Below are 72,089 nucleotides of genomic sequence, written 5' to 3'. Positions count from 1 at the left end.
TAATTCATCATATGGAAAAGGGGGTGGGATTCTTTGGTCTATGGCCAAAATGGCTTCTAGTTTGCACACTTATTGCCATGGCAAGTTAGATGTAGTTGAAATTTTATAATTAGGTAGACTCCAAGATCCTTTACTCACAAATCAAGTTTTAGCCAAAAAAAAATTGTTAAAGTAGCAACAATGTAGCTTTGAAATTCTAGAATTATGGAAGGCGCATGTCAATATGCTGATGATTAAAGAGTCAATGGAACATGTCAACATAGGTAGAGATATCAAAGTAGAAGGAGGAAGTCTATGAAAAGCATCTTGATTTGTTGCATCACCGGGGTAAAGGGGGATGGGGGATAAATCTTAAGATCATTCAATCATTTGGAACTGTGCTGCAGAACCCATATTGGGTTGTGTTTCACAGACTTGTGAACTACCTTGTTCTGAAGGTGCCAAACAAAATAACAAGTAAAATAATAAACACGAAAAAAAAACCAGTTGAGAAGCGGTTTATCAAACTCTTTGTTACAGAGAATTGGAGATGCAAAGCTGTTCCAACAAGGGAAAGGAGAGAAATTCAGTTCTCAAACCCAAGGGACCTGCAGCCTAGACACGCTTAGTCCAATCATAAAGTAGGAAATGGGCCAGATGGATTCAATACAAGAACCACACAATACACATTGGGGGTTAATTGGGCTCCATTTCAGAAAAAAAAATAGCTTTATCTGGAAATACTGCAGGTAAGTTACACCAAAAAAATTGTTTTAAATTTTGGATACAAAGGGAGCTTCCATAGAAAACACCACCATATTAAAATTTAGAATTTTTTGGAGGCTTGTTAGATTAAGTAAAAAATTTAGCAGCTATTCTTGTAGAGAAACTACCATCTTTGGTTAGCATGCATATTAGCAATTGAGAAAGCATAAACAGAGGGTAATAAGGAATACAGAAATTATAAATTCCATTGGTTGTCCGCAATAAAATTGCTAACAAGCTCCTTAGAGTTCAGACCATATAAGCTGGGAGGGATACTAAAACTTGGAATCTTAGGAATCCATGGGTCTAGGGCTGCAAGTTTGGCCCTGTTGGCCCAAAACCGCCCTGAGCCTGAACAGGGCCCGGGCTAAAGATTTCTAGCCCTGAGGAAATTCCTGGCCCTGAGTCAGGGTTGAGACCTCGGGCTCAGCCTGACCCTTATTTTGGCCCTGATTTTGGTCCTAATTTTGTATATGCAAAATAGCAAAAGTGCTTCTTGATACCTTATAGTCCTAATATTGATCAAATTTTGCTGGACGTTAGAACAAACTTAGAGGACATTAAATAAGGTATAGGGCTGTTTTTCTGGGTTTTCTCAAGAAAAGACTTTGAGGGATCAACTTTAGTTATTAGAACTAGCTGCTCTTCAGGTTTGGGAGTAAAATAGTGTATAGCTGGTTTGTATAATTTCTGTTTTTTATTTGTTTATTATGTTAATATTCTAGAATATGCTCTATGGTTTACTAAAGCATCATTTATGGGTTCTACTCCGTGAAGAAAATTCTTTATTTATAAAAAATTAGAAGTTATGATACATGTGATCAATGAACATACTTATTTAAAATGGGGCCTAACCATTGTACCAAGAAAAAAGAAAACATAATAAAATAACTAGATTAATGTGAATTTGTCCCTTTATTGTGTTGTTATATAAACATTCAACTATTTTAATTTTCTTCTTGCAACAGGAGCTGAGCGAGGGGTATGAACTGTGGGTTTGACTAATGGAGGAGGTCAATACAGGTTTATTACATGTAAAATTTCACATGTTGGTAAGTTAAACCATTTTTATGCCAGGGTCAGGGTCAAGGCCAATAGGCCAAGCCCGTCCCAATTAAGGCCAATCAGAGCAGGCTTGGGCTGGACTTTGCCCGTCAAGGTCAAGGTTAGGGTCAGGGTCGGGGACTCAGGGTTGGGCTAGGGTTTTAAAAAAGCCCGGCCCAACCCGTCCCTGTTGCAGCCCTACATGGTCAACCCAAAAAGGAGGAATTTCCATTACCAATATTTCTGAAGACCATATCTTTAAGGTTGGGGAGGACGTGGGCAATGCTATTCTACATGGTCAACCCAAAAAAGGAGGAATTTCCATTACCAATATTTCTGAAGACCATATCTTTAAGGTTGGGGAGGACGTGGGCAATGCTATTCTAGGGCCAGGATCCTTTTTTTGACATTACCTTATGGTCAAACACAGAATTATTCAGAAAATATTTGGCTTTCAAGACTTTGGCCCATAGAGTATTTTCATTGGAGATTAATCTCCATCCAAGTTTTAAAACGACAGCTTTGTTATGGACATCAACTTTCTTGATACCCAAACCGCCCCTCTCAATTGAGGTACATATCTTATCCCAAGCCACAAGATAGGCCTTTTTTCCTAACTCGGTGTTAGCCATTTCAAAAATTTAAGCCAATAGAGTCAATACTTTTGCAAATCTTGATAAGAAAAAAGAAACAAGACATTAAGTAGGCATGTATAGAAGCCAATACGGACTGAACAAGGACTCTCCTTCCAGCATTTGTTATTCTAGTAATTTAATATTTTTTTATTACCAAAAAAAAATTATATAGTACTAATGGAACATATTTGTGTTTACACCAAATGGAAGATTGACTTTTTACCCAAAAACAAAAAACCCAAGTAGAAGTTTGAAGACTAAAATAATGACAAAATTATGAAGTACAGATGGAACATATCTGTGTTTATTCTGACAATTATAAAAGCCAATACGGTGTTGACCCACTTATAAGGCATGTTGCATTGGTGGATTAGATCTCTTCTTAGAGCTGCTAGGCTAGGCATCTTCTTTTCTGCCTTCTGCACTCATGGGTAGACGAGTGCAGCTCAGGTTCTTGTATGAGAATCATTCTCGTATGGCCTGAGCCACTCAGATGGAATCCAAGATAGGTGGATCGCATTCTTGGATTCCATCTTTGCGATTCAAGCCCATATGAGAATGATTCTTGTACGAGAACCTGACCCAACCTTCGGGTGGACTTTTTTCTTTGTCCTTGTTTAATATAAGTGGAGGATTTGTACAATGTCCATGTGTATTAATATTTTTTACTCCAAGCCAATGGACACATGGGAGGTTGAGTGTCTCACAATTCATATATATGGGGATCTATATAGTGAGGAAGGAAAGAGAGTCTGAGAGAGTGTCGGAAGAAAATATAGTGTGTGACATCATGTATTAAGGGCAATATGTATATATATTTTATTCTTTTTCTCACATCATGTGTTATTGGGTAATTGGTGTTTCTTTCTTTTCGTGTAAATATTTGTTAATCTTTATTGGACAACTACACCACTTTTTCATTAAAATGCTATCACGTACCCAATATTTTATGCATCTACTTGAAAGCCCAGGAATTTTATCCCCAATGATTTAATTTTGGATGTAAATGAAACTCCCATCAATTCAAGTGATGCTTAATAATTTTTTTAAATCTTTAATTTGAGTTTTAAGTTGAATCTAACATCCTAAGTTCACATGCTTAATTTATTTGAAGATTTAAATTTTGTTAGTTTATATGAATATTTATTTGAATTGTTTAATTATATGTTACTTCGATTTGTCATAATTATTTTCCACAACTTAGACATGTCATACACATGTACATCTTAAATTTTTTTTTATATTTGTATTTTTTGTTTTTGTGTAGAATAAGAGGATAGATAGCCTCCCACCTCAAGGACCAAACAGTGCACTACTATTATTTATTACAATGAAACGAGAAAATTGCATTAATTGGTAGAAACAAAGTAACAATCTATGGTAGAGACTAGAGAGCCTCTACAATATTAAAAATGACTCGGTTTCATTTAACGCATGGTGAAGGGGAAGAGAGAATCCCCTCACCATGAAATCCTTTGATTAATATAAAAAGAGCATTTTTTTTTTATCATGTTCAATTAGGATGTGAGTGAATGATGATGATAATGAGTCCAATCATAAGATCACATCACCATTAAGGATGTAAACGGATCGATTCGATCGGATAGTGGCATTATCATGTTCGTATCCGATTATATTCGGATGGATTCTATCCTATTAGTTTTTAGACAGATTTGAATTGTTTCCGGATAGTGATTTTCTTGAATACGGATTCTCCTAAATGGATATGAACGCGGATCGAATACGAATATTCGACTATCCGTTGACATCTTTACCATTTTGTTGATAATGGTTAGGGTTGAGACTTGAGAGTTCAGCAACTACCCTTTCTTCTACTCTTCTTCGCTTTTGATTTTCTTATGTTTTTTAATTTTATTTTTCTCTTGTATTTATTTTAATAGAATGTGATTCCATGTATCACAGTGCATAAAACAATATATATAAACCAATAGAAAATCTAAAAAATGAATCATATTCCTATCCAATTAAAATTATAGGAATATGATTCTTATAAAATTATTAAAAAAAAAAAAATCCAATAAGATAACATAATCGGATAGACGGACTCAAAGATATATTTCAGACATTTTATTACGGTCGAATTGCTAAACGAATCGGATAATAACCGGTTGGATAGGGGGATTATCATATTCCTATCCGATTATTATCGGTTGGATACAAACGTGGATTGAATATGGATTTTCGAATATCCATTGACATCCTTAATTACAATACTAATCCATACAAAATTTTGTAAACATTAGAGATAAAACCTCATAGTAAATTTAAGAAAAACAATGAAGAAACATTAGGCATAATTCCATTATGTTAATTACTAAAACAACAAAAAATTTGGCATACATAAAATGTTATTGCATTTTTAAATACTATTATGTAAACTATTGAATTATAAAAAAAAAATGGACATAGAATTAAATATTTGCCTAAAATTCACAACAATACAAAAAAATATGGTAAAGTTTGCAATAATAGGTCTTGTGTATAAACTATGGAGCATTTTGGAATCCTCAAGAAACTTTAGTGTTTGATAACTAATATTACAAAAATACGATAACACATGAATTTAATAGGAGCGGGGCTCTCTCTTATGTTTATTCTATGACAAGTTATAGATTTTATTGGGAATACATACATTTCACTAGTTAATTGTCAACCCCAAAATTAGTAGGTATGCCTTAAAAGTGATATTAAAGTAGTAATAATATTTCAACCCAAAAATAAAATAAAATTAGTATAATATCAGTAATTATTAAAAATAGGTTTGTATATTTTTTTTTTTTTTTGAGATGATGAATTTACTCTTTAATCAATTCTTTTTTCAACTTAAATTTGACAAGTGAGATAGATATGGTTCCTCTATCAGCGTATGTGAATCCACACATGCCTATCCATATCTTCTGTTTTTTAGCACATATGACAATGGATCATATCCTTGTGACAATCGAAACATCACTAATATCCTCATCTTCTACATAAATCATAACTTTCACAACTGTTTGAGTTCCAAGGATCCAATAGAACATGAAGGAAGAAGGTTTTCTATATAATATTCTGTTCATCCTAGTGATCTTGTGTACAACCATCCTATTAGTCTCATAAGAGAAGTGACTTAGTTTCAATTACATGGACAACTTATCTGGCCAATCAATAATATAAATAAAAAAAAAGAAGGAAAGTTGATCAGTGATGACCATTGGAGATTGAGGAAGTCTCTCTCTCTCTCATTCAATTTTAAAATTTGAACCCCATCTTAATCATTTGATACAGCATATGTTTGACTTTTTCATTTTAATCGAAAATATTGACTTTCTAGGCTAAGAAAATATTGACTTTCTAGGCTAAGGTAGGAAGAAAAGATTGCTTCACTTTTATCACCCCGGCCATCTCATGCCATCCATGTGGTGTGGTCCCCACATCCCATGGACGGTGCGAGATGAGGTGGGGGTGGTCATCTGCAAGGCAGGGGATCCATACTCGCAACTCGTCAAGGCTGTGTTAACAATTGATGATTTGAATAGGATTGGGCAGCAGCTCAGACCAGCGTGGTTCAAATGTAAACCCGAAGCTGGCCCGAGTTGCACTCATTTATAGATGGAACTAATAGAAGTAGAGGATTTAGCATAATTGGAAGAGTAAATTACATGTACCCCTGGAACTAGCCCGTAACTCGTGTAATCCCATGATTTGAAAAAAAAAATGCATACCTCCCTCACTTTTACAAGCTAATTTTTAGTTGATTCTTGTGAATTGATGATGTCGACAAGTTAGATTTTATTAAATGACCAAACTATTCTTGAAAAAAACCAAATTTATCATTTTATCCTTTATGCAAAAAATCCAAATCGCAATGGATGCAATTTACGATTGAGGTTTATTCTCTACAAACCTTTTCTTCTCCAACAAAGATATGCCAGAGAGCTTCACCACTTACAAAGGATGGATACAATGCCCTTTAAGTTGGATTGATAGAAATGGTGTCAGTTCAGACAATTACCGTGATTTTAGCAATGAAATCATTGGAACTCAAGATTCAAGGTTTGGAAGGAGGGATTTGGGTAAGGGTGTCAAATCCTAGCTTGAACCGATAAGATGGATCGAAACAATCGAAAACCCAGATCGAATCAAATCGATCCTTATCAGATTGGTTTTGGATTTGAGAATCAATGCTTTTCTCTACCCACATCAAGCAATGGATTATTCATCAAACCGATCCATTTCTTGAAATAAGCCTAATACTTTGTTCTTAATTGAAACTAAATGCTCCTCCCTAGACCTTAAAATTTTACCTAAACCCCTATGATCTTGTATAACCCTTGGAATCATCCCTAGTGTTGGCTAAGGATTGAAGGGAAGGGTTGTGGTGTTTGCTAAGATCTAATATTCTTATTAATTCATTTTTTGTGGGTAATTGCTTAATTGCAGTATTCTTGATTGACTCCCTCTCTGAAAGATTAATATGGTGTTTAATCAGGCTATATGCTCCCTTGTCAATGTTTTTTTTTTTGGGTAAACCCCTTCAATGTCTGATAGATATGCTTTTTGTTGGAATTTTTCAAAATATTGATGTGGACTTTTAGTCCCACATCGGCTATGAAAGGAAAGCTCATTGGGTTTATATGTGTTAGTAGTTATTATTATCACATGTAATGCTAGAAGAGATTGTACGGTGCACTTGCGAGCGCGGATGGTAACCGTCCGAGAGCGTACGCGTGTGCGTGTGCATGTGTGTGCGCGTGCATGAGGCGCAATGTGGCGCTTTGATGGCGCACTTTGCACTTTGCACTTCGCACGTGCGCATCGTCACAGTATGTCGCCTTAATCTTTTCGGAATCGACGGTGTCTGATCAAAGGGTGCTTAGGGTCAATCCGACCGTTGGATCGGTGACTGATCAAAGAGAGAGTGCAACCCTTGGTTTAACATTGACCCCAAGAGTTGCAGCCCACACGAACAGCCAAGGGCCCAACCCAATAGTCATGACCTATCAGGTCAAGCCATATGAGCCAATGGGTGTGACCCATCTGAACAGGCCTTGTGGGCCTATAAATGGGCCACGAATTCTCTCAGTCCACATATCAAAAGATCTCTAATAGCTTCACAGTGTTACTATCTCTACAACCAGTAACAATCCGCCTGATTTATCTTGGGAGGCAGGTTTGCTGCAACCCTTTGCAGGATTAGGAGGGTGCAAATACTGTCTTAAGGACAGAACGATTTCGTTCGACTCAGGCCATCTTTCTGTCCTCTCCTTTTTTGTTACAGATTTCTAACAATCTTAAGACAGTATTTGTTCAATGGAGGAGACTGCAATCATGAAGATACCTGGGAACGAGATAAGCAAACTTGAGAAGTTTGATGGGTCATTTTTCAAACGTTGGAAAGGGAAGATGTATTTCTTCCTCACTGCTTTGAAACTTGCTCATGTCTTAAACGAAGAGAAGCCAGTTGCACCGACACTGACAAACACCATTGCAGCGCCAGAAGTGGGAGCAAGACGACTTCATGTGCAAGGGCTACATCCTCAATGGGTCATCAAACACACTTTATGATGTGTATGGGCCCAAATTTGCAGACAGCACGTCGAGAGAACTATGGGAGGATCTCGACAAAAACTACAAAATTAAGGATGCTGGCAACAAGAAGTTTCTTATAAGTAAGTTGTTTGATTATAGGATGGTAGGAGATAAGTCTATTATTTCACAAACCTATGAGTTGCAAGGTCTCATGAATCAAATCATCTCTGAGGGCCATTCTCTTGACGAATCTTTCCAAGTGTCATCTATTGTTTCAAAGTTACCTGTTGCTTGGAAAGATTGTCGAAAAGAGTTGAAACAGAAGAAGGATTTAATGACTATGTATGATTAAGTATATCCAAGTTGAAGAAAATTCTTGCAAACTGGATAAACTTGAATTAGAGGAAAAATCTCCAAAGACTCATGTCATAGAAAATGCATCTTCTAAGGGCAAGAAGAGAAAGTATATATGATGGGAAAGGCACTGTTTCTGAGAAGAAGAAGGGTACATTTATTAACCCCAAAGCGACTTGCTGAAAATGCGAAAAAGTCGATCATTTCAAGAAACAGTGTAGATTTTATATCAAGGAGAAGCAACAAAAGGACCAAGCCAACATGGTTGACAATGATGACTAGGCTGCTATGATATCTGAGGTATATGCAGTGGGTGATGATGAGGAATGGTGGATCGATTCCGGTGCAACCAAACATAGCAAATGGATAAGATCTCTTAATGAAAAATTCTTCAAACTGCTAAGGTCATAGATAAAGGCACAGTGGTTCTAAATCTCACATCTGGGAAAAAGGTTACTTTGAATGATATACTTTATGTTCCTGATATTAGGAAAAACTTAATGTCTGTAAGCTTGCTTGACAAACATGGATTTAAAATCCTGTTTGAGTCAAGGAACATCATAGTGTCCAAAGGGGGAGTTTATGTTGGGAAAGGATACGCATCAAATGGGATGTATAAATTTAATATGATTAATGAAAATTCATCTTCTGCTTACATTGTTTCTACTTTTAATACATGGCATTCTAGACTTGGGCATGTTAATTATAAGTGCATGAGAAATATGGTTAAATTAGGTTTATTACAAGAATGCACATCTTCTAGTCATGACAAATGTTTTATATGCATCAAGTCTAAAATTGCTAGAAAATCTTTTAAGAAAGTATAAAGGAATACACACCTCTTAGAATTAGTACATTCTGATTTGTGTGAGTTAGAAGGTATTCTAACCAGATGTGGTAAAAGATATTTTATCACATTTATAGATGACTGTTCAAAATACATATATGTATATCTATTAAGGACTAAAGATGAGGCTTTGGAGAAATTCAAAATCTACAAAGTCGAAGTGGAAAACCAATTGGATCGCAAGATTAAAATCTTACGAACTGATAGGGGAAGGGAATACTTCTCCACTGTTGATTTTTGTGAAGTTTATGGAATTATCCATCAAACAACGGCACCCTATAGTCCTCAACAGAATGGAGTAGCAGAAAGAAAAAATAGGACTCTAACAGAAATGGTGAATACACTTTTACTTACTTCTGACTTACCAAAGAATTTATTAACGGAAGCATTAATGACTGCTTGTCATATACTTAACCGTATACCCTATAAAAAGACTAATATCACTCCCTATGAATATTGGATGAAGAGAAAAGTTTCTCTTGGATATTTCAAAGTATGGGGATGTAGAGTATTGATAAGATTAACTGATCCTAAAAGATCTAAATTAGGTGAAAAGGCAATTGAATGTATTTTCATTGGCTATGCCCAACATAGCAAGGCCTATAGATTTCTAATGATGGAATCTACAGAGACCGTTAGCCAAAATACAATTTTGAAATCTAGAGATGCTGAATTCTTTGAGGATTCATTCTCTAGGAAACGAAAGAATGAAAATACAAACAAGGAGGATCAAGATATTGTTCAATCAAATTCTGAGAATAATGAGAGTGTTGAACTTAGAAGAAGTAAAAGAGTTAGAGTGGAAAAATCTTTTGGTCTAGATTTCTATCAATTCTTGGTAGAAGGAAACAGAAATGAAGTTACATATTCTTGTGTGTATAATGTTGAACATGATCCATTGACTTTTCAAAAAGCCATGAATTCTCAAGATTCTACTTTTTTGCAAGAAGCTATAATTGATGAAATGGATTCTCTCATGGATAATAAAACATGCGTTTTAACAGATTTACCTCATGGATTTAAACCTATTGGTTGTAAGTGGATTTTTAAGGGAAAGCTTAAAGCTGATGGAACCATTGATAAGTTTAAAGCTAGGCTTGTAGCTAAGGGCTTTAAGCAAAAAGAAGGTATTGATTATTTCAATACATATGCTCCAGTTGCTAGAATTAGTACAATTAGATTGTTAATTGCTTTAGCATTGATTAATAAACTTGTTATACACCAAATGGATGTTAAAACTGCTTTTTTAAATGGAGATTTAGAAGAAGAAGTTTACATGGAACAACCTGAAGGGTTTATTTTGAAAGGCAAGGAAAGTAAGGTTTGTAAACTAGTTAAATCTTTATATGGTCTAAAACAAACTCCTAAGCAATGGCATGATAAATTTGACCAAAAAGTTATAGCAAATGGATTTAGAATAAATGAATCTAATAAATGTATTTATTCTAAATTCAAGAATGATGATATGTTAATCTTTGATACTAATACAAGCACTGTTTTGGAGACAAAGGCTTTCCTATCTTCGTGTTTTGATATGAAAGATATAGGTGAAGCAAATGTAATTTTGGGAATCAAAATTGTTAGATCTTCTGATTGTATTTTTTTAATACAGTCTCATTACATAAAGAAAATATTAAAGAAATTCAATCATGAGGACTGTAAACCAGTTGCTACCCTATATGATCATTCTGATTAACTTCTAATGAAGGGAATTGTATATCTCAATTGGAATACGCTAGTATTATTGGCAGCTTAATGTATACCATGAGTGCACTCATCCTGATATAGCTTTTGCAGTTGGTGTTTGGAGTAGGTTTACTCATAACCCTGGACAAATTCATTGGAATGCAGTTTCTAGAGTACTTAAGTACTTAAAGGGCACAATGAATTATGCATTAAGTTATAAGGATTTTCCCGCAGTACTAGAAGGATACACATATGCTAATTAGATCATAAGATCTGATGAATCAAAGTTCACAAGTGGTTGGATATTTACCTTGGGTGGAGGATCAATTTGTTGGGGATCCAAGAAACAGACTGTAGTTTCACACTCCACTATGGAGTCTGAATTTATCACTTTAGCAATGACAGTAAAGGAAGCAGAATGGCTTAGGGACCTCTTAACAGAGATTCCTCTGTGGCCTAAGCCAATGCCTGTTATATCAATATCTTGTGATACTGAAGCAACATTATCAATGGCTTATAATAAAGTCTACAATAGAAAGTCAATGTATATCAGTTTAAGATATAGCTATGTAAGAGAACAACTCATCAAAGGAGTTGTGACTATTATTTATGTAAAGTCAAAGGAAAATTTGGCTGATCCCTTTACAAAAGGCCTGAGTAGGGATGTGGTATGAAAGACTTCCAGGAAGATGGGTTTAAAGCTTTTAAATGAGAGGTAACCTGCAAGTGGAAACCAACTAGACACTAGACCAACATCTAGTCAACTAGTTAAATGGAAAAACACTTGCAGTAATAACTGGTTATGCACTCAACTAGTAGAGATAAGACCTCTTGACATCTCAAGGTAGTGCATGTTTGTATGGAGAAACCGACAAAAGGTAGGATCAATCCTTCAATGAGTCTATGCCTTATATGAAATGTAAGTCATACAATTGCATTTTATTAAATTCACCTATATAAGTGTAGGAAATGGGGCCGCTTTTGCGAGATTCAAAGCTTGTCTATAAGGCACTTATGAAAATCTAAGATGAGAGCACAAGGCCATAAATGTGTGGGTGTTATTGAAACTATGTTCAAGTAAGTCATATGTCTAGTATATTAGATTTGTCGCTATAAAATTCTAAGTTCAAGGCTAAGGCTACTTCGTTTTTGACAAGTACTAATGTATTTTGACAACATAAAGGTTCAAGTCGAAAGACACCTTTATATAAGTATGATTTAGAAGTATAGAGAGTTTATTGTTTGAGGCTCAATTATTTTAAAAAATTGGGAGAAATTGTTGGAATTTTTTAAAATATTGATGTGGACTTTTAGTCCCACATCGGCTATGAAAGGAAAGCTCATTGGGTTTATATGTGTTAGTAGTTAGTAGTTATTATTATCACATGTAATGCTAGAAGAGATTGTACGGTGCACTTGCGAGCGAGGACGATAACCGTTCGAGCCCGTATGCGTGTGCGTGTGCGTATACGTGCGTGAGGTGCAATGTGGCGCTTTGATGGCACACTTTGCACGTCGTAGTATGTCACCTTAATCTTTTTAGGATCGACGGTGTCTGAACAAAGGGTGCTTAGGGTCGATCCGACCGTTGGATCGGTGGCTGATCAAAGAGGGAGTGCAACCCTTGGTTTAACATTGACCCCAAGAGTTGCAGCCTACACGAACAGCTAAGGGAGCCCAACCCAATAGTCATGACCTATCAGGTCAAGCCATATGAGCCAATGGGTGTGACCCATCCGAACAGGCCTTGTGGGCCTATAAATGGGCCACGAATTCTCTCAGCCCACATATCAAAAAATCTCTGATAGCTTCACAGTGTTACTATCTCTGTAACCAGTAACAGTCCGCCTGATTTATCTTGGGAGGCAGGTTTGCTGCAACCCTTTGTAGGATTAAGAGGGTGCAAATACTGTCTTAAGGACAGAACGATTTCGTTCGACTCAGGCCATCTTTCTGTCCTCTCCTTTTTTGTTACAGATTTCTAACACTTTTGGGGAAATATCATCCCCCTCCCCTCTAAGTTTCCTTAATATCAATCAAATCCCCAAGTTTTGAAAAATGATAATGTACTCCTCTACTTTTTAAAGATTCTATCAATCGTACCTTAACTGTTAAAAAATGTCATTAAGTGATGACTTGGGCATGTCCAAATTTTCTAAAACCCAAAATTACCCTTAATACAATTTAATTTCAAGTTTACCCTTTTCCATTTCAATGACCCATCTTTCATCTTTTTCCCCCAAAACCACTTTTTCTCCTCTTCATCTCTGTGTTTCTTCCTCCTCTTCTTCTTCCACCAGCACCACCAGCCACCACTGCTGCCTCCTCATTCTTTCTATGTGCTTTTTTCTTCTTCAAACTAGGCTGGATTTTGATGAATCGCAAAGTCGAACCAAGCTGCCGGAGCTGACCATAGACTGGAGCCTGGGTACCCACTGATCATTGGAGGAATCAATATCCCCTATGAGAGAGGCTGTGAAGCTCATTCCGATAGTAATTTGAGGGTTACAGTCGAAGAATTTGGTTAATTAGGGCTTTTATTTGTGGGAATTTTGGTGTTGAATTATTTTCTCATTGGTTGTGTTGTTGTTGTTGTTGTTGCAGGTGATGTGTTGCTTCACTGCGTGGTCGATGCAATTTTAGGTGCCTGTTGGCCAAACAACGGTCCAGGGATCAAACCATGGTTCCCTAGGGAGACCAAGATATTTATCCTTAGGGTTTTGAACGCCCTGGGTTAGCCCATGGTGTCCCATGGGTGCCCCATTTTAATTTTTAGGGCTTCCCATGGTCGCCCATGGGAACCCTGGTGCATCCTTGTTAGGGTTTCTCCTTCCCTCATGTGTCCCATAAAATTTATTATCACAGTAGGGATGAAGAAACTCATCCCTAATCCATCATATGGCAAGGGGGATCCATCCCTAACTCGAATGCGCAGTGGAAAAGGTCGATTCGAGTTTCTTTCGCGTCCCATAAATATTAATAATCAATGAACAAAAGGAATGAATAAAGAACTGCTAACCTGGTGAGCCTCAAGTGTTGCTCCTCCCATAGACAGTGGTTCTTCCTCCAGCGGGCGCTCCAAGCAAACAGATCTGAACCTCCAATGGTGCTACCAAGGTTCTACACGCCAGTCCCAGATGCCCTCAACCTCCTCAGCACAGATCTAGGGTTTCACAAACCCTAACTCTCAAACACAGGTGAGAGAAGCAAGAAGAAGAAGAGAGATCACAAGAGGGAGAGAGAGAAACCAAAAACGTAGGAGGGAGAGTGTCTGGGCTCCAAAAACGTGGAGAGCTACTCTCTTCTGCGTTTTATGGTCTCCTATTTATAATAATAGGGTTTAATTGGATCCTAGATAGATTTAATAGAGCCCTAGTGAGAGTCTGACTCTCTCTCTCTCAGTCTGGCAGTTCTGTTTAAACTCAAAGTGCTACACAAGTGAAGAAGCAGAATCTAAGAGGGAAAGTATCAATTAGATTCTTTATTTAATCATTAATGGATAATTACAATTAGCACCAAATCCATTAATTAAATAAAGAGCCAATTAAATTAGCAAATTCTAAATAACTCCCTATATGATAACAATTTATCATATACAACCCCCCCACTAATCAACACCATCATTATGGAATCTAGGGCATGTACACATGTACTGCCAAACCCCAATCCATAGTACATGTCCATATAAGAGCGTCTGTGCATCCGATCGGGTCCCGCAAAACTCGATAAAACACTTTATTTGAAATAGCTATAAATAATGTATCATTTTATGTAAAATAAATTTTGCAAAACCATTTCCAAAACGGTATTGGATCCAGATTCTGATCCGACCATGCACAGACAGTCTCTATCTTGGTGTTCCCCAATCGGGCAGTGGTGACCGTGTTGGATAACTCCTTCACTCACAAAGTGTTCACGCATTCCCAGAACACCAGCTTTGACTCGCTTGAGTCTCAATCATTGATGAACCAAAGAATACGATCACACTTTGTAGTGACAGGGTTCCCTCAGGTACAGGGTGTCGGTGACACATGTCTATCCCTTCCTACATCTGGCAGTAATACATGAGGGAATCAACAAAGTAGATTCTTCTCCAATGCACACATCAAACATGTGAGCACTCGCATTCGTACCTTGACATCACATGTCTAGGCATACCCAATGCGACGACCATATGATAAAGGTGCCTAGCCCAAACCCTAGTCGTGACTACCATTTTAAGTATAACTTACGGACACATAACGCTCAAAAAGTTTATATCGCATGTGACAATATTAAACTAAAATGTATAAATGTTCAATACAAAGGTGAACCGGATTGAACCGGACTGAACCGGGTTTGATGGACACACACTTGTCCAACAGTGCCTTGGGGCTTCCGGATATCGGGCAAATCTTCCCTAATAACGACCCTAAATGGAAGGGTGCAGCATCTTGTGTGTTCATAAAAGAAGCTGTGAGTTTATTTTCAATTTTCTATTTGCTGATTTAGTTCTGATCCGTAGGGGGTGTACTTCATTTCTTTGTTGCTATTTAATATTTAAGTAATTAATTAGGTCTGCTGTTCCTATTCGTAACTTTGTATGGGCCTAGCCATGTCATTTTCACTGATAATCGGCAAAGTTATTCTTATCTGATTATCTCACACGGATAGAAATTTCAAATATCCCTTATGAGATCTTCTGTAAATTAATTATTGTATCCATGAGATTTTCGGCTTCCTGCTTACCGGTTCTCTTGTTCTTCTTGCGCTTTACTGAAATTTTCCAGATGGAACATCTTCATACACAATAATAAAAAGGCAAATCTGATCTATTGAATCACCAACAAGCTGACACAGCATAAATACTTTTCAAAGCCTTTTTCTAGAGGACTACAACTTAGACATGTCATACACATGTACATCTTAAAAATTTTTTTATATCTGTATTTTTTGTTTTTGTGTAGAATAAGAGGATAGATAGCCTCCCCCCTCAAGCACCAAACAGTGCACTCCTATTATTGATTACAATGGAACGAGAAAATTGCATTAATTGACAGAAACAAAGTAACAATCAATGGTAGAGACTAGAGAGCCTCTACAATATTAAAAAGGCTTGGTTTCATTTAACCCATGGTGAAGAGAGAATCTCCCCTCACCATGAAACCCTTTGATTAATATAAAAAGAGTATTTTTTTTATCATGTTCAATAAGGATGGGAGTGAATGATGATGATAATGAGTCCAATCATAATGTCACATCATCATGAAGGATGTAAACAAATCGATTTGGTCGTATAGTGAAATTATCATGTACAATGGAGACCCATGGATGAGTGTAGCGGAGATGAGGATATTGAGGAGAATGTGCGACAAGACCAGGAGAGATAAAATAAGAAATGATTCTATTAGAATCAAATTGGGAGTTGCATCAATCCAGGACAAACTCCATGAGAACCGCTTGAGGGAGTATGGTCATGTACAATGGATCGAGACCCATGGATGCTCCAGTAATAAGGATTGACCAGATTCAATTTGACGGAGCTAAAAAAATTAAGGGCATGCCTAAAATGACTATTGGAGAAGTTGTAAGAAAGGATATGCACGTGGTAAGGCTCAATCCTAGTATGACCGCGGATAGCGTTTGGAGGACAAGGACCCGTGTAACCGACCCCTTGTAGGGGGATGTTTTTGGAATGTTGCTTTGACTATTGCTTTTACTATTGCTTTTACTTCTTTCTTTACTTGTTTTCCTTTTTTACTTCTCTTTTCTACTATTGTCATAGCTTCTTTTAGATCCATGTAGCTGACCCCATTTTGTTGGGATAAGGTTATGGTTGTGGTTTTGTTGTTGTAGTAGCATTATCATATTCGTATCCGATTATATTCAGATGGATTCGGATATATCCTATTGGTTTTTGGACGGATTTGAATTGCTTCCAGATAGTGGTTTTTTTAATACGGATTCTCCTAAATGGATATGAACGTGGATCAAATACGAATTTTCGACTATCCGTTGACATCTTTACCATTTTGTTGATAATGGTTAGGGTTGAGAATTGAGAGTTTAGCAACTACCCTTTCTTCTACTCTTCTTAGTCTTTGATTTTCTTATGTTTTTTAATTTTGTTTTTATCTTGTATTTATTTTAATAGAATGTGATTCCATGTATCACAATGCATAAAACAATATATATAAACCAATTGAAAATCTAAAAAAAGAATCACATTATCTTAACTTATAAAATTACTAAAATAAAAAAAAATAAAAAATCCAATAAGAAAACATAATCGGATAGACGGACTCAAAGATATATTTCAGACATTTTATTACGGTCGGATTGCTAAACGAATTGGATAATAACCAGTTGGATAGGGGGATTATCATATTCCTATCCGAATATTATCGGTAACCAGTTGGATAGGGAATTATCATATTCCTATCTGATTATTACCGGTTGGTTACGAATGTGGATTGAATATGAATTTTTGAATATCCATTGACATCCTTAGTTACAATACTAATCCATACAAAATTTTGTAAACACTAGAGATAAAACCTCGTAGTAAATTTAAGAAAAACAATGAAGAAACATTATAATTCCAATATGTTAATTACTAAAACAACAAAAATTTGGCATACATAAAATGTTATTGCATTTTTAAATACTATTATGTAAACTATTGAATTATAAAAAAATGGACATAGAATTAAAAATTTGACTAAAATTCACAACAATACAAAAAAATATGGTAAAGTTTGCAATACTAGGTCTAGTGTATAAACTATGGAGCATTTTTGGAATCCTCAAGAAACTTTAGTGTTTGATAACTATTATTACAAAAACACGATAACACATGAATTTATATTAGCGGGGCTCTCTCTTATGTTTATTCTATGACAAGTTATAGATTTTATTGGGAAAACATACATTTCAGTAGTTAATTGTCAACCCCAAAATTTGTTGGACAAGTGTGTGTCCATCAAACCCGGTTCGGTCCGGTTCAACCCAGTTCACCTTTGTATTGAACATTTATACATTTTAGTTTAATATTGTCACATGCGCTATAAACTTTTTGAGCATTATGTGTTCGTAAGTTATACTTAAAATGGTAATCACGACTAGGGTTTGGGCTGGGCACCCTTATCATATGGTCGTCGCATTGGGTATGCCTAGACATGTGATGTCAGGGTACGAATGCGAGTGCTCACATGTTTGATGTGTGCATTGGCGAATAATCTACTTTGTCGATTCCCTCATGTATTACTGCCAGATGTAGGAAGGGATAGACATGTGTTACTGACACCCTGTACCTGAGGGAACCCTGTCACTGCAAAGTGTGATCGCATTCTTTGGTTCATCAATGACTGAGACTCAAGCGAGTCAAAGCTGGTGTTCTGGGAATGCGTGAACACTTTATGAGTGAAGGAGTTATCCAACACGGTCACCACTGCTCGATTAGGGAACACCAAGATAGAGATTGTCTGTGCATGATCGGATCAGAATCTAGATCCAGTGCCGTTTTGGAAATGGTTTTGCAAAAATCTATTTTACATAAAATGATACATTATTTATAATTATTTGAACAAAGTATTTTATCGAGTTTTGTGGGACTCGATTAGATGCACAGACGCTCTTATATGGACATGTACTATGGATTGGGGTTTGGCAGTACATGTGTAAATGCCCTAGATTCCATAATGATGGTGTTGATTAGTGGGGGGGGGTTGTATATGATAAATTGTTATCATATAGGGAGTTATTTGGAATTTACTAATTTAATTGGTTCTTTATTCAATTAATGGATTTGGTGCTAATTGTAATTATTCATTAATAACTAAATAAAGAATCTAATTAATACTTTTCCTATTAGATTCTGCTTCTTCACCTGTGTAGCACTTTGAGTTTAAACAGAACTACCAGACTGAGAGAGAGAGAGAGAGAGAGAGAGAGAGAGAGAGAGAGTCAGACTCTCACTAGGGCTCTATTAAATCTATCTAGGATTTAATTAAACCTTATTATTATAAATAGGGGACCAACACGCAGGAGGGAGAAGAAGCTCTCCATGTTTTTGAGCAGACACTCTCTCTCCTATGTTTTTGGTTTCTCTCTCTCCCTCATGTGATCTCTCTTGTTCTTCTTGCTTCTCTCACTTGTGTTTGAGAGTTAGGGTTTGTGAAACCCTAGATCTGTGCTGAAGAATTTGAGAGCATCTGGGATTGGCTTGAAGAACCTTGGTAGCACCATTGGAGGTTCAGATCTGTTTACTTGGAGCGCTCACTGGAGGAAGAAACATTGTCTATTGGAGGAGCAACACTTGAGGCTCACCAGGTTAGCAATTCTTGTTTAATTTCTTCAGTTATTAATTATTAATATTTATGGGATGCGAAAGAAACTCGAATCGATTTATTTTCGCTGCGCATTCGAGTATGGGATGTATCCCTCTTGCCATGTGATGGATTAGAGATGTTGTTTCTCTGTCCCTAATGTGTTCTATAATTGCGTGGGACACATGAGGGAAGGAGAAACCCTAACAGGGTTGCACCAGGGTTCCCATGGGTAACTATGGGAAACCCTAAAAATTAAAATGGGGCCCCCATGGGACACCATAGGCTAACCCAGGGTGTGCAATACCTTAATTGGTTTATAATTGGTTTTCCTAGGGAACCATGGTTTTATCCCTGGACAGTAGTTTGGCCTTCAAAATTAATAGGTATGCCTTAAAAGTGATATTAAAGTAGTAATATTATCAGTAATTATTAAAAATAGGTTTGTGCATTTAAATTTTTTTTTTTATGCTGAATTTACTCTTTAATCAATTTTTTTTTCAACTTAAATTTGACTAGTGAGATAGATATGGTTCCTCTATCAACGTATGTGAATCCCCGCATGCCTATCCATATCTTCTGTTTTTTACCACATATGACAATGGATCATATCCTTGTGACATTTGAAACATCACTAGTATCCTCATCTTCTATAAATCATAAGTTTCACAGCTGTTTGGATTAGTCTCATAAGAGAAGTGACTTAGTTTCTAATACATCGACAACTTATGTAGCCAATAATATAAATAAAAAAAATTAAAAGAAGGAAAGTTGACCAGTGATGACCATTGGAGATAGAAGTAGACTCTCTCTGTCATTTAATTTTAAAATTTGAACCCCATCTTAATCATTTGATCCAGCATATGTTTGACTTTTTCATTTTAATCGAAAATATTGACTTTCTAGGCTAAGGTAGTAAGAAAAGATTGCTTCACTTTTATCACGCCATCCATGGGTGTGGTCCCCACATCCCATGGACTGCGTGAGATGAGGTGGGGGTGGTTATTTGCAAGGGAGGGGATCCATACTCGCAACTCGCCAAGGCTGGGTTAACAATTGATGATTTCAATAGGATTGGGCAGCGGCTCAGACCGATGTGGTTCAAATGTAAGCCCAAGAATCTGGCCCGAGTTGCACTCATTTATAGATGGAATTAAAAGAAATAGAGGATTTAGCATAATTGGAAGAGTAAATTACATGTACCCCTGGAACTAGCCCGTAACTCGTGTAACCCCAATGATTTGAAAGAACAAAAAAATATATGCATACCTCCCTCACTTTCACAAGCTAATATTTAGTTGATTCTTGTTAATTGATAATGTCAACAAATTAGATTTTACTAAATGATCAAACTACTCTTGAAAAAAAGCAAACTTATCATTTTACCCTTTATGCAAAAAATCCAAATCGCACTGGATGCAATTTACGATTGAGGTTTATTCTCTACAAACCCTTTCTTCTCCAACAAAAATATACCAGAGAGCTTCGCCCCTTACAAAGGATGGATACAATGCCCTTTAAGTTGGATTTATAGAAATGGTGTCAGTGCAGACAATTACCGTGATTTTAGCAATGGAATCATTGTAACTCAAGATTCAAGGTTTGGAAGGAGGGACTTGGGTAATGGGCGAGGGAACGGATAAAATGGGAATCATATGGTGGAATCACTCTCTAGTAGAGCAACAGAACAGAATATGTGGGATCGTCTCAGTGGTGATATCTCCAATCGATACACAAAGGTAAGGGTGTCAAAACCTAACTTGAATCGATAAGATGGATCGAAACAATCGAAAACCCAGATCGAATCAAACCGATCCTTATCGGATTGTTTTTGAATTTGAGAATCAATGCTTTTCTCTACCCACATCAAGCAATGGATTATTCATCGAACCGATCCATTTCTTGAAATAAGCCTGATACTTTGTTCTTAATTGAAACTAAATGCTCCTCCCTAGACCTTAAATTTTTACCTAAACCCGTATGTTCTTGTATAACCCTTGGATTCATCCCTAGTGTTGGCTAAGGATTGAAGGGAAGGGTTGTGGTGTTTGCTAAGTTCTAATATTCTTATTAATTCAGTTTTTGTGGGTAATCGCTTAATTGCAGTATTCTTGATTGACTCCCTCTCTGAAAGATTAATATGGTGTTTAATCAGGCTATATGCTCCCCCTTCAATGTTTTTTTTTTTTGGGTAAAACCCTTTCAATGTTTGATAGATATGCTTTTTGAATTGATTTATCATCATTCATTCAGTCCCTATCTATGCCTACGATGTTAACAGGGGATTTTAATCAAGTGTTATTTAATAATAGGGTTTTTTTGTCAAATGCCCTTTCAAAATGCCCATTTGTCCAAATGCATTCTTACAACTTTACAATTTACATGTGCACCTATTTTCAAAACATTGTAACACTTTAGTCCAGTCCATTTAGTCTGGGACGTTAGAAGTTAGTTTCAAAGAATCTAATGACCAAGTGCGTGATAAAACCCATTAAAATTAAAAAATGAAGTGACCAAATTACCCTCATCTTCCTTAAATCGTTTGGGTTTGAAACTGAAATTGCTCCTAGGATTTTAAGGTCTAATAGACCTAATTTCAATTCTCTGAATCCATCCCAAAGAGCTTTGATCAACTGTGGGATGGTGTGGATGGTATAGCATTACAGCAATTCAAAGCCATGGGAGTCAGAGTCACTATTTCTCTCTTCATACTCTGTGAAACAGTATTCCCAGGATTCCGATGCATCTGACTACTAAATCTTCTCGACTAACATGGACATTTAGATTTGGGCAGATTTTTACCAAAAATCTACAATGTGAAAGGTTAAATGGGCATGAACTTCTTAAAATTTCAATCCATAACTTAAGTTGGGAATGTTTTTCCGATAACCTGTACATACCCAATACCCCATTCAACAAATCAGAAGACAAAAAGGGTATGAATTTAAAGGATTAGGCACATAACCCACAACCATGTCCATGTTGTGTCATGTCTGACACAAGACATTGGGTAAAATGCCGTGAATCTTTTAGTTTTTGGAAGCAGTAAATTTCAGGCCATGGCCTGAGGGTGTGGTTTGGTTTGCGACACAGTATGAAAGTGTGAAACAGAGACTCTGACTCCCATGGCTTTCCAATCGTTGGCTTTGCACTTCTGGCTGTTCGATCGCGTCGCTGTAATGCTATACCATCCGTGTCATGCTACCGTTGATCCAAGCTTTTTGGGCCAGATTCAGAGAATTGTATTTGGGTCTATTAGACCTTAATACCCTAGGAGCAATTTCAGTTTCAAAATCCAAACGATTTGGAGAAGATGAGGGCAATTTGGTTATTTTACTTTTTAATTTTGGTGGGTGATAAACCCAAAATTACCCTTGGCCACTCGGGGATCGCCACGTGTCCTAGCCCAGAAAGGAGGACCAACTCGGGTCCAAGACAGAACAGGCGCGGACCACGACGGACGGGCGCCGATTGAACAGGCGCGGACCTGGACGGGCATCGATCAAGGCACAGGCGTGGACTACGGACTCCGAGCGCGGATTGCAGACCCTGGGCGGGGACAAACCTCGGGCACAGATCTGCCCTGGGCGCGGACCGACCCCCCTGGGAGCGGACTGCCTGGGAGCGGATCAAGGGGCGCGGACTGCCTGGGCGCGGACCGAGGGCACGGACTACCTGGGCGCGGACTGAAGACCCCGGGCGCAGTCATCCCTGGACGACGACGACCACCGCCATCGACAGAACAGGTCATAAAGGACTCTAGGCCACCGCCTATCAGTCATGTAGTCTGAATGGACTCATACACCGGGAACCTCATCTACCACGTAGATGGATTTATCCACCAAGGAAACCAAGTCTATCAGGACACTACGTCTCACGGGAAGACAACCAATCAGAGATGAACCCTGCTACTCAGGGACTCTGTCAACTACGAAGACTACTCACCATCAACCAGGACTCTCCACACCGTCTTGCTCTACTATAAAAGGAAAGTTACTCAACCCCATCAAGGGACATCTGAACTCATCTTGAATCCTAGTTATTCATCTGTTTACTCAGGAGATCTGACTTTGGCATCGGAGAGTCCTAGGCCAGAACCACACCAGTTCTACTTTGTCACCCAGGGTCTTTTGCAGGTTACGACACTCGAAGGGCCGTTGAGCGATGTCTTGATGCAACAGATTAGCGTCGTCTGTGGGAACAACGCTAGCCATCATATCTACTAGCTTGTTCTCATCATCATTCCATGGCACCACGCGACAAGAAGACCGCTCCCTCCACCAACAATGCTGCGAGGGAATGGAACAGATCACCTCTTCCGGAGAGTTCTTGTCGCAGGAGGCCACTGACCATGTCTCTCAAGAGAGGGAGGTCCCCGAGAATCAACAAGTTGGGGTAATTGACCTCAACCCTGATGTAGCCATTGAAGCCGACGTGGAGCCAGCACCTGATCCCAACGCGCCAGCGATTGTGGGTCAGATCAATGACTTGCAATGACAGATCCTCCATGACCAACAAATCTTCCGCGACTACCTGAGATAGTATGCAACATCCCACCATCGTAGGACGGATCTTCGACAGGAGCGGAGCCCTAGGAGATCACCTCGCAGGGGTGATAGGTCAGAGAGGCACACCAGGCAACGGGGGGAGCCATCCCAACCTCCAAGAAGAACAGTGGACCTTCCAGTACGATCAGACCGTGGGAGAACACTGTCACATCGGTCTGTGGTACCCAACCCAGAAGGGTCCATCAGGAGGTCGGTGTTCCAAGGTCAACTAGGAGGAAGTCACACGCTAAGGCGGAGCCAGACCAACCGTGGAGAAAGCCCCTCACGATCATGCCAGGACTCATCGCGACGTGACCATTCACCATCCCGCCAATACTCAAGGCGGGAGGGGACTTCAAGGAGAGAACATGAACGACGTCGCAATGAACGTCCTGCCAGGCGTGAGGGATAGACACGGGATGAAGAGCTTGACAAGAGACTCTGAGATCTGGACGAGAAGCTGGAAGGGTTGAAGAAATAGACCAAGGGCGAGACGCACTCAATACCCGGGCAACACCCATTTTCGACAAAGATCAGGTCAGCCACACTCCCATCCAGGTTCAGGTTACCCACCTTCGAACTCTACAGTGGTACCACGGACCCTAATGACCACATCAACTGTTTCAATGGTATGATGACACTATATGGTGGATCGGACGTGGTCTCTTGCAGAGCATTCCCTGCATCCCTCAAGGGTGCAGCTACTTCCTGGTTCTCCAGACTATGACTGAGGTCGATAGGGTCGTTCGTAGAACTGTGCGAGCAATTTGTTACCCGCTTCTAGAGCAGTGCCAAGTAGAAGAAGACCATGGTCAATCTACTGAACGTGGTACAGAACCTTGGGGAGTCCCACAGGGAGTATGTCAGCAGGTTCACCAAGGAATCCTTAGAGGTTCGAGATTTAAAAGACCTGATCAAGGACTTGGCACGTCATGAGACCAGGACTATGAAGGAGCTCCTAGAGCGATGCAATGAGTTCGCCAATATGGTCGAAGTACTGTAGGCTAGGAAGAAGGTGATCGAGGTCAAGCCACAAGATAACAACAGGTCAGCACCAGATGGCCGTAAAGAGAGTAAGAGGTTGAGGACTGAACGACCACAGGAGAAGGGTGACCGCCCATCTGGAAGGACTGATCATCGTCCAGAGAGGAGTGAAAAGCAAGCAGTCCAGAGTTCACGCCGTTGAACACCACCAGGTCTCAGATCCTTATGCAGATTCAAGACCGTGATCTACTCCGTTGGCCACGACCCATGCTAGCAGGACCTGAGAAGCGTAACCCCAATAGGTACTGTCTCTTCCACAAAGAGAATGGACATGGTACAGAAGACTGCTATCAATTGAAGAGGGAGATAGAACAACTTATAAGAGCAGGGAGTTTGAACAAGTACGTGAAGGGGAGACGTGATGGCTATTTGGGCCAAGGAGACAGAGGTCACGATCGAGAAAGAGAAGAGCCCAGAAGGGAAGAAAGAAGGACAAATCGAGAGAGAGACCGCCCAAAGGAGCGAAGGGATGCAGCCGAGCCTAGTGGCACCAAGGGAGCCCCCATCCTCACCATACTTGGAGGACCGGGGCAAGAGTCCACTAGGAAGGCCAAAGCCCATGCCTGGTTCGTGGGAGTAGCGGAGAGACCAACTAAGGTAGCCAAGTCCGAGACAGTGATCTCCTTCTCAGATGAAGACTTGGAAGGACTAAGCTTCCCACATGAGGATGCCCTAGTGGTGCAGGTGGAGGTAGCCAACCGACCTGTACACAGGGTGTTGATAGACACAGGAGCATCAGTAGATGTACTCTCCCTGGAAGCCTATCGATAGTTCAGGTTCGGAGATGATCAACTCAAGCCAGAGCCAACCTACCTCTATGGATTCTTGGGCGCCACCGCCTCCATCAGGGGTACTATAGAGCTACCCGTCACCTTCGGAGTACATCCTCACCAAGTGACGATCGTGGTAAACTTCATGGTCGTCAAGTCCGTGGTGTCTTTCAACGACCTCCTAGGGTGACCATCCCTGATAGCCCTTAGAGGAGTCGTGCCTCCACTCCACCTGAAGATGAAGTTCCCCACTGACAATGGGGTGGGCGAGGTTCGAGGAGATCAGAAGAAAGCAAGGGAGTGCTACGCGACCTTCATCAAGAAAAACAATGGTAACACTCGCGGCATGGCACTCTGCATAGAGAACATAGTCAGTGACCAGAGAGATGAACTGACAGAAAGAAGAGGAAGGCCAGTGGAGGACCTCGTCCCATGGCCGCTCAGCAAAGACGACCCCTCCAAGGTCGTACAGGTTGGGTCACTGTTGAGCAACGAGCAGAAGAATAAGCTTGGGCGTCTACTCTAAGCAAACATGGATGTCTTTGCATGGTCGACCTCTGACATGCCAGGCATACCACGGTCCATAGCAAAGCACCGACTACATGTCGGTCCAACCAAGAAGCCCATCCAACAGAAGTGACGCAACTTTGCCCTTGACTGACAAACAGTCATCAAAGAAGAGGTCAAGAAGTTGAGCTGATCGGGGTTCATCAGAGAAGAAAAGTTCCCTACCTGGCTCACCAACGTGGTCATGGTACCCAAGCCCAACGGGAAGTGGAGAATGTGCGTCGACTACACAGACCTGAATAAGGCATACCCAAAAGATGAGTACCCATTACCCAGGATCGACTTGTTGATCGATGCTTCGTGGACGCCTATTCAGGGTACAACTAGATCCTCATGCATGAGGACGATGAATCCTACACCGCATTCCGAACGAACAAGGAGAACTACTGCTATCATTTTATGCCATTCGAACTAAAGAATGCAGGGGCCACCTACCAAAGGATGGTCAATAAGATGTTCAAGGAACAGATCGGGCGTAACATGGAGGTGTATATGGATGACATGCTCGTGAAAAGCATCCAAGCCCACCAACACCTATCCGACCTGGAGGAAGCATTCGTAGTACTGAGAAAGAACCAGATGAGGCTAAACCCCGCAAAGTATGCCTTCGGTGTAACGTCAGGAAAATTCTTAGGGTTCATGGTCTCAGTACGCGGAATAAAAGCCAAGCCATCCAAGATCAAGGCCATCCAAGAGATGGCGCCCCCTTAGACGGTCAGAGAAGTGCAAAGGCTGAATGGAAGGGTCGCAGCCCTTTCAAGGTTTGTGTCACGATCGGGAGACAAGTGCCTACCATTCTTCAAGACGTTGAAGAACCTCCGAAGTCCAAATGACTTTGCATGGATAGAGGAGTACCAGAAGGCCTTCAAAGAACTAAAGAAGTACCTGGAGAGCCCACCACTGCTTGGGCGACTAGAGCCCAAGGAAGAGCTACAGGTCTACCTAGCTGCCACCTCAGTCATTGTATGCGCCGTACTGTTGAAGGAAGAGGGTAAGGTCTAGAGACCCATCTACTATGTCAGCCATGTTTTGATCGATGCAGAGACTAGGTACACAAGGATTGAAAAGGTGGCCTACGCACTGGTGATCGCAGCTAGGAAGCTAAGACCATATTTTCAGGCCCACACTATCACAGTACTCACCGACCTACCACTAAAGAAGGTACTCCACAAGCCAGACGTCTTCGGACGATTAATAGCCTGGGCGGTAGAGTTGAGTGAGTATGACATCAGATTCCAACCACGGATGGCCATCAAAGGCCAAGCTTTGGCGGACTTCGTTGCCGAATGCACCCTATCTGAGGTCGAACCAGAAGCAAAAGAACCAGAGGAGCATGATCGAGGATTGTGGGAGATGTTCGTGGATGGCTCAAGCAATGCAGCAGGAAGTGGGGCTGGCTTCATACTCACCAGCCCCGAGGGATTTTGAATCCAATATGCTCTCCGATTCACCTTCCAAGCATTCAATAATGAAGCAGAGTACGAAGCACTATTAGCTGGACTCCGGGTAGCCAAGGCCATCAAAGTGACACACCTATCTGTTCGGAGTGACTCCCAGCTTGTAGTGAACCAGGTGAATGGAGAGTATGAGGCGAAGGTCAAGCGAATGGCGTCATACCTAGCACGTGCTCGAGCATTGATCGGGGGGTTCAAGAAGTTTGAGATGTTTCAGGTTCCCAGGATCGATAATACCACGGTCGATACCCTATCCAGGCTAGCCAATGACGAGCTCTAAAACTTGGCTAATGCAGTCTACATTGAGTTCTTGTATGAGCCAACTAATAGGAGAAACAGGTCAATAAGATCGAGGAAGGGCCTAGCTGGATGGACCCTATACTCAATTACCTACAGAACGGCGTCTTACCAGAAGACAAGGTCGAGGCAAGGAAGATAAGGATGAGAGCTGTAAAGTACACCATCCTTGATGGAGTACTATATAAGAGGGGGGTCACAGTACCACTACTCTGGTGCCTAGGACCCAAGGGAGCCGAGTACGCCCTGGCAGAGGTCCATGAGGGGATTTGCGGAAGCCACATGGGGGGACGAGCCCTAGCCTACAAAGTCCTCCTCCAGGGGCACTACTGGCCATGAATGCAATAAGAAGCAATACAGTATGCCAAGAAGTGCGAGTAATGTCAGTTGTTCGCCCTAGTACCCCATCTACTCGCCACCAAATTGACATCAATCCTCAACCCCATCCCCTTTGCCATGTGGGGGGTGGACATCCTAGGCAATTTCACTGCAGCATCAAGGACAAGAAGTACCTGGTCGTTGCTATAGACTACTTCACCAAATGGGTTGAGGCTAAGCCACTGGCCAAAATAACAGAGAATGAAATGGAGAAGTTTGTCTGCGACGACGTCATCTACATGTTCGGGGTGCCAAAGATCCTAGTCTCAGACAACGGCCAACAATTCAACAACCCCAAATTCAGAACATTCTGTCAGAGCTACAACATTGACTATCGGCCTGTCTCGGTAGCATACCCACAGGCCAATGGTCAGGTGGAGGTGACCAACAGAACACTGCTGGAAGGGGTCAAGAAAAGGCTAGAAGGAGCCAAGGGAAAGTGGGTCGAGGAACTATCAAGCGTACTGTGGGCGTACCGAACCACAGTAAGGACACCCACAGGAGAAAGCCCATTCTGCCTAGTATACGGTATGGAGGCACTGGCACCAGTAGAGGTCCTCGCCATGTCCCACAGAGTACTACACTTTAACGAGCGCACATATGTCGACGGACTACAGGCGAACCTAGACTTCATAGATGAGGTCCGAGAGAAGGCACTCCTAAAGGACGTAGTATACCAGCAACGCACTACCAAGTACTACAAAGCCAGAGTGAGAGAGAGGCTATTGCACCAGGGAGACCTAGTCCTAAGAAGGGCAAGTGCATCGCAATCATGGAAGGAAGGGAGGTTGTCTGCTAACTGGGAAGGACCGTATATAGTTTCCAAGCAGATACGTCCACGGACATACCGCTTGAAAACTCCGGGGGGAAAGAAGGTAGACCGTACCGGGAACTCAGAGCACTTGAAGAAGTACTACCAGTAAGAGGAGCAGCAGTAACAGTAGCATAGTCGGCTGTTAGCCAAAGTACATAGTAAGTCACATTACAATTACAATTTTCAAGGATAATTTAAAATTTTACATTGGGATATACTCATCTACTTTCACCACATCAAGGTCCGTAGACCACCAAGGCTTAGTGCCACCAAGGTCTGTAGACCACCAAGGCTCAATGCCACCAAGGTCTGTAGACCACCGAGGCGCAATGCCACCAAGGTCCGTAGACCACCAAGGCGCAGTGCCACCAAGGTCCGCAGACCAACAAAGACCGAGAACTATAAAGGCGCAAGGCTATCAAGGTTGAACGACTACTAGGGCCTATCGGCCACATACGAGGGAGGAGGAACAACATCCAGAAGGAAGACTACTTACTTGGGTGGTACTTCCCCAATGTCAAGCCGCCGACCCGGGAGAAAGGAAAGCAAGCTGCAACGACCAACAAGCAAACCCAGGAGGAAAGGTACCAAAAAAAAAAAAAAAAAAAAGCCTCGGCCAAGGGCCGTAGACGACAGGCTATGGACATAGGCGAGGCTCGAGGTTCGAGGTCTGAGGTCGAAGTTTGCGAGGGGTCGAGGTCAAGGTTCGAGTAAAGACGTGTCTATGGCCAAAGACCAATTCGACTCGACAAAAAAAAAAAAAAGGAGAGGGCACCAACAAGTGCGGGCGAGGAAGCGAATAAGACTAATGATCGAGGTCGTGTGCACGAGACTATGAGTAGAACCAAGCTCCAAGAGGCACCATACCAAATGGAAACCAGGCTAAGAGACGAGAACGAGTCCATACCAGCCGCGGATCACGGGCGCTGATCAAACAGGGCCAAATCGAAGAAGCGCTGATCACCAGGTGTCGATCGATGAGCGTCGCCAGGCGTGGATCGAATGGGCGTCAAAAAGCGTGAATCAGGATCGAATGGGCATCACCAGGCGTCGATCGAAGGGGCGTCAAAGGGCACAGATCGAACAAGGGCGCCACCAATGGGCGTCGACTCTTAAGAAGAAAAAAAAAAAAAAAAAAAAAAGGTCCAAAAGGCCACGGCCAAGAGACCACGGCCAAGAGGCCACGGCTTATGGGCGCCAACCCCTTAGGCAAGGAGATGAATAAGAAAAAAAAAAGAGACTAAGGGTCCACGCCCAAAAAGCCATGGGCTCGGACTCTTGAGTGAGAGCAAAGGTAGGAGAGAGAAGAGAGAGAAGAAAGATTGAAAAAAAAAAAAAGACCAAGGGTCCACGCCCAATAAGCCATGGGTGCAGACTCTTGAGTGAAAGCAAAAGTAGGAGAGAGAAAAGAAGAAAAAGTAAGAGAAAAAAGGGGGTTTTTGGCCACAGCCAAGGATCGAACACCGATCGACGAGCATGGACCTACACAGGCGTAGATCGAATGAGGGCGCGATTCGAACAGGCGTCACCAGGCACGGAATGAGTGCACAGGCATTGACCTCACAAGAGCAGGGACAAGACAGAAGCCAAGAAGCGCGGAGGTAGGCACAAGGCTGGCCAAGCCATCAAAGCAAGGCTAATGGCCAAGAGAGATCAAGCAAGCATGCAGGAGGCACCACGATTCATTGCCTCCCAAAAGCAAACACTTGGGGGCCCCAAATAGAAAAGACCAAGTTCAAAAAAGGTTGGAGGCCTGCAGACCCGCAAGCTGGGCATGTTCGAGGTTCGAGGATCGAGGTCCGAGGTTCAAGGATCAGAGGATCGAGGATCGAGGTCTGAGGTCAGAGTTCACGAAGGTTTGAGCAAAGATGTGTCTGTGGCCAAAGACCAATTCGAGTAAAAAAAAAAAAAAAAAAAAAAAAAAAAAAAGAGGGAAGTACGAGATGTCATATTTGTCGCGAGGTCGAGGTTTAGAAGTAGAGTCCGAGAAGAGAAGTTCATGGAGTTCAAGATGGTTCGAACATCAAGGTCCGTAGACCACCAAGGCGCAATGCCACCAAGGCCCGTTGGCCACCAAGACGCAATACCACCGAGGCCTGTTGGTCACCAAGGAGCAATGCCACCAAGGCCTATTGGCCATCAAGGTCCGTAGACCACCAAGACGCAATGCCATCAAGGCCCGTTGGCCATTAAGGTCCGTAGACCACCAAGGCGCAATGCCACCAAGGCCCGTTGGCCACCAAGGTCCGTAGACCACTAAGGCCCGTTGGCCACCAAGGTCCGCAGACCACCAAGGCGCAATGCCATTAAGGTCCGTAGACCACTAAGGCACAATGCCACCAAGGTCTGCAAACCACTAAGGCACAACGCCACTAAGGTCCGCAGACCTCCAAGGCTAAGCAAGCCATCAGGAAGGCCAAGGGCCAATAACCAAGAAAGGAAGAGATTAGAGGACAACAAGGGAGACAAAGCTTCAAAACAAAAAATGCAAAGTCTACTCTCTTAAGCACTCTGTTCCAAGAGAGTGGGGGACAAATGATAAACCCAAAATTAACCCTGGCCACTCAGGGATGGCCACATGTCCTAGCCCAGGAAGGCGGACCAAGATCGAGTAGGCGCGAACCACGGCGGATGGGCACCAATCGAACAGGCGCGGACTTGGAAGGGCGCCAAACAAGGCACAGGAGCAGACCGCGGACTCCGGGTGCGGATTGCAGACCCTGGGCGGGGACAAACCCCGGGTGCGAATCTGCCCTGGGAGCAGACTGACCCCCCCGGGCGTGGATTGCCTGGGCACGGACCGCCTGGGTGCAGATCGAGGGGCGCAGACTGCCTGGGCATAGACTACCTGGGCGCGGACTGAGGGCGTGGTCTGAACCCGTGCGCGAACTGTCTAGGCGCGGACTGAAGAGCCCAGGCATGGATCTCCTCGGGCGCAGTCATCCTTGGACGACGACGACCACGACCACCGCCATCTACAGAACAGGTCACGAAGGACTCTAGGCCACCGCCTATCAGTCACGTAGTCTGAATGGACTCATACACCGGGAACCTCATCTACCACGTAGATGGGTCTATCCACCAAGGAAACCAAATCTATCAGGACACTACGTCTCACGGGAAGACAACCAATCAGAGATGAACTCTGCTACTCAGGGACTCTGTCAACTACGAAGACTACTCACCATCAACCAGGACTCTCCACACCGCCATGCTCTACTACAAAAGGAAAGGTACTCAACCCCATCAAGGGACATCTGAACTCATCTTGAATCCTAGTTATTCATCTATTTGCTCAGGAGATCTGACTTTGGCATCAGAGAGTCCCAGGCCGGAACCACACCGGTTCTCCTTTGTCACCCAGGGTCTTTTGCAGGTTACGGCACTCGAAGGACCGCTGAGCGATTTCTTGACTCAACAGTGGGTTTTTATCATAAGGGCATTTTGATCATTAGATTCCTTAAAAGTAACGTCTAATATCCCAAACTAACGGACTAGACTAAAGTGTTACAATGTTTTGAAAGTAAAGGGGGCACGTGTAAATTGTTACATTGTAAGGATACATTTGGACAAATGGGCATTTTGAAGGGGCATTTGACAAAAAACCCTTAATAATGAGAAGATTGAAGGAGTTAGGTCTAAGGGTATTGGTCCAATGTGCCAAGATTAATTAATTTATCCTCTAACTTTGGTTTTGTATATATTCCCTTCGTGGTACCAAAGTTTACTTGGTCTAATAGGCAGAAGGGTTCTACCTTGATTCGTGAAGTTCTAGATAAAGCTATGGTTGATCCTATAGGCTGGTCTCTGTGTAAGCATGCTTGTGTTATGTATTGCACTCCTTTGGGTCTGACCATAATTCACTTATGGTGGATCTGAGACCTCAAGTTGCGTCTTTCAAAAAGGGGTTTCATTTTCAAGCTGTTTGGTTTAAACATCTTGGGTTTTTTATTTTTGTAAAGAGAGATAAGAATTTTTTTAAATTTGAATTTGATTTGTTATCAAAATGGTCTAATGAAGTGTTTGAAAAGTTGGAATAAGATGTCTTTGGTAATTTATAGGTTTGAAGTATTGGTTATTTGATCAGTTATCTTTTCTAGAAGCTCTAGAACCTAAAGAGACTGTTCTTACTCAATTAACGAGGTTCGGAGCAACATACATTGGTTGTTAGAAGTTGACGAGGTATTTTGGTTACAAAAATACAGAATTTCTTATAGTGAGGACCGGGATAGAAATACAAGGTTTTTTCATACAATGGAAAATATGCACCTAAAAAAAGGTTTCATCCCTTACATTATTAATTCTCATGGGTTCAAATTTTTTTTATGTACCCTCTAAGGCAAAATTATTTGTTGATCATTTAAATTCTATTTTCACTATTTTTAATTCATGTTGGGAATGGGTCAAGGGTGTTGTTCTTAAGTTTTGTATATCATTTTTCTTGTCCTTTTTTTTATGCCCTTTAAGACTAACTATATATTGATTACTCTTATAACAAAGACTGATAAAGATAGATAGATATGTTGACGAATTTAGGCCTATTAGTCTTTGTATTGTATCTTATAAAACAATTGCTAAAACTCTTGCAAATAGGCTGCATTCAGATATTATTATATAGCTCATAAAGTTTTCCAGTTATAAAACCTCACATAGGAAAACATGGTTGGGTATCTTTTAAGTTGGATATATCAAAAGCATATGATAGAGTAGAATGGGAATATTTAAAAGCTACTTTTTGAATTTTTAGGCTTTAGTCAATAATGGTGTGATATGCATAATTGTGTGTTATCCTCAATTTCATATTCTATTAAAATGGATGAGAGTTGTTTTGTTTTGTTTTTTAGCTTTCTAGGGGTATTCGTTAAGGCTGTCCTCGTAGTTCATATCTTTTTATTATTGTCATGGAGGGATTATCATGTATTTAAAGGTATACAGAGATTTAGACATGTTTCAGGGGATTAAAATTTAAATAGTTGTCCTTAAATTACTCATATTCTTTTTGTAGATACTTTTGTTTTCTGCAAAGCTAATCAAAATGATATCTCAACCTTACTTGCAATCTAAAAATTGTTTCAAGTTGTTTTTTTTTTTTATATAGTAAGAATGTCAGGGAGTGTATGAAGAATATAGTTAGTTGTAGTCTTGGTATTAATCCTGTCTACGAAAGTGCTACGTACCTTAGTACTCAGTATTTGAAAATAATAATAAGTCTATGATGTCGCAATGTTTGGTTGATAGGGTGGCAAAGAAGCTTGGGAGATGGAAGATTCCATTATTATATCAAACGGAAAGATCTATTCTAATTTAATGAGTTTTGAATTCTTTACCTACATATTGAATGCCATGCTTCTTAATCCCCAATAAGATTTGTTCTAAGTTGTATTCTATTAACTTGAATTTTTGGAAAGGGAATGATCTTGCTCAAAGGAAATGGATCCTTGTTGCTTGGAAGTCTTTATGTCAACCAAAATCTTTTGGGGTTCAAGGTTTAGATTATTATTTATTCATAATAAGGTGTTGTTAATGTAATTAGTTTGATCAATTATGAGTAGAAGTCTTGAAAATGAAATATTTCCAAAATATTTATATTTTTTTAGCAGGTTAAGGGGTGGAATTAGGGCTCTTTGATTTGAAAAAGTAACTCCAAGATGGTACCTTTAATAAGGAAATCTGTTTGCGAACAGTTGGATTTGATGAAGATGTGTTAATTTGGAGGGACCACTTTTGTATTAATCCTTTATTTCTAAAAGTAAAGGATTTTATTTTAAATAGGAACTAGAATGTTAATTGGGTGCAATGTCTTTTTCCATATATCAATTGCTGAGGCAAAATTGCAAATTTTTTTTTTTTTTTTTTTTAGTCGAATAAATTGCAAATTAAGATTAACCCTATGGAGGATGTGTGGTTTTGCCTTTTCGCGAAATAGATCATTTTCAACTAAAGTTATTGTTCAATGATTGCCTAAGAGTCAGTTCTACCCTTTGAAACTTCGTATGGCATTTACCTATTCACCTAAAATTCCGAATGTTTGGATGGAAGGTTCTTGTTGGAGCTTCACCTATAAAAAACTAAGCTCTTATCTTTCAAGTTAATTCATCCTTGCTGGTATTTTTTTTGTCTTTTTGTTTTTGAAAAGAACTTGAAATCGAGTGACACTTGTTTCTATCACTTGAGGTTTCTAAGCATATCTTGGTTGTTGAACCTTTAGGTCTTAGATTTGAATTTTGAGTGTCCTCTAATCTTTCTGAGTTATTTGATTCTTTTGTTCATAATCATAATTTATGTTGAGTTTGAGAAAACTAGTTTTATTTCTAGGGACAAATTTTTTATTTTTGTTTTTTTTACGGATGTTTCTTAATAAGGTTATGTTTAAAAACTCTTGTCATAATCATGTTAGGTTGTTATCAGTCATCAACATGGTTCATAATCTTGGATTGGATCGGTATCAGCCGAGGTTGATCCCGAGATTAGATTGATCCTATCCAGGTTTTGTGAATTGGTACCTAGATCGGATAACTTGTTCGAATCGGGCGATTGATCCAATACACATGACTCCCAAATCTCATATTGTTTCTTTCGTTCTTTGTCCCAAGCCTTTCAAAGTCGCGATTCACAGATTTGAAGTCCCAAATCTGTGAGAAAAAAAAAAAAAACTGGGATCTTTCCGTTTTTGAATGGGGAGTCGATTAAGGGAATTTCATAGATTTGGAAACCTCAAATCCAGAGAAAAAGGGGGCGGGGAATCTTTCCGTTTTTGAATGGGGAATAAATTAAGGAATAAAACCCAAATTTTACAATTCTTCTTCATCCCTGAGCTTTTCACACCGTGATTTAGAGATTTAGAGGGACCTTACCGTGGAAGGATTCACTGTGATTTAGAGATTTGGAGGAATCCTAAGCATTTTTAATTAAGAATTAAACTTGGATAATGGCAATAATGGTGGTAATGGGTGAGGTTGAGGCATAAAAGATAAGCTCAACACAAAAATAGAGATTGGATAAGCTCAATAGAGAATTAGGGATTAGGAAAGCTGAAGACAGTGATTACCTATTTTGATAAAGCCTGGCTTTTAATCATTTTTTTCCTATATAGGACCATTTCGACCGATCCAGATCGATATCCGCCTTGACCGATCCCGAGTCCAATACCTGGATTATGAACCTTGGTCATCGACTGGGTTCATATATTGAACGTTCTTCATTTAATTCAGACCACCTTTTTCTCCTCGTCTTTGAAATGAGTGAACTATTGCTTACTGAATATCTGAGGCTATCAGATGAGGCATCACGGATCATTATTTGTATTGGTAGCTTTGATCCTGATAAATCCAAAATACACCAACCAATCAGAGGCTGCCACGTGCCTGGCCCAAGTAGGTGGACCATATCGGGGCCAAAAGAGGACCAAGCGCAGGCGCCGACCACCGACATCCACAGGCACGAACCCCCTTGGGTGCGGCCACCCTTGGGCGCCAACCCCCCTTGGGCGTCGACCTCCCTTGGGCGCGGACCCTTATGTGCACACACAGACGCATGGATTGAGGCGCGGGTACCGGGCAAACATAGATCAAAGTACCACCATCATCATCTACAAGACACGCACCGTCTCCAGGACTCTAGGTCATCGCCTACCAGTCACATAGTTTGGACGGACTCATACACCAGGAACCTCATCTACCACGTAGATAGGTCTATCCATCAAGGATACCAAGTCTATCATGACACTACGTCTCACGGGAAGACGACCAATCAAGGATGAGCCCTGCTACTCAGGGACTCTATCAATTACGGAGACTACTCACCATCAACCGGGACTCTCCACATCGCCACACCCCACTATAAAAGGGAAGGTACTCTACCCCATAAACTCATCTTGAATATTATTATTCATCTGTTTGCTCAGAGAGATCTGACTTTGGCATCGGAGAGTCCTAGGCCAGAACCACACCGGTTCTCCTTTGTCATCCCCTGGTTCTTTTGCAGGTTATGACACTCGAAAGGACCCTTGAACGATTTTCTGACGCAACAGATTGGCGCCGTCTGTGGGAACGACGCTAGCCATCATATCTACTAGCTTGTTTCCATACCTGTTCAGTAATGGAACCACGAGGCAAGAAGACCGCTCCCTCCACCAACAATGCCCTGAGGGAGGGGAATGGATCACCTCCTCCAGAGGGCTCACACCACAGGGTCAATGACCACATCTCTCACGAGGAAGAGATCCCAGAGAACCACTAAGCTGAGGCAGTTAACCTCAACCCCAAAGCAGCCATCGAAGCCACTGCGGAGCCATTACCTGATCCCAATGCACCGGCGACTGTAGGTCAGATCAACAACTTGCAGCGCCAGATCCTTCGTGACCAACAACTCTTCCGCGATTACCTGAGGCAGCGTGCAACATCCCACCGTCGTAGGATAGATCCTCGATGGGAGTAGAGCCCTAGAGGACACCTCCCAGGGGTGATAGGTCAGAGAGGCACACCAGACAGCGGGGAGATCCCTCCCAGCATTTTAGGAGAACAGCAAATCTCCCAGTACGGTCAGACCGTGGGAGAACACCATCGCACCGATCCGTGGTACCTAGTCCAGAAGGCTTAATTAGGAGGTCGGCATTCCAAGGTCGACTAGGAGGAAGTCACACACCAGGGCGGAGCCAGACCTATCGAGAAGAAAGCCCCTCACGTTCACGCCAGGGGTCATCACGACATAACCATTCGCCATCCTGCCAACACTCAAGACGTGAGGGAACTTCAAGGAGAGGTCGAGAGTGAGGTTGTAGTGAACATCCAGCCAGACGTGAGGGACAGTCACAAGAAGAGGAGCTAGACAAGAGACTCCGAGATTTAGATGAGAAGCTGGAAGGATTGAAGAAGCAAACCAACAGCGAGACACACTCGACACCCGGGCAACATCCATTCTTGGTAGAGATCATGGCAGCCACACTCCTCTCCAGGTTCAGGTTACCCACCTTCGAACTCTACAGTGGTACCACGGATCCCAATGATCACATCAACTATTTCAATGGTATGATGACACTGTATGGTGGATCGGACGTGGTCTCCTGCCGAGCATTCCCTGCATCCCTCAAGGGCGAAGCTACCTCCTGGTTCTCTAGGCTGCGACCAAGGTCGGTAAGTTCATTCGCAGAGTTATGTGGACAGTTCATCACCTGCTTCCAGAGCAGCGTCAAGCAGAAGAGGACCACAGTCAATCTACTGAACGTGGTACAGAACCCTGGGGAGTCCCTCAGGGAGTACGTCACCAGGTTCACCAAGGAGTCCTTGGAGGTCAGAGACTTAGACGACCAGACCCAGCACGCAGCCTTGGTTGGGGGTATCAGAGACTTGGACTTGATCAAGGACCTGGCGCGACATGAGACCAGGACCATGAAGGAGCTTCTGGAGCGGTGTAACGAGTTCGCCAACATGGCCGAGGCACTACATGCTCGGAAGAAGGTGATCGATGCCAAGCCACAGGATAACAAGAGATCAGCGTCGGACGACTGTAAAGAAAGCAAGAGGTCGAGGTCCAAGGATGACCGCCAATGACCGCGGACAAGAGACCACGGCCAAAAAACCACGACCAAGAGGCCACGACCTATGGGCGTCAACCCCTTAGGCAACGAGAGCAAAAAAAAAAGCAAAAGAGAAAAGCAGGAGAAAGAAAAGAAGAAGAGAGAGAAGAAAGAAAAAGTAGGAGAGAGAAAAGAAGAAAAGAGTGAAGAAAGAGAACATACCAGGCGCGGTCGAAGCTCGGGTGCCGATCGAAGGCCCAGGCACGGATCGAGGCCAGGCGCTGTCGAAGCACAGGCGCGGATCAAGGCTCAGGAGCGGTCAAAGCACAGGCACGGTGGAAGCACGGGTGTGGTCGAAGCTTGAACGCGGATCGAGGCCTAGGCGTAGACCTCGGACAGGCGTCGATCGAGCAGGCGCAGACCACGGGGATGGCGCAGATCGAGTACAGGCGTGGACAGACGGGCATTGATAGAGTGCAGGTGCAAATCGTGGGCGGTGATCGAGTACTGACGCGGATCGCAGACGCGTTGATCGAGCAACAAGGGCAAGCTAGGCACAGACCAACGAGCACGAACGTAAGCACAAAGCAAAGGCCAAGCACCAAGCATGCAAGCTACAAAATAAGCCAAAGCCCAATGGCTGGGCAAGAACAAGAGGCAACAATCAAGAAACAAAGAGGTGGCACACAACTCTTTGCCACCCAAACACCTTGGGGGCAACGAAAGATGAAGACCAAGTGCAAGGCAGAGGAGAAGACTCAAAAAGCAAAAAGTGGAAAAGCAAGAGAGAAAGAAAGAAAAATAAAAAGGGCTGGGGGTCTTTTGCCACAGCCAAGGACCGTCATCGACAGGCCATGGGCATGGACGAGGTTCGAGGTTCGAGGTCGGAGTTCGCGAGGGTTCGAGGTCCGAGGTCCGAGGTCTAAGGTCAAAGTCTGCGAGGGTCCGAGATGAGAGTTCGCGAAGGTTCGAGGTCCGAGATCAGAGTTCGCGAATGTTCGAGGCTCGAGGTTCGAGGATCGAGGTCCGAGATCAAAGTTCGCGAAGGTTTGAGGATCGAGGATCGAGGTCCAAGGTCGGAGTTTGCAAAAGTTCGAGGTCGAGGTTCGAGCGAAGATGTGTCTGTGGCCAAAAGACCAATTCGAGTCAATATCAACCAAAAAGAAAGGGGGCCACGACCAAGGGCCGTAGGCAACAGGCCATGGGCAGAGACAAGGTTCGAGGTTCGAGGATCGAGGATCGAGGTTCAAGGATCAAGGATCGAGGCCCGAGGTCCAAAGTCAAAGTTCGCGAAGGTTCGAGGTTGAGGTTCGAGCGAAGATGTATCTGTGGCCAAAGATCAATTCGAGTAAAAAAAAAAAATTGGGAAGTATGAGACGTCATATTTGTCACGAGTTTGAGGTTTAGAGGCAGAGTATGAGAAGTTCGTGGAGTTCGAGATGGTTCGAACACCAAGGCCTGTTGGCCACCAAGGCGTAATGCCACCAAGGCCCGTTGGCCATCAAGGTCCGTAGACCACCAAGGCGTAATGCCACTAGGGCCCGTTGGCCACCAAGGTCCGTAGACCACCAAGGCGTAATGCCACCAAGGTCCGTAGACCATCAAGACGAAATGCCACCAAGGCCCGTTGACCACCAAGGTCCGTAGACCACCAAGGCCGTTGGCCACTAAGGTCCGTAGACCACCAAGGCCCAATGCCACCGAGGTCCGTTGACCACCAAGGCACAAGGCCACCAAGGTCCGTAAACCATCAAGCGCAACACCACCAAGGTCCATAGACCACCAAGGCACAAGGCCACCAAGGTCTGTAGACCATCAAGCTCAACGCCACCAAGGTCCATAGACCACCATGGCTCGAAGCCACCAAGGTTCGACAACCACCAAGGCTCAAAGCAAAAATGCAAAGTCTACTCTCTTAGACATTCTGATCCAAGAGAGTGGGGGGGCAAATGATAAACCCAAAATCACACCAACCAATCAGAGGCTGCCATGTGCCTGGCCCAAGGAGGTGGACCATATCGGGGCCAAGAGAGGACCAAGCGCAGGTGCCGACCACCGACATCCACAAGAGCGAATCCCCTTGGGTGCGGCCACCCTTGGGCGCGGACACCCTTGGGCGCCAACCCACTTGGGGCGTGGACCACCCTTGGGCATCAACCTCCCTTGGGCGCGGACCCTTATGTGCACACACAGACGCATGGATTGAGGCGCGGGTACCGGGCAGACGTAGACAGAGTACATCACCATACAACACACAGACCGTCTCCAGGACTCTGGGCCACCGCCTACCAGTCACGTAGTCTGGACGGACTCATACACCAGGAACCTCATCTACCACGTAGATAGGTTTATCCATCAAGGATACCAAGTCTATCATGACACTACGTCTCATGGGAAGACAACTACCAAGTCTATCATGACACTCCGTCTCACAGGAAGACGACCAATCAAGGATGAGCCCTGCTACTCAGGGACTCTATCAATTACGGAGACTACTCACCATCAACCGGGACTCTCCACACTGCCACACCCCACTATAAAAGGGAATGTACTCCACCCCATAAACTCATCTTGAATACTATTATTCATTTGTTTGCTCAGAGAGATCTGACTTTGGCATCGGAGAGTCCTAGATCGGAACCACACCGATTCTCCTTTGTCATCCCCTGGTTCTTTTGCAGGTTACGACACTCGAAAGGACCCTTGAACGATTTTCTGACGCAACAAATCCAATGACAAAAACTACAAGATGGACATCTATTTGCTTTCTACATTCTAGAATTGTGACAAAATATATTAATCACAGTTTTACATTCCAAGAATCATAATTTCAGAGATTACATCAAAGCTTGTTTGCAACAAAAGCAAGAGGATTGCTTCAAGAAGAGGCAGACTAGGTACTGTACGGAAGTTGTAACAAATGGCCATGGGAGAATTTTTGTTTACTTTTAGTTATCGTTGAGTTAATGCAGTATTTTGATTTCATATGTATTCTTAAAAGTATGAGGTTTCGATTGTACATAGACATGTAAAGGAAGGGTTGAGAGGCACTCGGCCCTAGTGACTGATTATGATGATGATGATAGTTTTTTATTCGACTAATATATTTTAGGGTTGATGTTCTCTGTGCTGCAGTGCAACCTGCGCCCAGACACAGACCAGGTATTCCTACCATTTGGAGGGACAAGTGGTCATTTTGCCCACACCCATGTGTCTGGACGCAGCTTGCGCCCCTGGCACAAAGAACATGTGGCCTATGCTAAAGATACACCGTATGCTAGCACCCTATGTATCTATCTCTCTCTCTCTCTATCTCTCTTCCCCTCCTTTGAAGAGTAAGAGAGTCGTTTTAAAGGGCGAAGAGGGAGAGAGACACACGCATAAGATACTAGCATACAGTATACCGTTAGCATACCCATCCCTCTCCCTTATTTTATTTTCATCATAAATAAACTTTAAAAATCATATAGATGTAGAGACAGGATAATGCTTGGCCTGGTGGTAAGGTCCACAGGGACCTGCAAAATATCTCTCAAGTTCCAGCTTCAAAAGAGTTGATTAAGTAAAAAGAATAAAGCTTTAAAAAATCGAATGAATAAAATGTAACGAATTGAAAAGAAATAGATACATGAGACTACAAAGGAAATATGTTAGCGCATAACAAACATGTATATCATGAATTTATGTATCTTTCTCTTTCTTGTTTTCAAAATTTTCTTTGGGGAAATGGAACGCTAACCGGTGCTATGTGTAGGCATGTACCAGCACCCAAACACATTCAGCACAGAAAGACCACCGCACCCCTAGACCTTTCCACCCTTCAGGAGGGTGTGGAAGTATTTTCGTGCCGGGCTGTTTGGGCGCAGGCACACACCCCACACACAGCACCAGTTAGCGTTCTTTCTCCCTTTTCTTTATTCCAACAACTCACATCCAACGATCCACCAGCAAAAGTGAAGCTGTTGTCGAGAAAGGAGATTGACTGAGCTGACCACTTTCAATCAACATCTTGAATTCGATTGATTGCCCGGTCTAACTGTGTCCAAATCAATAGCATAGAACGTTAACATCACTAGGACCCAAAAAACATGATTTATCACAACCAAAAACATCCCAAATCCAACTTAACACAGATATGCACCTTAGGTCAAAGAATATGAGACCCTCACCTAGCATACGGAGGGTGGTTCATAATGGTGTACTGACAGATATTAAAATAGTGCAATCTTTGTTACTGAAAGATCTTTTCTCTCCACATAATCATGTTCCTGGTAGCCAATGTTTATATAAACATGCTCTACATTGACAATCTTCACTGTACAAATTTAAATTAAGCGAGAGCTCAAAAACAAGATGCACCTATAATACAAGATTTGCCATCAGGGCACATGCACTGACTTGGGTTAGACTAACTGCCGCAGAAGCATGAAATCCTAGGGTAGTTAATGTCAATAGAAGCTTCGCCCACTTAGAGGGGGCATTCTATCTATACAATGTTCAGAGTGAGTTATACCAGAGCACGAGCTTTAAGCTCCATGATGTCAACTTCAATGATTGCCGTTAATGTAGGTCTCCTTTCGCTTCTAAAAGCCCCGTTCAATCATATCACTTGCACATCGAGCCATCAATTAAGGGAACCGCTGAGGATGCAAGATTTGTTGCCATTTCACCAAGAACTGAAATGCAACCCATTGTCATCCTGCATCCAATCCATGATTAAGCTATGAAATCCACAACACCATGGAGGTTTTAATAATGAACAGAAAAATTAGCTTCTTCTAAACTCACAAACTCCCTGTTAACTGAGTTGTGTAGCAACATCCACTGCAGATAGTAGCCTTGGCATCAAAACCGTATGTACAGAGAAACTCCAGCAACTCAAACCAGCCAGGGACCAGCAACCTCCATATAGTACAGAGCCAATACATATCTGATCCATTTTCCATAAGCTTCACTGCGGTAAGATCTTTCGCCTCAAAATGAATTTACATTTCATCCTCAAAACTTCAAGAAGAATCTATGAAGTTCAGCAATGGTAATTCCATGGTCTCTTTACCATAAACCCAAAACAACCTGAAATGCCAGGGGCTAAAACAGCCACTGCCTCAGATTTAGAAGAAATGATCAAGGATCGAGGTGTGTGAAAGGACTCCCATCAATATTAATGGTACTTCAGAAGCCTGCTCCAGCCTTTTCAAAAACTGTACAAACTTCCGATATTCTTCAGGAAGGATTAATTGAGGAACCAAGGAATCAGATATCATTGCAGAGGGATGGCATTAATATCTCTCAAGTGATTTCTAAGGAACCCTGACATTTTCTTGTGCAAGCCTACCTTCCTCAATACGTACATGAAGCTCTTCATAGGCTTGCATAGAATTGGCTGTGAACCTCTCCATGGCATCAAAGATCTGCTTCAGACCAGACTGCAAACTACTAATATTACTCATATCTCTCTGATGCACAAGCACACCAGTGCCCTGCCCAGAAACCATATCTATTTTCTTATCTAGCGCCTGAATTGCCTTCTGCATCTTCTGTTCTTCCCTCTCTAAGCCCTTTACTTTTCGCTCCACATCCCCAGTTGTCATCGTCTGCAACAGATCTATATTATGCCGCAAGCCCACTGCAAAAGCCAGCATCGCATCAACCACCTCCTTCTCTGAGATTCTCTCCATGGCTTGTGACCACTGGTTACAAATCACAAAAACAGGGGGTGCACCGATCCTACCTGGAGAAAAGGGAGGTTTTCCATCAGGTGTTTCTTCTGGTTCATCATAAATACATTTCAGAAGCCAATTGTTCAAGGCTGTAATATAGCCCTTCTGGGCGCCAATCCAACTGGAGAAATTAGAAATCCAATTAAGGACTTCATGTTCAAGCTGCATTGCAGCTTCAAGATGAGCAGCGCTGAACTTTCTGCTAGATATAATGGCATCTAAGCTTTTAGCTTCTGTAATAGCTTGGCACTGATTCTGATGGCATTCAAGCATAAGTTTCCACATTCTAATTAACCTGAAACAAATAAAAAATTATGGATTAATTACTTCCAAATATTAAATGAATAAAAATCAACAGAGAAGGAAGTCAAAGATACATAGATGGATGCAAATCATAACCATCATCTAAGCCCCTTCTTAAAACAATGGTTGTTCTTGCCATATGCATTATTCAAACTATACGAGTCTTCATCAAGAATAAGGTAAACTTCAACTGATTTTTGTCCTTCTAGATGGAACTATTAAAAGGTCTAGAAGAAATAATATGTTTGCAAGGTATAACATGAAATCTGTGGGATACTCCGAATGCTTCTACCAACAGAGATGTAGCAGATGTGAGAAGGATGGCTTACTCTTATACATTTACAGGGTTATGGCTGTAAAAATAGATAAACAAATAAATAAATTAAAGGGACTGTCTAAATGACACCACTATAGGTGTATTTAGAACTTGACACCTTTTAATTGCCCCTTGTCTTACTCCCAAAAGTTATTTAAGTCGGGGGTAAAAAAAGGTTTTCAAAATAGTTTGAAAATGACTAATCATTAATGTCATAATAAAAATTTGTCATTGTCTTGCACATTTTTATTGTCCTTATTTGTAATTTTCCATTTATTAATATGTATATATGTGGATCAAGGCTCATGGTAGGATTCAGAATGATCTACAGCCTAAGGTTCTTGTCTTTTCACCATTGTGTTGTCTTTCTTATCTCCATCTTTTTTCCCTTTTTCTTCCTTCCCTTCTCTTTCTCCTTGCTCATGTTGGGACTGGTTTCCTGGTTTCTACCTTGTTTCAGTCACAAATTATTTGACACCTCTTACAGGAAAATACCTAACTTAAAACAATAAAAATACATAAATAAAACCAAAAGATCTGAAGCAATTATTTGGAAAAGGAGAAAGGCACTCCTCAGTCCTCATACAAAACCAGATTTACCAGAAATAACTGAGATAGAAATTAATTAACCACAGATTCCTCCAAAGAATTGTGTTAAAAAGAAACAGGAAAAGTTATCAAAGATGAGATGAGATGTCCTGATGGAACCAGAAACACCATATGATCATTCACCTGGAAACTCCCTGTTATGATAAATGAAATTCCTCATTTCCAGAATAATGTTTGCTTATTTTGACTTCCATCTAAGTGCTCCTCAATAGGCAGGTAAGCACAAAACAGACCAATTCTCAATACAAATAAGCTTCCAATAATTTAAGTGACTACAACCATGGTATGGCAGAGAGGTAACGGAGATCAGTCACAAGTGATAACCAGTCCAAAAGAGGATCACAAACTTCAGGTCCAGTAACAGTAAATACAGAAATTTCAGAACAATAAAATAAAAAACAAGAAATAGAAGATAGGGTAGTCTCTCTCTGGTCTCTCATCCACGGCCTCTCACCAATGGCATCTCATCATACTCTCTCACACAGCAAAGCACAAAGCTATGTTTGTTTTTCTCAATCTCATTAATTCAAAGTCGTGTACAAGGCTGTAGCCCCTTACAAACCTATATAAAAGACTCAACAACAGACTAAAACACTAAAAAGGAAAGGCCTAACACAATCCTTAACTAATAAGGTATCATAAACTGATTAGGAAACTAAAATAATTAAAGAAACTAAATCAAAACATGACTCTAAACTAAACTAATGAAGTAAATCCCGTTTTTCTACTTTCTACCCATATTTTGGGCCCATTAAAGTGGCTCATTACAAAGAAAACCCATGGGATCAAACATCCAACACCTACATAATCCAACCCAAGGCTTATTCCAATAAAATAAGCCCTTTAGGTGTCTTATCTACATCAAGAGGCTTATAGAAAAATGTTCTCTCCACCACATCAAGAAAATGCATTATAAACTTCCAATATCTGTCCTTATTATGTAGTGATATTTAGAAAGAAAAAAGCAGGCATTTTCTAAATCTTCAAGTGTCAATATTATAAGAATTACCCAAATGACAACCCAGACTACAGGCCAATGTAAACCATCCATACCCATAATTAGGCCCCACTAACAAGATATCCAAGGCATTCAATATGGACTAGATGGTTGATGTAGTATGGACCACTCGAACCAGCATAAACCAAGCCATAAGATGGACCAAGTTCAAGGAGATCAAACAGCCCACCTTAGTTGGACCAGCCAACTCAATGGAGACTGAGTGTGCCCAAATCATGGGCTTGATACAGCCCAGATGGGCTTAGCTAGTTGATTAATTAGTTTTAATTAGTATTAGTTACTTCGCAAATAAATTTCCTATACATACTAGGATTTTATATCAGTTATTATAAATACAATGTAAGGCTTTGGCCATGGGGACACTTTGGATTTTGGAATAAGATTGAGTTGCCTTGCGCATGGGGTCTGTGAGAAACTGCTGGGGTGAGAAGCCTACAACTTGAGATAGGTTATTCCTGTTTTCTTCCTCTTCTTCTTCTCTTTCTTCTTCCTGTTTATGTTCTGTTTTCACTGATGTTTTATACTGATTTGTTTCTCTATTAATCTATTGTACTGATCTGTGTTTCGATTGTTTGATCTGGGTTAGTTATTCCTCTACAACATATTATCAACTATTCGTATTCTGTTGGTGTTGATTTATATCTGAGAATCATCGATTACACCCTGGCGGTTACTCTGTTTCTTTGTCAGTTTCAAATTATGGTATTTTAAATTACATCTGTTTCGTTAATCTGGTCAGCCCCACACTTTGGGGTATCAAAGAGTACCCCTAGAGGGAAACTCGACCAAGCTTTGGTGGCTTTCTGAACTCAGTTTTGTGTGCTACTTTAAAATCTCTGATTTTTGCAGAATCCCAGTTTCAGATCTAATATTTTTAAAATTACTTTGAATCAGACTCATCTGATTGACTTCATACTCTGGGAATAGCATTAGTCTGATGAAATGATAGTTGGTTTGATCCAAGTTTCAGGTTGTTTTGATTTGAATTAATTTGAGTTTCTCTATCTCCTGGATCTCGGATTCAGAAATCACTGTTTTCCAAAATAGTTTAAATCTAACCATTGGATCAATCCCATATTCTGAAGGATTTTTATTCTACCTAGTTATGATTAATTCCTAGAATCTGACCTTCATCCGAGAAAGTTGAATTTCTGTTAATTTTTAAGTTGATTATCTTAGTTGGGTTTGCTTGGGATCCTATCTGGGAGGGTTTTAGAGTTCATCCTATCAACCCCCCCCCCCAATCAGTGGTTCTCGAGTATCCAAACCAAAACCACCTAGTTGATCCCTAACTGATCCAAAATCTCCAAGAAAAGGGTTCTCTCCATGGTGCAGGCTTATTCCATGTGAGAGCTCAATTGAAATTCAAGATCAGTAGGCATGTTGCCGAGTTCACCTTCAACTCAAATCCCCCAAGTTTCAGCCTAATTGAACTTCAAACTCATGTGAAACTGAAGGTTAGAAAATTGGTTTAGAAGTCCATTAAAGAAAAGAGGACCACTAAAAAACAGTTGGGGAACAGTCCAATATATATGGTTGTCATATGGTTAATTTAGGCATCCATTGATGAATTCCCTAATTGTGTGCATCAGAGGATACTCCAAAAAGGAACCAAATGTTATTTATGCCATGTTGTTCACCGTATCCCAGTGACAAAGGTTTCAATGGAAGCTTTATATTGAACTATCACACAAATTCCTTGAATGCCTAATTGAATTATCAAATAAAATAGTGACAACAAAACTAATAAAGGATCTTTATGCCATAAAGCAATATACCTGGTGTCTCAAAAAAACAAGAAAAGAAAAAAAGTAAGGATATGAAAAGAAAGAGTGGGCTCGTTATGGCACCAAAAATTCACATACCCATGAATTAATTCATTAAGTTGAGGCCACAACTCTTCATCCCTCAACTTAGTTATCTTAACTGATATCTTATCAACAACTTGAATTGCAATCCTTATTTTGGTAGATAAATTCCTGACTAGAGTTTGAGTGGAGTCAACTTTGTGAGCCTCAGCACCCTTCTTGTCCAATCTCAGCAGTCGCTTCCGCTTTCTGTCATGCAATACCCGCATCTTTTCCTCAGCCTGTAAAAGCAAAAAAATTGGAAGTGTATTAAATCATTGAACACTCTTTAGGAATGCAACCACTGACGGGAAAAGATGAAGGTTGCATTTTTTCCCCCTTTTTAAAAGGAATTATTGCTATTCCTGCTTGCTGCACCTAGGAATAAGAGCTGATGGTGAAAGTCTTGCAAAACTGCTCTACAGCCATAAAGTTGGCATAAACAACTCATCAGGGAAAAAAATATTTAATATTAATGTTGTAACAATCACTAATACTGAGGGCATGAAAATGGAAGAAAACACTATTGCTATTCGAATAGTAAATATGGGTTAGGCAAACAACTGAGATGTTTAAAGTTGTAACCGTGCATCTAATCACATCCTCCTGGGCAGTAAGAATTAAGAAAGATAAGAGGCGCAATGAAGTACTACATACCCAATTAATATCCTTTTCAGTTTAGAAAGTTCGGCAAGATTCTCAGAGAGTCCCCGACTGCTCTCTAAGGCATAAAATATCAAGTAAAAATGGTTGTCTATTCCAATTGTTCTATAATGAGCCTTAACAGGCAAGATTCGTCCCAATCACTATAATGAGCCTTACATATGGCTGGCATAATGCTTACGTAAAATGATAAAAAAATGTTAGATGTTCTAGAATATGTAACAGAGAGTTATACAGAAGAACTACAATTGTCTACACCCTCTTCGAACTAATGATCATGGGGGAAAGATACATATTCATTATAAAAGAGAATCGTTTATAAGAAATTATTAGCTTGCTGCTTGCCATGGTATACAAATTAGTATTACATCAGCACAAGAAAGGTTTTGGGGAAGTATACAAGCGATCAAGAGTAGAGAGAACCCAAAGAGTTACTTGAGTTTTTAGGGAAACTAAAGTTTTGGCCTAATTACATGAGCTGCTCAGTGTGTATGTACGTATTTTCTTACTTCTCACATTATTATCCAACTGCTTTAATCAAATATAAATTGTGTTTTAATGATATCACCTCTAACAAGGAATATAGGTAAAAATGAGTCCTAGGTAGGAGGTAACCCTTCAAGAAAAGTTAAAGAGACATGTGAGTTAGTTAACAAAATTAAGCCTTAGTCTTTGACTAGATTAGTAATAGTGGAAATTGCTTAGTCGTACATACATGTTTATGAAGGGATATATAGATAGCTTTTACATATGATACAACTTTCTTTACAGTAACAGATGAAATTTTCCAACCTTATCAACAGAATAAGAATCTGAAATTCTTAATAATTTACTAATCAAATGCAAAAAAAAAAAAAAAAACTGGGAGGGTGGGGGGGGGGGGGAAACAAGTTATACCCCTCTGCGAGATTGCTCCGTCTGAATTATATAACAAGTAAAAGAAAAGAATGCACGGGAATTTAAAAAAAAAAAAAAAAGAAGCAAAGGATTATAGGGAAGAACATTAAAGAGGACAAAAGCAGGGACAACACCATTAACACCGCAAACAGGATGGTGGGGAAAAAAAGAAGGTATTGATGGCTATATAGAAAGGACAATGCTGAAAACAGTGGGGTAGTGCTTAGTAAAGAAAAGTACACATGCCCAGATCAACATAAAGGAAATTAAAAAAATAAAAAAATTATCAACTTTTAAGTGCAGAAGGTACTAAAGAATCTATCTGTGATTTGTATCACTTCACTGTTTCTAAAAGAACACAATAACCTATGAAGCCAAAAAAGAAGAAGTAGTGGCAGTGAAGGGATAGGATATCCCTGTTGTACCATAATACTCCGAATAACTCACATGAACTGATGATACATATGTTTGTTCATATTCCCTTTATATTAAACCATATTAAGCTTACAGATCTATTATAATTTTGAGAGTAGAGGAGATTCTCAGAAAACGGAATTAAGGTCCACTATTTATTTTCCCAATTTTGATTTTACAGGTAATACAAGAAATACAGGTATACAACAGCTAAATCAAGAGCACAGTTCCTCCATTTATTTGTGCACAAAAAGAACAAGATATATTCTTATATTCTACCCAAAAATAGAACAAAATAACTGTAAGCCCATCACCTGAGAACCTCGTCTAAGACCAAGATCACACTTAAGTTGAATATACATCCAAACATAATCCATCCAAAAGTTCCTTTGACTTCCATCAAATAACAAGATGCTGTCCCAAAATATAGAGCATGACTCACTGGAACTACTTAGAACTAAACTTATTAGGATATAATCTCCCCCAAATCCAACACTACAATATTTCTTAACAGATACTCAGCATTTCTAAACTATTAAGGCCTAGAGGTCTCTCTCATACAGATTGTAAATAAAATACTTCCAGAAACGGAAGAATACATCAACAACCCAACAGAACTTGGTGTAATTTACTGATGTTCAACACAAACTGTTAACCTTCCCAACCAATTCAATAGAACTGACATCAACACAATTAATTTACAAAAGAACTGAATATTCACTAAATCAATAGCACTGAGCAAGGAACAGCAAATCATACCTTGACTTCATCATAGAGTTTTTTTTCCCACATGTACAGCTTTTGCAAAGTAGATGATAGATTTGCCGACCTTGACCTCGTCCCCGCACCCTCGTCAAAGTCCACCCCGTAAGCAGAACTACTCATCTCGGTGGAGGATGATGCCTCAGAACTTTTAGAAGTGGAAGGCTGTGAGGATACCACTGATAGAGGAGTAATCACATGCAACATCTTGGAGGAAACTGTTTGAGAAAGAAAACAATATCAGTTGATGCAGCAGATCCACCAGAATCCAATTGCAATTAAAAACAAGCAAGTTAGTAGGAAACTCTAGCAGTTATCAAAGAGAAAGTTCCTGATGATCCAAATACCAGGGTGTAAAGTAGCAACCAAACAATAAATAGAGCCAACGTGCAGATCAAGGTGATCCAAAAACAGTCCCGACAATTTGTGACCAAGAGAAAGAAAGAAATAAAAGGAGTAAAATCTAAAATTTTGATGAGAACAGAATAAGGGGAAATAGATATGAAATCTCTTACCTTGATAAACTGATTTTTTCTTGCGATAAGGTAGCTTTCCAGCCTCGAGCATCCCGGAAACCTCACTGCCGGACTCTGCAGCTCTCTCAAACTGAATCTTGATTTCCACCACAACCTCTGACACACCACGAAGGCGAACCCGAGCCTTAAAAGCAGCCACATTGACCTGATCCTCAGAGCGCTCTTCGTTTGCAATCACATTCTTGTCGACCGAATGAACATCATATTCTACCCCTTCCACAGAGACACTGGGCCTCGTTTGGTAAAGTGATGCCTCCCCATCATTATTTCCGCGCTCCTCCTCATCATCTGCCACCTTCTTATAGTAATTCCCATTTTCACTATCATCAACAAACTTCTGGACGCCATGGACTTCCTTGACAACTTCGTGGTTAAATTCTTCGTCCTCCAAATCAGGAATCCCTTCTTCCTCTCTCACTTCCTTGGAGTCACGGCTGGGAGTGTAAGGAGGGTTATTATACCTCTCCAAAGCTTCGAAAGGGTTCAAGAAATCCCAAGGCGAGTTCCTCGGCGGTGAAGGCGGTGGCGGAGGGGGTTTGGAAGACGTTGAGGACGACTGTGGTGCAGCCATGTGCTGCGGAGTAGAGGAAGAACCACCGTAAGCACCGAAGAAACCGCCATAGTTAGAGTAAGCGTAGTGAGGGTAAGGAGAGGGGTCATGGTTGGGGTAGGAGTTAGAAGGGTAAGGAGCGGGGTCATGGTTAGGGTAGGAGTTAGGATAGTAAGAAGAAGAAGCTTCAACACGTACGACGTCTGGACTCATGGGTCGCTGCTCGTAAGACACGGAGGGCATGGGACGATTTCTCATATAATTCATGGTCATGAACCCACCTCGGAACGAAGCCTCGGGACCCTGATCGTGCTGATAATTCTGGTGGAAGTCGTGAGGGGGAGGATGATGATGCAGAGGAGACGAGTGACCAGAATGGTGATGGAGAGATCCGGAGTCATCATCGTCAAAGTCATCATGGTCTTCGTCTTCAGAATCGGAATGGAATTGAATATGAGAATCCGAATTGGAATTAGAATCACGAGCTATAGCAGCTGCGGGAGGGGGAAAGCTGGAAGGCTCTGCTGCAACGTTGATGGTAACACCTTTTTTATGAGTGGGGAGAGGAAGAACAGGGGAAGGGGGAGAAGTGGACTTGTCGAGATCTTGATCGAAGACGCGCTCCAAGGAGAGACCAATCCCTTTGAGAGAGTGTATGTAAGCGATATGAGCATCGGCGAAGGCGTAACGCTGCCGGATTGCCTTTTCCAGATAATCGCAGCGCTCGCGGCAGAGCTTGACGGCCTCCAGGTCATCGACCTTTGAACTGGTACAGCCCATGTCCCTCCCGGCTAGGGACGAAGAAATTGAGAAATTTCACCCGAAAAAGATAAAAAAGGAAAGAAAAAAAAAAAACCCTAGAAGAAAGAGTGAGAAAGTGAGAGGATTAAGATTTATGCATCTACGGAACAAACACTTTCGCTCTCTCTCTCTCTCTCTTCACCTCTCAGGAGATGTGAGAAAGATAAGGCAGAGAATCCCTTAGAGAAGGAAAGAGAAAGGGGGAGGGGGGGGGGGACAGAGAGGAATCTTTGCCAGCGAGGAGTCAATCGTCGGTTTGTAGAGCTGTAGCAAAGAAAAAGAGAAAAGGGGAGATGGAGAAGCACCGGCACCGGCACCGTCGTTTTAACATTTATTCACTGAAGATAGAGATTCAGAGATAGATTTAGATTGGATTAATAGCTCCTCCATTGCCATAGCTATTGCTATCTGCTGCTATTGCTATATGCCAATAGAGTATAAAGACAGAATTATTAGTCTTTGCTTTTAGTAAAATGTGTGAATACTTCCAGGAAAAAGGAAATTGGAACGAAGAGAGGTTCGAAACAATTCGAAAGCATGCGAATTTCATTCCAAAAATAAAAATTACGTAAGCTAGTTGAGGTCTTCCGCATGAGAGATGAGACCATGAGAAAGAGAAAGAGAGAGTAAAGCAGTCCAGTCCAGGATCCAGGATCCAGGGGAGGTAATGTTTACTTGTTACGGGAGTTATTCAGTTTTGACGGCTATTTGCCGCTTTTGGGATTATTCTTTTGATTTTTAATTTCGAAAATACCCTTACGAGTGTTGAGTTCTGACAACAGCCGATAACGTGTGGTTTGCTACTCCTAGCCGCCGCGGAGCCTTCTCCCAAGTCTTTCACCCGTGTAATCCGCGGAGAGAAATATAGAGGACTATGTTCTTTTTGGGTCAGCGTTTTCTGTTTGGTGGGAGCCTGGTTCGAATCAAAAGGCGGATTTCCATCCTTCATAGGGTAGGGCGGTCATTTTCGTGGATTTTATTCTTTTTAATTCTTTGGGGAGAGAGATATGGCCACTTAATCAAACATTGTTCAACAAATCTAAGGTCTTAAAAAATAATAAAAAAATGAGAACATGTTTTAAACGTGTTTAAAACAAAAATGTTTGTTGTTTAACGTTTTTTTTCTCGTATGTTTAGAAAAAATAAGACAAAATGTGTTTAAAACAGTGAAAAACTGGAACGCATTTAAAATGGAGTTTTAAATGCGTTTTTGTTAACAACACTCCCATCCTTCGTCCTATTTTTTTCTCCACTTCTATCATTTCCCTGACGGCACAACCTTCGTTATTTTATTTATTAATTTTTTTTTCGTCTATCCTACTCAAGGACCCATGGGCCAACTACAAACTAAGGGGAATGCTAAGACAAGCCAACAATCTACAACTAGAGGAGGGAAGGGAGAGAGGGGTGCCTTTTTGGCACAAGATGCAATCCAGGAGAGTCGATCCCTTGACCTCCTGGGGTAGATGCACTCAACTTGCAAACCATCAAAATAACATTTTCTTTTTCATGGATTGGGAGGAAAACCCATATAAGATTATTTCAAATTCTTTAAAATTACGAAGAAAAAAGGTAATTGTGGACGACACCATTCCTGCAGTTGATAGTTTGTCCGTTGGAGAGATTGTTGTAGATTCGGAGGTTGAAGCATCTGTTCCTATTGATTCTGTTACTGATACTGAGCCTTTGAGGAGATCTACCAGAGCTCGCAAGTCTACCCTGCATTCAAGTTATGTCAGTTATCTGAATGAGTGCGAGTTTGATATTGGACAAGAGGAAGGCCCAATTATTTTTCTTCAGACAACCAACCATAGACACTTTAACAAATGGTTGGAAGCTATGAAGGATGAGTTGTTGTCCATGCAGAGAAATGGTATTTGAGAATTGGTTGAGATTCCTCAGGGATGTAAGGCTGTTGCATCAAAATGGATTTTTAAGACCAAGATTGACTCCCAGGGGAAGGTAGACGCTACAAGGCTAGACTAGTAGCGAAAGATTTCACTCAAAGAGAAGGCATTGACTGTAGGAAACCTTTTCTCTTGTTTCTTCGAAGGATTCATTTAAAATCATCATGGCCATTGTAACTCACTTTGGCCTTGAGTTACAACAGATGGATGTAAAAACTACTTCTCTAAATGAGGATCTGGCTGAGGAAGTCTATATGAGATAGTCATGAGGCTTTGATACCACTGTTAGTTTTACAAAACATTCACATAATAACATGATCACTTTGATCTTCACATGGCTAGAATACAACATCATTGATGGCAATAGAAGGTGGAACAATGGTCATACCTGTTCCTCTCGTTTGTAGAAGATCCTAGCTTTCACAACAAGATCTCCAAAGATTTACACCTTGTGGTTAACAGCCACACGTTCTAATGTGCCATAAGCCTTCTGCCGTCTCCTCCCAAATATTTTTCTCTCTGTAACTTTCGTGAGTCGAGTTATAAGAATACGATGGATAATGACAGGGACCCAAAGTTGTTATAAATAAACCCCAGACCTAATCCATCCCCACAATGAATGGTTTGAATTAAATTCCCTTTAAGTGATTAATATGGGCTCAATAAATCAAGTCATAATAATTTGGCCCAAGAGTATTTCTATGTAAAATCTGCCGCAATGAAACAAATCCAGATGATTGATTCTTATATCCTACAAAACCCAAAAAGGAAATACATAAAGAGAAGATTTTTTTCAAAATATTAACAAAATTTCAGCACCGTTTATCAATTTAAACAGAGAAAAATGCAAAGAAAAAAATTTCAACCTTCTATAACTCCGAGATGGAAAGCAGAGCTCGAAGGCACCATATTGCCTACTCTTGCATTTTGGTGCTCACGGGCAATGCGAGAGGAGAGCTAGAGAGTCAGAGAGAGAACATATTTGATTTTCTTTTTGAGAAGGGAAAAAGAAGTGAGTTGTGATTTTTATTGTTAGTAAAGATGGATTAGGGAAGGTGTTGCAACCGATATCCTCTTCCACTAGCGCTACAGCCACCCCCTCTTTTTTCTCCCCCAATCATCTTCAACAGATTGTCTCCATATCACTGCAAAGAAGAACCCAAGTTGTTCTGTGATTTGGAGTACCTTATGAACTATTTTTGTTCACAAATTAGATAGGGGTGAACGGTGTGTTGGCGCCGAGAAGGGATGGGCATGGGTAGGGGCAAGGAGCATGGTATGGTGGGGTGGGGTTGCAGGGGTGAGGTAGTGGTGAGTTGGTGATCGCGATGTTGATGGTAATTGGGGTTTGGATTAGTAAAGGAAGGGGATCGAGGTGAAGGTTCATAATGAGATTTAGAGGGATAAATTTGGAGTAGGACTAAACCAATAAGGCATCTCGAACATCCCTTTTGAAAGAATAGGTACCTCAAAAGTCCTTTTAACAAAGATTGGGTAGCTCGGGTGTATTTTATCCTTTTTTTTAGGACAAGGTACCTTGAAAGTAGCATTGGCAAGTATCATAGAGAATTTTTTTTCTTTTTTTTTTTTTTTTAGAGAGGGGGGGGGGGGAGGTACCCTGAGAGGCAACATTACCGGCGTGGGCCCTATGCCAACATGGAGCCAATGGAAGCGTTCATGGAAGCATCATAGGGGTGGGATTTCCGCCTTTCATGGGAGCGGGGCAATTGTTCATTCTCCTCTATGTCTAGGCACAGGGTCACACTACATTTTAGGGTTCTTTTTCCTTCTCTCTTTTTTTTTTTTTTTTTTTTTTTTTTTTTTTTTTTTTCATGATACACAATCAGACAAATGCCGATACCTCAAACCATTGAAACAAGAGATCTCGAACTCGAAACCTCCTGAGGGCTAGGCTCTACTACACTAACCTCAACCTAGCTGCACTAGCAGCTATCCTCGAGGAGGAGAAAATATTGTTAAATAAAAAAAACTATATGCGTACATGACTAGTCAACTCAGGGTGTCAAATGACAGGTTAATTCGGTGTTATTTTGGTCCTTTTTTTCTTTTTCTTTTTTTAATACGAAAAGTATGAGAACCTGGTTTGGATTCAGCCAAACCTATGGGTAAGGAGATTCACATTGGTCTGGGGCTTCAAAAAAGATTACTAACAAAAAGTGACCACCTAGATTAGGGTCTAGAACTCTTACATATTATCATACAAGCAAAACTATTTGACACCACTCACAATTGATCCAACCAGGATTGGGTTCATATCAGGTTGTGGTCGAAGGAAGGTGTTAGGCTCCCTTGTCCACCATGTTAAACCAAACTTCAAACTACCAGTATTCTAAACAAATCTTAACTCATATGCATCAAAGAAAATTAAAAGGGGGGGAAGGAGGAGACTCACCTCAATCCAGATGTGCTACATAGTTAGTATACTGAATATAAACAAATAATGTACAAAACGCTAGAACTAACACATGATCAAACCTAAGCTAAGGTAAGAACATGCTAAAAATTACAAAATCACCACTGTGTATGAACATGAGAAACAAACATGTAAAACATGGAGAAATCCTAAACATATGCCAAACATACGTAACATGATAAATAAAAGAATTGTTGAGGCAAAGGATGTTATGAGTACAATCTATAAATATTAATGATTTCCATGTTTTGATGATTACATGCTATTTGTGTATGAAAAAGCTATTATGCTCTTCATAGTGCTTTAATAATCACACATATTCTAAGCATTGAGAAGCCTAGAAGATATCAAGTTGGTCAAGAGACTTCGTCATGGATTAGTGAGCTCAAATTGGAAGATCAAGTCAAACCATCCACTACCTTGAGTATCTTTTCTGGCCCCTCTACTCCTGATCCTTTTTGGACCCGGCTCTGGAATCTCAAGTTGATTCCCAAATCAAGCTGTGTTTGTGGTGTTGCTGCACTCATTTGCGGTCAAACAACTTTTGTTTGATAGATATTTAGCTTCTTATGGTACATGTAAACTATGTTCTAGTGCAGAAGAAATAATAGTTCATGCCCTTTTTCTCTGTCCTTTTGTGGCTTCATGCTGGTTAGTGTCCACTTTACTACCCGAAATAATGCCATTTCCAATCATATGGATCTTGTCTTATTGAGCACAATGGTTGTTGTTACGATAACTGTTGATGAAGGACGCATTTTTGTTGCCTAAGCTGAACATAAATCTATTTCCGACACTCTTTTACAATTAATTCCCCTTCCTTTGGTTTTCTGGGTGTTGCATCTACTTAGTTTGTAACATTCACTAATGGCTCCTGGAAGGCCTCGTCGGGGAAAGGGTACAAAGACATGATTATCAAATCTTGCTCCGGAGTTTTTGTTGCTGCTAGGTGCAAGATTGGAGTATGATTTTTTTGCTTCTACCATGAAAGCTGAGTCCATCCATGATAGTATTCTTTTGGTCATGAGCTTGAGTTTCTCTTCCTTGAGCATCTTTTCGAATTTGTTTGTTTTTTTTTTTATGCATTTAATGGAAATGTTTCTTCTCTTGATTTTTTTGGTGAAAGCTTCTTCTCTGGATTGGGTTGCACGAGTTGTTGTTGAGGATATTTTGTCTCTGATTTCATCCTTGTCCTTTGTAATGCTTCAATTTGTACCTCAGTCCTCCAATAGGGACTGCATTTTCTAACTTCTAGAGCCTCAAGTTGGGCTTATCCCATATCTGGTGGGTACACTTGGAAAATGATCCTCTCCAATTCCTTAAAGTGTGGCAGTGCTTGGTGGAGATGTCAACATCTGGCAGCTGCTGCATCCTACGATCCATATTAATGAGATCGGACCATTGGATGCGGTAGCTATCTGGTGTCAACATCTCCACCTAGCACAGCCACAGTGCCACACTTTAGGGATTGGTGAGGATAGCAATCCAGTACACTCACCCCACTTTCCTTATAAACTTCTCTTTCTTGAGGAGAGAATTCTCCTTTTCAGATTTTTTTTTTATAATAATAGTCGCATTCTTTTGTTAAAAAAAAAAACAAAGAAGGCTTCTTAAGGATTGGGCAGTTGGGCTACTGTGTATGGATAAAAAAGAGGTTCAAAATGGGGAATGGAATCCGATTTTATTAACGTCAATGTCCAAAAAAAGAAAAAAATTTAGAATCATATTTTGTAATTAAAATTTTCAAAAAATATAAAAAATTATATGTTACAAATTTTATTTGCAGATTCACTAGTGATTCTAGACCAATTCTAATCCGATCAAAAATCAAAATTGCGGGAGAGACCAATCTCCTATCCAATTCTGAATTTTACATACTTGGTTCCAGGGCTTCAAATTTGAAGGGAAAATGTGTTCCAACAATGTGTTATAGGTATATTTGTAACAGGATCGAATTTTCCTTAAGCCACAATGAAAGGGAATCCTTGACCACAACTTTCGGATGGGTGGGAGAGGGTATCATGCAACAAGGCAGGGTATTACCAATTTCATCCAATAAGAGGGATGTTTTAAAACCCTAAGATGATGGCTGAACCGTTTCCGGGCGGTGAAGGAAAGTATTTACCTTTGATAAATGAGGAGTAATTTGGGTAAATTAAGGCCCTGCATGAGGAACAAAAAAATAGAAATCCGTTTGTCATTGCCAGTTCATTTTTTTGTTCCTGAGGATGAACTAGACACAAAAAATTACTGAGAAATAAAAAGACTTTAATCTAAAACTTCTCTGTTTTAAAAACAAAAATGAGAAATAGGAGGGAGAGTTGCTCTTTAATGAGCACATGGCTAATTTGATGGGCACATCGTGTTAAAAATAAAACACAACTTTCAATGCAGCTTCAATCACTACTGCCATCATTACCATCATCGCCACCACCAACAGCTCCATCACCGCCAACACCACCTCTACCGCCACCAGCCACCATCGCCATTACCATCACTACCACTGCCTCCACCGCCGTCATAGCCACCACCACCACCACCACCACCACCAAACACGACCTCCACCACCTCCGCCACTTCCACCACCATCACTACCACCTCTGCCAATTTTTTTGGGTATTCATCAACGACATTTTTGAAAATTTATTGAAGTTTCAAAAACATAAATGACTACGCATAACAAATGCATTTCTGTTTCTTTTTTAACCTAAAAATAAAAATTATTATATGTTATCAAACGCAATTTTGGATCAGAAATTAATCCCCAAAACTTAAATACAAAAAGTTATTTTTGAAATAGAAACATGGTGAAGGCCTAAGATTCCCAGAAATACAGTTCTGATTTATTAAACATTGACCAGCAAACGAAATGGAAGTAAGCATTTTAGATGTCACAGTGAGAATAAGTTACATTTGGAAGGGAAAAACAAAGACCTAACTAAAAATGAAGATTTTCATCCCAAAAACAAAAAACAGAAAAAAAAAACTAAAAATGAAGATTAAAAAAGAGGTGGGGTGACAATCTACATTGACCGTCCCCACTCCTCACCCTTCAACTAGTTAAACAATATTATTAGCAGAATTAGTAGAGATAGTTCTGGGGTAGGTTGGTCCTCGTTTATTTATTATTATAATTTCAGAATCTTTCTTAATTAACTAATTGTTCATGTAAACAAGGATTGCTATATAGCCATGATATTCACTAAAAGTGATTGGTTAGTTAGGCTCAAATTTTCTGAACAGAATGGGCCAAGGCCTGCCAAGTTTAGGTCCAAGCAAACTCCACCAGGTGGCATTCATAAAGAGTAAGCAAAATTTTTGAAGGATTAGTAATAACAAATGGATAGTCAAAAAATAGATATAGGATTACAGAGATAAAGGGTCTTATTCATGGATTAATACAAGAGGTCAAGGTTGGGAAGAATTATAAGTTTGGTCTGATTCTCAATCTCTGAATTTTTAGTTTATTGAGGGTGGCCAACCTAAGTAATTTTGGACAATCTTTCTTTTATGGAAAAATGTTCTCTGCACTGGGCATAGGATGCACCCAAACATATGGGGTAAGAGAAATGACCACCCCGTCTTATTCCATGTGCCTGAGCGCAGTCTGCACCCCCGTGCACTCCCGAACAGAGAACATCGGCACTTCTTTTATTATATGATGTTTATAAGTTTTTGTTAACTTTTAAATCCATTCTCATCTTGATTAAAAAGGATGGGAGGATAGTTTTTGTGGCTCATGGCCTTGTTGCTAATGCTAGGTTATCTAAATAGTTTTTGTGGCTCATGGCCTTGTTGCTAATACTAGGTTATCTAAACTAAGAGGTTTGTGACTTTATATAATTATTAAGTTTTCTTTTTGTCATAAAATAAAAGATGGGAAAAGATTGGGCACATCGCCCTTATACTGCAAGTTAGTGTCCGTAGTGTCTAACTCTCTCTTGCCCCCTTTGAAATGACCCTCCTGCCTCTTGTAAGATGCTTTTTCCCATACCCTCATTAGTGCCACCCATTAGCTTACTGCACATGGACAGTGTGCCCATCCCTCTCCCAAAATAGATATAGAATAATATTTGTCAATATATAGGAGTATATGATTTTTTTTATTTATTTATTTATTTTTTTTATGTTACAGAAGGGTTCAGAGGGGACTATGTGAAGAACTGAGGCTCGAAACCAAGACCTTAGGGGGCCTAAGTGGTTACAGCACGAGCCCATTCCAGCTGCGCTAGTAGCTGTCCTCAAGTATATGATTAAATTTGATTTTGAAATCTGATAAATGGTCAATTTAAATGAAATTATTTTTATGAGAAAAGGTTCTCTAGACATGAGATGTAGGAAACACTTCTCAAATAATTTTTTAAAATTTATTTTTCTAAAAAATATATAATAAAATTTTTGAAGATGAGGAAATGTACTCTATACCTCATTTTCAGAGAAGTTTTTCCATATTTCTTACTCTCTGTTGCCCAGACTTGCCACTACATAGGAAGTTCTTCCTATGTACGAAGAGGGTGCACTAAACCCTGGTGTGCCAGGATTAGCAGATTAGACTAAGAATTTCCCATCTATCTTTATTAAAGCTTAAATGACAAATACTATCTTAATTCCCGATTAATGGTCTCTTAAAAAATGAGCTAATGGTTTCAACTAAGGTAGCTATTTTGGGTTTTTTTTGTTTTTGCAGGTAAATCAACTAAGGTAGTTATGACAGTTGATATGAGTGTTTTATAGAAGTGAAGTACCTTGCACGTTATTTTTAGGGAAAAAGTTCTCTGTCCGGGAGTGTGGCCTACGCCAGCACTCCCATGAATCTATCTCTCTCTTTCCCATCTGAAAGATCACCTTTGCCACCTTGTTTAAAGAAGGAGAGAGATAGACTCATGGTACAGAAAACTGCTTCCCTTATTTTTAATAGCTACACAACCATTATTTTCATTTCTCATACTATATTTTGAATTGCTTACAATATTAATTAAATTATATTATAACAATGAAAATGCTAAACTAATACCATTGTTTGGAAAATGACATTACTACCTAATTAATCATTTTGCCTGTATTGAAAACTTTGTTTGACACATTTTATGTAATAAGTTTGATTAATTTTGATTCATCCTATGCAAGATGTTCAGACAGTCAAATCATTTGAAAATAATGATCATTAAATTAACGAAACTCTTTCAACGATAGAAAATTCAAAAATATTAACATCCTTATTGCTAATGACATGTTAAATTAAATACTATCATGTCATTATTTTCTTTTCATGGGTTTTCAAGGAAAGATCCCTGAGCAATGTTATAATAGGATGATGCGGTAAGGTCATATTATTATTTATTATGGCGAGCTGCGAGGCTAATAAACATAAAAATCATAAAAGAATCGATAAAAAGTTAAATTTTTTTTTGGAGACAGGATGGGTATCCGACTATAGGCGGACTAAATCCCCCCTAGGCTCGTACATGACCCCACACCATGCACCAACTGGGAGCTTCTGGGCCCTAGTCAGCCTTAGGGAGGTGGCCCCAAGAAATTATAAAGCGGCGAAGGTTTGATCACGAGACCTTGCTTCCTAGGCGGATGAAAAGGTAAATATTGGACAACAATGTCGTTAAACAAGAGTTGAAATGCAGGCAACTAACAACAATTGCATTAATGGAAGAGTAATGATATATATATTGAGAAAATCTTATTGTAAATAAAATTGCATATTTACCCTTTTAAAATTAATGTTTTTTTTTGTTGATAAAGTAAATTCTGTCATTTCACATACATAATTACATACTATATTACATATTATATTAAATAACTTTTAATTTTTAAAAAATTTTTTTTACCCCTCCATTAAACACTGCATTAATGACTTTTATGAATAAAACAAATGACAATTTTAAGAAGCATTGTCTAAATGACATCTCTATTAGTGTATTTAGAACTTGACACTTTTTAATTGCCCTTGTTTTATTCGTAAAAGTTATTTTACGATAAAGATATAAAAGGGTTTTTAAAAGTAAGTTGAAATTAACATATCATTATGTCATTATCAAAATGTGTCATTACTATGTACATTTTTCGAATATAAATGTGAAATGACACTATTACTCTCATTTATGCATCATATACTTAAAGGGCAAAAAAATAAATTACAAATTATTTGACACCTTGAGGGGTATCAATAAATCCCTTTAACAAAAATAACAACTTCTTAGTTCACCACTTTTAGAGTAACACTTTTATAGGTGTATATAAAACTTGACAAAAAGAGCATTCCAATCCACAAGGCTCCCACAATTAAAATCTAAGAGGGGCAAATATATACAGTCTTACCCACTAAATTGTAGAACTTGACATTTTCTTTTAATTGTCTTATGTCTTATTCTCAAAATTTCTTTAATATATAATTATTAAAGAATTTTAAAAAATAATATGAGAATGACCTATCTTCATATTATTATCAAAATGTTTCATTGTCATATATTTTTTTAAGTATTATATAAAAAATTGTGTCATACTAAAAGAATAAAAATCACACTCGTAATCTCGTAAGGACTTAAATGTCCGAAACATAAAAATAGTAGAATGGTTACAATAATTTCTACATAGTCTGCTCGGGTGGTGACTGACTTTATATTTCCCCTTTTTCTTCTTTCCTTCCATGAACATGTAGTTGGCATTATTGATGAATGGTTAAACCTTTGAATGAGAACTCAAAGAATGGGTCGTATGTCCATTTAACAGTTACCCACTTTTGTTCAGAACTTTTTTTTTTTTTTTTTGGTATGAAGAACGTTTGTTCAAAAATGAAACGCAAAGAGAGCCCATGTATTCTCATCTATATATATATTTTAAAAATTCATTATTAGAATTCTCTCTTGGAAGCTAATTTTGATCTCCAAAAATAAGACTTCCAAATTCTTAGAATTCAAAATTCATCTTAAGTACTCTAATTCTGTGATATTCTAGGCATTTCTTAATGGGCAATTATTGAATTCAAAATCCTTGATTTCGCATGACACAAATATTAAAGGTTTAATTAAATTAATTTATACTACTATTGTAGATAGAAAATTTATATTAGAATTGAAATTTTTTTTCCAATAAATTAAAGTTTTTTATTGTGTGCCTCTCTTCTTAAGTGAAGCTAATTTTTAAAAAAAATTCACATGTTGAATCATCATATAAGGGGTTTTTTCTTTTCTTCCAAGGGGTGTCCATACTATGTTTCATTTTAGATGAAAAGTGTTGTGTATCTTGAATTCTTGTACCCATTTTGAAGATTGACCCACTTCGACATTTTTTATTGCAACCTAAATGGAACTTTTTCTAAGATCTGTGATGGTACTAAAGAGCCCATCAATGATCTTGTTGTAGGTGCGGGGACGAAGTCTCGCAGTACGGCTTGACCCAACCTGATTCGATGGAGGAGTATTTATATTTTTTATCTATTTTGTTGTAGAGTGAATGAGATTTGGGTTTTTTCGTATTAGGGTTTTAGGGAGAGAGCACCAATGCCGTTTTTTGGGTGTTCTTGAGAGATATCCATTGTAACTCATCTTCCATTACATAGTAAAGCATCTTCAACTTTGCCCGTGGACGTAGCATAGTGTATTGGTGTGTGAACCACGTTAAATCTCTTTGTCATTTTGCTCTGTTTTATGTTTCTGTTCGTATTTTGTTTGATGTTCGTTCTAACAAACAGATTTAGTTTATCTATGATAGATAAATCCATAATTCAGCTTAAAGCTTTTGGCATTCTTTCCTTTTGGAGGTCCATGTAACATTTTGCTATATTTAATTTTGAACATTGATAAATAGAGGAGGCAATAATTGAGAGTAACGATGGTGGATTACTATCTTCGAAAAAGATTAGATTTTACAGTAGTAATTCTTAAAATTTTCTTTTAATAAAAAAAGGACAAAGTTTCTCTCCACTCATACAAGACGGTTCACCCACCATCCTATGGTTCACAAAGTCCTCGTAAGATTTTATTGTATTCTAAAGTTGTGTTTGGTATGTATTCTAGGTCTATTTAGCATTCTTGGACGATTAAAATAACTATTTTTATCATCTGAGAATGCAAAATCGACCAAGACTGTATTCCAAGAATGCATATCAAACACAGCCTAAAATACCCTTTCGATTCTCATTCCCGTATGCTCGTCCGCCTATTATCCCATTCACCGTGAGTGAAGAGAAACTCGGTTTAAAAAATAAAAATGTGTAAAGAATTTGTAGATAGTAAAAAATGTGTAGGTTTCAAGAGAAGTCCAAAATAGGAGGGTGACCACAAGACTTCAGTCCATTATTGTATCCCTCATTATCGACTACTCTTTCATTGAATACTCTTATTGACCTTTCCTATGTAAGCAGTCTAATAATAATAGTAACATTTCCTTGACCAAGTATTGTTTCTGTATTTAGTTAGTGCTTATTACAAAATTTAGGAAGGAGTGTTTGTCACGGCAGATTAGATTGTCACTTTGAAAACTGTGAAAAAATTAACTCTCAATTTTATAAGGTCCCACTCATTCCTATAATGGTCTCCTACGCAGACAAGACAATTCCGTAAAACCTTAACCTACCCATTCGCCAATGAAGTTGTGTAGCTTCTTCTCCCCCCCATTCAGATATATTCCTTGACAAAATTCCTGAACTTATCCCTTAATAAACACGACACTTCCTTCAATAATCAATAATTGGGGTCTTAACTTTAACGAGAATTCTCATGTTTCGTTGTCACTTTAAAGGGTATCTCTGATTTTGTATGTTCCAACCTTAGAGATAAATACGGATGAAAATGGAAGGTGTTCTCATGTTATGTGTTTAATGGAGTTTGATCCAGTGTATGGGTAGTAGATTGGGTCGATCAGTCTAGTATCTAATAGGTTAAAGAACTTGATTTAACATATTTCATCAATTTTGAAGTTTTTGGCGTGTCGATCAAGTACCTAACATTTGATATCTGATATATACAAGATCGAACCTCCAATGAGAGAATGACCCAGAAGGTAGGCAGGCGGTTATCAGGATATAATCAAGGAGCAAGTAGGCTTAGAGCCAGCAATAAAGCTAGCAAAGACAGCTCTACCGTAACGAATAGCCTTTGCCAAAGTAAGCTCTTACAGAACAGAGAATCTTTTTGACTTAGCCCAACAATGAAAAAAGTGAGGCACTGTCAAGTGAGGAAGGAAAACTAGACTAGAGGGAATGATTTCATGGCTTTCAACCTAAATGGTTTCAATTTCAACCAATCCATAGTTGACAGTCAAGGTCGTGTAATTAATACTTGGACTTATATCATCAAACGTGCTAACCTTGGTATGGAAATTATGTATGAACGTAATGCTCACAACTTCCCTCTATACCTAGCCGTTGTTGAGCGCTAATGTTCTCTTTGCTTTAACAAGCTCGTGTAATAAACTCGGACCAAAAGCAACACACAAGCGCCAAACCTGAGGACAAGAGAAAACCGTTAACCTTCTGTTTCTCATGCCAAACCCGTGAGCAAGAAGCTTTATACGTGGCTAGCTAGTTGGAGATTCTCCACGCCGCCAACTGCCAATATGAACAAATTCCATTAACCGTTCCTGCTCAGACCTCCTGCCAAGGAAATCTAGAGAATACGTGATCCAAGGGATAGCGAGGCTTACAAGAAGAGGGGACATTCCTTCAAGACTATATAAAGAGACCAACCCTTTGTCCTCGGCCTCGTAACTGTTGTTTCTCTAGGATTTGAATTAGGCATCAAAGAGTCCTTCATTGGAGTCCGCTCCGGCCATTCTAGTATGTAATAGGTTAAAGTGCTTGATTTAACACGTTTCATCAACTCTGCAGTTTTTAACGTATTGATCAAATACCTAACATTTTGATATTTAAAACATACAAGATTGAACCTCTAATGAAAGAATGAAACGTGTAATAAACTCGGACCAAAAGCAACGCACGAGCGACAAACCTAAGAACAAGAGAAAACTGTAAACCTTCGATTCCTCACACCAAACTTGTGAACAGGAAGCTTTACACATGTCTAGCCAGTTGAAGATTCTCAACGACGCCAACTGCCAATATAGACGAATTCCATTAATCGTTCCCGGTCAAACCTCCCACCAAGGAAATCCAAAGAATACGTGATCCAAGGGACAGAGAGGTTTATGCGAAGAGGGGATATTCCTTCAAGACTGTATTAATAGGACGAACTTCCATCCCCAGCCCTGCAAGTACTATTTCTCTAGGATCTGACTTAGGTATCGAAGAGTCCCCCACCAAAGTCAGCTTCGGCCAACTCTTCCGTTATGTCTCTTACTCTTGTGTGTTTTTCATAGACTGGAACGAATCTCGACAGTAACAATACTTACAAACGAACACCACATCACGAATCCGAGTCATCGAAAAGACTACCTAAGAAATGACTATCTGAAATAAAGTAAAAACTGTCTAGTACTGCAACCCCAAAGGTAATAAAAAGACACCAAGGCTGCTAAGAAAAGTTAAACCAAAGATCAAATAATTTTTTTAATAATCACCTTAAAGATGATTGTATTTGGCACATTTAATACTAATCTCTGGGTTCCTCTCTCGAACAAATTTATAGATGAGGACAAATGTCACCGCATTGGCTCTTGGACCACCGGCCCTATCTCTTATCTAATTAATTACTGTTTACATAATTTACTGCTTTAACTGTGAACCCAACTTTTAGAATCTTTTATTCTTTTTAATTTTTCTCCCTTGAAACAGATGACCGTGAATGATGAGTGTCATGTCCAGGGGTGAGGAACGTACCACACTGCTTTTTTGGGTTATGGACTTATGGGGTGTGTCATGTGTGTGTGTGACCCAATAATTTTTATTTTATTTTTTTTGAATTTTAAGTGCAAATCCAAATCAACCAATCTTGTCGTATCATCCCTTCTTCTAATTTCTTTAGTAATCCATAAAAAAGCATATAATAAGTAACTTAGTTGTTTAATTAAAAGCGTTTCCACTTTCTAACTTTGAATTAATTTAAAGCAAAATTAAGATTGGAAACTATTGTCTGTCAGAAGTGAAGAATATGGAAGTTGGACGTGAACCCCATCCATCCCATAGATGATGTTCCCTCTTATCGTCTTCTGATTTTTTTTTGGTTATGGCCGCAGGTGGGAAGGGATGGTTGTGGCCAATAGACATTACGCACTACGAATAATGTCACCCACTCAATCCTTCCAACTCTACTACTGTTTAAGCAGTACAAGGGTCACCTATCGATCCATCCAATCACAACGGCTTAGCTGACTTCATCAGAATGGAGATTTCCCAAACAACCAAAACATCCATATTAATCGGTGAAGGTTGAAGCACTGTTTTTTTGATAATTGAAATATGGGTCAGTGTTATCTGTGAGGAGCGTGGTCCTTGCATATGCACGTTGGTATCATGGGGATGAGATTTTTGTCTTTCATGAGAATAGGGTGGCCGAAAGAATTTTATCCAGAATCCTGCTTGGGCTACATGTGTAGCGTCAGACACAGTGAGGCGTGAAAAGACTGCCTCATCTTTGCTTGGGCAAGGCGTTCGGGCAGGGGTGAGGCGGTCTTTTCACACCTCACTGTGTTTGACATTGCACGTGCAGCCTGAGCAGGGTACTAGATAGGAACCGAGTCCTCGAGACGATCATTTTGCTCCGATCTATTTCTGACAAAGGTTGTACACTCTCCCTCAAAGAACTTTCCTCCGTTAAATAAATTCAATAAAGTTCATAATTCTTTTTCCTTAAAAATGAAGACAAATAGAAAAAAATATATGTATGGAAAGAACTCTACAATAAAATCAACGGCATAATTAAACAGTCGAATCAAGCAAAAGGGAAATCTAAAGAGAATAATAGGACAAGGCCTCCCAAAACAATCAAATCCCTGAACTAACCCGAGCAAACTTAGCCGACTAAGAGGAGTATCCAGATTGTCTACGGCCTGCCTGCCCATAGCGGCCAGAGTGGCACACTGATGAGGCGCGGTGCAATGATTGCCTTACCCCTGCCAAAGAGTGCCTTGCCCGAAGGGGGGGGTAAGGCGATCATTATACCTCGCCTCATTAGTGCGCTGCTATAGCTGCTACGGGTAGCAGGCCGTAGACGATCATGATCCCTAAGAGGACTGATCAAAGGTGCATAACCCTACAACCCTAGAGCACTCCTACATATTCGTTAGCAAAAGAACCCAAAAAAAAAAAAATCCAAAAAATTGTCACTTAATCCTACTCGGAGTAACCCTAGTCGATGGAGGGCAAGAACTTCATAGAGCTGAATTGTCTTTTCTCCCACTTTGATTTTTGTTGCATTTTTTTACCGAGTTTTCCTTCCATTCATTGTGGGGTGGGTCCATGGGAGAGAGCGAGAAAAGGTATTAAGAGGGTATTTTGAAACATATGAAAACCTTCGGAGGGATGTTAGTGAATCCTTGATGGTGGATGAACCATCCTCTATAGATGAAGGGAAACTTAATACTAATTTTTATTTAATCTATTTTGTTTTTCAACTGCAATGAAAATCATCAGAATCATTCACAAAAAGATTAACAAAAAAAAGAAAAGAAAAGAAAAGGAAAAGGAGGGGGGGGGTTTCATTATTGATTTTGCTTCCCATAATGAAACAATAGCGAGGGTCATATCAATTTTTCATCATTCCTGTAAACCTCTCTCTAAAAATAGTTGTTTTCTTGTTTGCTGGACCAGACCCGATGAACTTACCTAGGTATGTAAAACCTACCCTACAGTAGGGCACATACCAACCGTTGTAAATGGGACAAGCTGCATGAGTATGATCACAACACCTACCTCCTATAATATTTGGATGGGGGCAAATCCTACGTAACAGTTGAGAACCATATCATCCAAAGAGATTTTAAATTTTGTCTGTCGTTCTCTTCTACCAATAATATGGTGGCACGGAAAATTGTTCTTTAATAGTAGGGAAGTCTATCCTATTATTTTATTTTTTCTAATTATTGTTGTGGTAGAGACCATTTTTTAAAGTTTGGGAAAATCTTAAAATCAAATCAAATAGTGATGTAAGAAGTTGAAATCTTACTTTATTATTATTTTGAAAAATTGAATTTTGATTGGAAGAGTTATCATAGTCCAGTCAAAATTTTGGAAAACCTGATTAAGAGTTGTGTAGACTAAGCAAAAAAAAAATATTAATGAAACTTGATTCGAGTCAAATAAGATTTGGTATTTTTATTCTAATCATGACAAACTTGGCAAATTTAATATTTAAAAAAAAAAAAAAAACCATAAAATCGATTCACTTAGAAATTGAGTTAAGTAAAATAGTAAATTGGGATTCTAAAACAATAAAAAACCCTTAAATCCTCCACTCCCTTCTCTTGTTCAATTGTATAAACTCAAAAATGTGGTGGTGTTATTTTTTGATTTTTTTTCTCATATTTTTCCTGTATTTTTTTTGATTTTTTTTACTAATTTATACATATTTAGTGTATTAAAAAATAAGAAAAAAAAAATATGATTTGCCTTGACTGGGTTTGACAAAACCAACTCACCAGGTTGTTTGAAGTTTTAAGCCAAAGGATCCTTATCTCTACATGGGTACATGGAAATCTGTACTCTCTGGTAGCTGCTATAATTTCCAAAGACTGTTGTTGCCACATGCCCACATGGTACCTTAACGGGAGCAGAAACTTAATTTGATGTTGCAGGAATTTTGTTGGCTTCTTCTTCAGCCCTCTTTGTCTCATTCCTTCATTTAATGGTTGTCGATTTCTAAAGAAACTAAATTTGTAGTTTGCAACTTAACCTTTATAACAGAGCAGAGCAGAGTGATGTGGTGTTCCTTCCACGGAAGTTAAAGAGACTTTTAAGTTATCTTTGTAAGTTTGTAGCTTCTCACGCACTCATTTCTAAGCTTTTGTGTTTATCTTGATCAGTCTTCACTCTCATCAATCATTGATTCCCTGTAAGAGAACATCTTCAAGACACACCCGTGTCTCTATGTACCTCAGAGCAGTGATGATTCTTTGACTCTTTATTAGTATTACAAGACTCCAAGCACAAGCTATGCAGATAATAGTACTATAGGCCCACCCAACCAAGTGAAAGGAATGAATGTACGTAGTCTCTACCTATCACAAAAAAAAAAAAAAAAAAAAAAAAAAAAAAAAAAAAAGGAATGTAGTCTCTCTTCTCATAACCTTAATTAATCTTTAGAAAAATGTTCTCTGTCCAAGAGCATAGTTCCTACATTTATGCGAGACTTAATCAGTGCTTCCCTTTTGATTCAATCTATGAAAGATAAGGAGATCATTTTATGAAGAGTGGGAGAGAGACAGACACAAGGGTGCAGGACATGAAACTTTCTTCCTTATCTTATTAGGTATCTTCCATCCATTTCGAGCCAACTATAGTAGACTGTGCACAAACCTCATGGCTTCTTTACTTAAAACTCAAGATTCAAGTGAGTTTGTGCAAAGAAAATTATCCCCTTTTTTTATGGGTCGAGGTAACTGTCTTATTGCAAAGAAAATTCAAGTTTGAGTGGGTCACAATGTGTGGTATAAAGAAATGATCCATAATGGTATATATTATTTATAATTGTGTGTGTTGAGGTATTGGGAGTTATAGAGTTATAGTCGATTAAGTTACTCAGATCTTTTGTGGCTTTATATACATGAAGAGCTAATGCTTTCATATACTTCATGAGAAGCTAACTCCACTATTAAGGTTTTGGGTTGGATTCTCCAACATGATATTAAAGTGCATGTCCCTTTGTTATCCTCTCTA

At 40.0% G+C, this 72,089-nt stretch overlaps 2 protein-coding genes across 2 annotated transcripts; one reads left to right on the top strand and one right to left on the bottom strand.

Moving 5' to 3' along the window:
- Positions 1-7,736: 7,736 nt before the first annotated feature.
- LOC122662870 (bifunctional enzyme IspD/IspF-like) lies at positions 7,737-15,333 on the top strand. Its single transcript, XM_043858576.1, has 5 exons — positions 7,737-7,946; positions 10,613-10,714; positions 13,230-13,335; positions 13,447-13,495; positions 15,207-15,333. Exons 1-5 carry the CDS (start codon positions 7,737-7,739, stop codon positions 15,331-15,333), a joined length of 594 nt encoding a protein of 197 aa, XP_043714511.1.
- Positions 15,334-43,528: 28,195 nt separating this feature from the next.
- On the bottom strand, positions 43,529-52,999 carry LOC122662111 (protein ALTERED PHOSPHATE STARVATION RESPONSE 1-like). The gene is made up of 5 exons (XM_043857672.1): positions 52,291-52,999; positions 51,598-52,251; positions 51,080-51,300; positions 48,365-48,588; positions 43,529-44,548 (listed from the first exon to the last, which is right to left on the bottom strand). The coding sequence occupies exons 1-5, from the start codon at positions 52,946-52,948 to the stop codon at positions 43,834-43,836; spliced, it is 2,472 nt and encodes an 823-aa protein (XP_043713607.1). The 5' UTR covers positions 52,949-52,999; the 3' UTR covers positions 43,529-43,833.
- Positions 53,000-72,089: the final 19,090 nt, after the last annotated feature.

This window comes from Telopea speciosissima, chromosome 5, assembly GCF_018873765.1.
Source record: "Telopea speciosissima isolate NSW1024214 ecotype Mountain lineage chromosome 5, Tspe_v1, whole genome shotgun sequence".
In the NCBI taxonomy this organism is placed as follows: domain Eukaryota; kingdom Viridiplantae; phylum Streptophyta; class Magnoliopsida; order Proteales; family Proteaceae; genus Telopea; species Telopea speciosissima.
The sequence above is the reverse complement of the archived record's forward strand: the minus strand, read 5'-3'. Positions and strand labels throughout refer to the sequence as shown.

What these genes read in the sequence shown, in the direction of transcription:
- LOC122662870 (XM_043858576.1), top strand. Translation starts at nt 7,737, where the DNA reads ATGGAGGAGACTGCAATCATGAAGATACCTGGGAACGAGATAAGCAAA. An exon ending in TGGGAGCAAGACGACTTCAT is followed by an intron (nt 7,947 to 10,612) that starts GTGCAAGGGCTA and finishes TCTAAATTCAAG; the next exon opens with AATGATGATATGTTAATCTT. An exon ending in AAGATATAGGTGAAGCAAAT is followed by an intron (nt 10,715 to 13,229) that starts GTAATTTTGGGA and finishes TGAATCGCAAAG; the next exon opens with TCGAACCAAGCTGCCGGAGC.
- LOC122662111 (XM_043857672.1), bottom strand. Translation starts at nt 52,948, where the DNA reads ATGGGCTGTACCAGTTCAAAGGTCGATGACCTGGAGGCCGTCAAGCTC. An exon ending in CGCTCCTTACCCTTCTAACT is followed by an intron (nt 52,252 to 52,290) that starts CCTACCCCAACC and finishes ACCCTCACTACG; the next exon opens with CTTACTCTAACTATGGCGGT. An exon ending in AACTCTATGATGAAGTCAAG is followed by an intron (nt 48,589 to 51,079) that starts GTATGATTTGCT and finishes TTGCTTTTACAG; the next exon opens with GCTGAGGAAAAGATGCGGGT.